This window comes from Cyprinodon tularosa, unplaced genomic scaffold (genome assembly GCF_016077235.1).
Source record: "Cyprinodon tularosa strain WSP-4 unplaced genomic scaffold, ASM1607723v1 ctg42, whole genome shotgun sequence".
Lineage (NCBI taxonomy): Eukaryota > Metazoa > Chordata > Actinopteri > Cyprinodontiformes > Cyprinodontidae > Cyprinodon > Cyprinodon tularosa.
In genome coordinates, this window is record NW_024039141.1 from 939,793 (window position 1) to 1,011,881 (window position 72,089).

At 36.3% G+C, this 72,089-nt stretch overlaps 3 protein-coding genes across 3 annotated transcripts in view; all 3 read right to left on the minus strand.

Annotated features, from left to right (window-relative positions):
* The window catches only part of LOC119792444 (Down syndrome cell adhesion molecule homolog), an 8,714-nt gene extending 2,646 nt beyond the window's left edge, over positions 1-6,068 (minus strand). The window contains exons 1-7 of the mRNA XM_038299065.1: positions 5,979-6,068; positions 5,553-5,891; positions 5,330-5,458; positions 5,087-5,245; positions 2,123-2,193; positions 1,776-2,013; positions 1-92 (exon numbers count right to left, since the gene is read on the minus strand). The exon at positions 1-92 is cut by the window's left edge and continues 37 nt beyond it. Coding sequence (XP_038154993.1) covers positions 1-92; positions 1,776-2,013; positions 2,123-2,193; positions 5,087-5,245; positions 5,330-5,458; positions 5,553-5,891; positions 5,979-6,042 — 1,092 coding nt within the window. The 5' untranslated portion in view covers positions 6,043-6,068. The remainder of the gene's footprint in view (positions 93-1,775; positions 2,014-2,122; positions 2,194-5,086; positions 5,246-5,329; positions 5,459-5,552; positions 5,892-5,978) is intronic.
* A 4,598-nt stretch (positions 6,069-10,666) lies between these two features.
* On the minus strand, positions 10,667-20,960 carry LOC119792432 (Down syndrome cell adhesion molecule homolog). Its single transcript, XM_038299050.1, has 14 exons — positions 20,801-20,960; positions 20,385-20,723; positions 20,087-20,215; positions 19,684-19,851; positions 19,316-19,386; positions 18,025-18,271; positions 17,855-17,938; positions 17,640-17,741; positions 17,325-17,468; positions 17,058-17,219; positions 16,768-16,820; positions 15,461-15,563; positions 15,349-15,379; positions 10,667-11,445 (listed from the first exon to the last, which is right to left on the minus strand). Exons 1-14 carry the CDS (start codon positions 20,847-20,849, stop codon positions 11,388-11,390), a joined length of 1,740 nt encoding a protein of 579 aa, XP_038154978.1. The 5' UTR covers positions 20,850-20,960; the 3' UTR covers positions 10,667-11,387.
* Positions 20,961-27,878: 6,918 nt separating this feature from the next.
* Positions 27,879-36,991, minus strand: LOC119792515 (hepatitis A virus cellular receptor 1 homolog). The gene is made up of 6 exons (XM_038299177.1): positions 36,830-36,991; positions 36,396-36,734; positions 29,961-30,023; positions 28,928-28,998; positions 28,569-28,662; positions 27,879-28,451 (listed from the first exon to the last, which is right to left on the minus strand). The coding sequence occupies exons 1-6, from the start codon at positions 36,894-36,896 to the stop codon at positions 28,360-28,362; spliced, it is 726 nt and encodes a 241-aa protein (XP_038155105.1). The 5' UTR covers positions 36,897-36,991; the 3' UTR covers positions 27,879-28,359.
* Between the last annotated feature and the right edge of the window lie 35,098 nt (positions 36,992-72,089).

Here is a 72,089-nt window from a genome sequence, read left to right on the forward strand (position 1 = left end):
AGGGCTGTCGCCTTGAAAGCCAGGAGTCCAGAAAAGGAAGATTTTGTTGCTGGTCACATCCTCTAACTCAATTACAGGTGGATCTGGAGGCACTAAGAGGAACACAGGTAGGAGATTCAGTCACTAAGTGTGAGTGCATCCTGCTTATTAAAGCTACAGTGTGTAATAATTACAGGCATATAAATTCAGAAATTTAATATATTATACATAACTATGTTATTTATCATCACCTATGAGCTCAGCCTTTTAACCATAACATTTGCGTTGCCTTAGAATTCGTTATTTATAATTACATAGGAGCGGGTCTCGCAGCCATGGAGGCTGACATCTTTGCGCTACGGCAGCGCAGAGGCAACAAACTAGCGATTGCGAGATCTCCCATGACGCTCGAAAATAACTACGGCAAGTTGAGAGAGATGAACTGAGACGGTACTGAACAGTAGATGGCAGTATTATGCCTGAGAAGCGTTTAGTCTGCCTGAAACCAAAGAAGAAGAAGAAGCAGGTATACTGCGCCTCGGTAACAAGAAAGGTAAACAAGGCGGCAGGCGTGAGTGACTTTGCAAACTGTTTGGCACTGTGTGGCCAAACATCAGACGAATGGAGGATCATGTCTACTCTGTATCACAACGAAAAGCGGCGGACACCGAACCCCCGTCATCTAAGAAGCGGAAACACGACGAGAATAAACGCAAGAGTGACAAGAAACGACAAAAAACACGGATCAACATTGGCACGGCATTTACACGATGGAAGTCACTGATGGAGGAAAAAGGTTTTCAAAGTGACGCTCAAGTTGCCAGTTTTCTCTTGGACAGGTAATTAATCCTATACACACAATTGTCTAATATCACTGCAGTTTTTGGAGTACAGGATGCTCAGACCTGTCTAAAACAATAACATGCTGCGTGATGATGCTGTTACTCTCCAGTATACTTATTCAGCAACGTCCCTGACGTTTCACAGGTAATGATTCAGTAATTTTCTGTAAAATAATTTTCTGGATATATACCTCGGTTACTTCTCTCCGGCTCCTTTGGAGATCTTCAAGCCTTTCCTCCTCTGCTCTCACCCCGCTGGCTCCCCTCTCTCGCCTGGCCCCAGCTGCACGCTCACCCCGGCCTCTCTGCCCTCTTCCTTTCCCTCTTCCTTGCCTTGTAACCCCCGTGCCACAAACAAGACTTGGACTCTGTAAACGGGGAATATATATTCTTCCAGCGAACACAATCTCGCTGTTAAACTAATGACTACAATTACTTCGTCTGTCTATATCACCATGCAAAGCAGCTCACCAAAACGTCACAACAACGTAGAAAAAATAACGGGTATATTTATTATCTTAAGTCTACATGAAATCTATACCCTACACAGACTAATGAAATACTATCTGTAAAATTATCTATGTAAACAAACCTCATCACTTGAGAAGGTAGGTGATGCGGACGTCGTGGAAGACATTTTGTCCCGTAACGCTCGCCGTACTGTTGGGGGGGAGAAGCGGTGGGGGGGAGACGTTCATGTTGCTGCAGTCTGCAGTCTGACCGCTAGATGTCGCTGAAAATTACACACTGTAGCTTTAATGCATGATTAAAATTCTTCCATGTTAAGTAATTCAAGCCTAATTTAAAATGTTGATTCAGTCAAAAACATATATGCTCCCTAGAGAGGGATTTCTATGTCTGGTTGTGAAAGTTTGAAAGTAAAATAGAAATAGTGAAAGAAAAATCATAAAAGAAGCAGAGGAATATTAATTTATCTCTAGTTTTTCAGCATACCTTCATCCAGAGTGGAGCAGAGAGGTGCGGTGGAAGCAGGGCCTAGTCCCGCATTTGTTCTGGCCTGAATCGTTACTTCATACCTGGTTGAATACTTCAGATTGGTCAGGATGACGCTCTGTGGATCACCTGTAGCTGCCACAGTATGGTGCAACCAATTCTGAACCGCAGAGTCATTATCTCTGTAGCTAACTGTGTAGCTGCGCAGAACGCCGTTCCTTAGTTCAACCTTTGGAGGCTAGAAAGGTAAAAAGAAAATCAGGATAACAAGTATGAGGGTTGGAGTTTTTTTTTTTTTATTGCTGTGTTTTCATGAAAATATATAAATTTTAAGTGTGTGAATCTACCCTCCAGTTCACTTTGATACTCTTGGTACTGAGAGCTTGAAGCTGCATATCAAGGGGTGGGCCCTCGGGTGCTGAAAAAAAAGAAAACTCATTGGAGAACGTTTCTTATGTCAACTCTATATGATAAACCAACACCAAATTTAGACTTTCTTTTATTAATCAAAAACAGTGAGGCAGCCAAAATGTCTGTGGAAACTGTGGAAGATCAGCAACGAAACATTGCTCTGGTAGGAGAATATAAGAGAAGGATATCACTGATTCTTGAAACTTCGGCAAAAACATGTCCCACTAAGAAAAGTGCTAATTCTGTTGGAAAGAAATAAAATTTTCATGAATAAAAACAATCAAGGTTATAATCAGGGGGTCCTTTGCACAAATGCAAGGTTCTTTTAAAGTTTTTTTATTTTATTGTTAATTTAATGATTATATGCTGGCCCATTGCCTATAAAATCAGTTGTCCTTGGATAGGAGATAATCATTTCAACTTGATTAAAAAAACAAAAAGTAATAATTGAATTGAATAATATCTTTACCAAATGAAAGGGTACATTTTAATATGTATTTAAAACTACAAACAGTGAGTTTTGAACAATAATAACCATTATTTTGTGATTGTTCAAAATGTGTCCCACATATTTGTCACCACCGTCAGATATTTATAAAAAGCAATAAAATCAGGCAACTAAAAGGTCAACTACATGCCTGAGGACCCCATTTTCAAATCTTCAGCTCTACTGGATGCCTTAAGGTCACTCAAGCTCCTGTAGGTTTGCTATTTTCTCTTAAACTTGTTCATATTTTTTGGACACTGCTAATGTCACAACCATAACATGTCAACACCGTCTCTTTTGTATAAAAAATATTAGATTAGATTATGACATAAATGTTTACTTTTTAAGAAGAGGTCTAAAGTAGCTAGCAACAGAGGGGAAACAAGATGGCTAATGTGAACAACTCATGCATATCATGTGAAAGAGTAGGATTTTGTCACCACCGTCAGACGTCACCACCGTCAGATTTTCTGTCTGACGGTGGTGACGCACAGTCTGACGGTGGTGACAAAAAACTACAAATGGTTCTCAATGGAGGCTAGAAAATAATTGTTGATCTGTAATGTTTCATTAACCTCTTTTATATTTTTATTTATGTAATTCCGCCTAGATTTCTTCCATATTGTATAACCCTAGGGGATGGGGTGTGCCTTCCCTGTCTCTCAATTCACTATTATGCCATGTTCATTTGGTTTACATCATTTGGGATGCACATAGTGCACCTACTACCTACCTACATAGCACATAGTATACAATATTCCTTGTAAGCTACGGCAGGGCAACATTTAACCAAATCTAACATTTACTGTAATTCCCCCCAATTTCATAGTCATTACACTCAACTTTGACTTTATGTATTTTAGGAAGTTATGGCTAGGAAGCAGCTATCTGTGAAGGAAAGAAGGAAAAGAAACAGGGAATATCAAAAGAAGTGTGAAGGCCTACTGACAAAAAACCTACATATATTCAAGCAATTACTCAGAAGGTTCAAAATTTCTACCATAATGCAGCACGAATGACAACTGACAAACAGGACACAATCACACGCAAGAAAATAAAGCATCAGAGAATGATTCTGACTGATAATGATATTTCTTAATTGTACCTTATATTCCTTGAAAAATATTTGTCACAGTGCTCATGATTGTTATTTTTTGGACCAAATAGTTAAATAAAGTTAATAAGCAAGAAACCATTGACTTGAATTGTATACAGTTTGGAATTGTATGTTGAAATGAGGCCACTGTCACCACCGTCAGTTCTAAAGTCACCACCGTCAGAGGGCTTTTTATTCGTTTTAAATTAATATGCTTGCAATATGTTTCTTCAGTGCTGTTCTCTCATTAAAGTAATGGTCTCTTTTAATACAAAAATATGTTTGTTAAATAAAAAAACATGACTTTTTCTATTTAGGCTTAAAGTAAACGTTATCTGATGTTAGATATTTTAAAGGACTACACATGATACAGTTAAAAAAAATTAACAAAAATGATTATTCAACATTTAACAGCATAAATGTGTGCTAACAATGCCAGATAAAGATTTAAAAACTCTAAATACTTATTAGACCAAATAAATAAATAATAATTAGCTTTTTATTGTGTCTGATGGTGTTGACAAAAACAAAGTAATAACTGGAAAAATGCCTATTTTATGAAAGAAATACAAAATGAGGAGGTTGCACCTGTACACTGCTGAACAGCCAAGACCTTGGTCTATAACAATATACCTTCAGATTTTGTAATCCAACTAACTTTTTATTTTCAAAATTAAAACCTGTTTTATCCAAATTCCCAAGAATCAGTGATATGTCAAAAGACTTTGCCTACAGAAAGTAAAACCACAGATCAAACTGAACACAGCATCTCTTTAGGAGAACATGGCTCTGACTGTATCATGCTGTGGGGATCCATTTCTTGAGCTGAAACATCTACATCTTGCAGAGTTATTTGGAATATTGGTGGAGCAAAACAGAGAAAATTCTGGAAGAAGAAACTGTCAGTATGCAAAAAAATACTAGACCAGGGTAAACGCTCACCATTTAGCTTGAAAACCACCCAATTGTGCACCAGAGCTACAATAGAAGATTGTGAACATCAAATAAATTAATGAATCGATGTCTAAATTAAAATCAGATGTTATCTTTGCAGAAGTTGGATACTGGTGTTTTCATAGGCTCTGCATTCATTTTTGAATGTTCCTGTGCATTTTTAAAAAGGACAAAAATGGTCTTTATGTCCAAATCTGGTAGAAACACAACTCTAAAAGGTTTATCTCATGAAAGCTGAAAACAAATGCAGCTAATCTTTACAAACACTTGGTATAAATGTGTTTAATACGGTTTCATTGTGACAAGATGTAAAAAAAAAACCTTTGCTAGACACTTCACATTCATGCCACTGGATCATTTTACCTGCTTCTTTTGTGGTAAACGTCAGAACATTGCTGGCATCACTGGTCCCCACACTGTTGACAGCAAACAAGCGGAGGTTGTACGTTGTTGCAGGACGCAAATTAACCACAGTGGCATCAGTACTTTTAACCCAACTTCTTATTGCACTACTCCATGGATCTGTAATTGGAGTAACAATTAAGATACAGGCTTCATGGTTTGAAATATTCATTCTAAATAAATGATCAATCTGTTTACGTTTACCGTATATTTTTTTCACATCAATTATATAGTCTGTAATGGCTCTGCCACCATTAAATGGAGGAATCCAGCCAACTCTGACTGCTCTTTCCATTATTACTCTTATGGACAGCAATGGTTGAGAGGGACGTCCTAAAATGTCAAAGCAACAAGACAATGTTATACACACACATAAAACTAAAAGATATACTTTTTATATTTAGTTTTTTTCTCTAAAAAAGAATACCTGGATTGACACGAACAATGCTTTCAGTTGTCTCATCGTTAAACCATCCAGGTATTTCTACACGACAGACATATTTGCCCCCGTCACTCTCCTGAACCTGCATAATGGTGAGTGAAGCATCTCCTCCACGAAGATAACCGGAGAGAGAGTAACGCCATGACAGCCTGCTGACCACGGATGTCCCGTCTGACTTTATCACCTGATTATTGCAACCAAAGGTGGATGTGGATTCTCTGCCCCAGCAGAAAGGTAGTGGGCCATGATGCCAGGCATTATAGGAGCATTTTAGAGAAACATCTGCTCCTACTGTAGCTGTTACGTAATATAGAGAGGCGCAACCTGAGAAGGAGATATCCGATTACAGATGAATCCCTTTAATTAGTCTTAATTAAATAAAAATGTCCATATGATAAACAGCTTCCTTACCTTTAAGCTGACAAAAGAGAAGGAAGCAATACAAAGGAAAACATCTACTTCCAAAATGACTCATCTTATTTCTCTGAAGAGGATCAGTGATTAAATTGTCTGATCACTGCCTCAAGTCACTCCAGTGTTGTTTGAGCCTTTAAATATCCCGGGGTTACCTAAATATGCTCCAGCAGACACCTTTGGTGGCATTTGCAGAACACATGCTGTTCCGTTTCTATTATTTTTGGTTCCTTCAACTGAATGTTTGGTTCCTTTAATGATAGGTCATCAGCCCATCATCAGTAAGGCTGTTTTTTACTGAACAATGAACATTATTTGGAATATTTATGGTTCCCTGACTGATTTTCATCAGTAGTAGGGAAGAATCAGAAAGTCCCCCCCTGGACAAGCTGCTTGATTCTGTTTTAATCCAATAAAAAAGGACAGAAAAATTGCACTTGTCATAGGGTAAGAGCATGCAGATTTTCTTAAAGATGTTTTTTGTCTTGACTGCAAAATTGTAAAACCCAACCAAAAAAATAGGAAGGAAGAAAAAGAGGATCTTTAATTTATTGATATTCTCTATGATTTGTGGACGGTTTCCAAAACAGAATCAAAATGACAATAAATATGATAATTAAGTTGATTGTCTTAGTTCTTTTATGTACTTTTAAGTGGTATTTATCATTAATAAGCTAATAACTTAGATATGCTTTGCTTTCGGATTGTAGACATCTGTAATATGTTGAACTGTTGTCAAAAGGCTACCCCCCCGAAAAAAATAACAAAGTTGTTATTACACAGGTATTACATTAGACTTAGGCTAAGTCTTAGACTAATTACAATGTGGAAAAGTCAATGTGTTTGAGAAAGGAGGAAGTCTAATGAAAAACTAGAAAATGACATTTTGGAGGTGCCTGCCACTTGTTTCGTCATTGATTTTGTACAGCTTGAGATTCTGTTGCAAAGCCAGGTTGTTACCAAAGGCTTCATGGGGTTATCTGGATCCTCCTGACATTTGGTAAGAGCGTGAAACCAGTCAAATCCCAGACCTTGACATTCATTTTACATGCACAGAGTGTACATTTCGTTGCATACAGCTTACAACAGTGTCATAATACTGCAGTTGGAGTAGATAAACTTTACCATTATAAAGTGCAGCAGTGATCAGAGTGTAAACAATTCAGGATAAAAAGAAACCAGTTTAAATAAGGGTTCAAAAAGGCTTAAATATGAAAAAGCTTAATTCAGTGCAAATTTAATATGGTGCAAAATGCAGTAGAAACAATGAGTTGTGTTTTATTAAAAAAGTATAATAGCTCAGCAACATTTTTGGTGCAAAATATTGTGGTGCAGAGTCCAGTTTCAACAGTTCAATAATCTGATGGCAGCAGGGAAAAAGCTGTTGCATAACCTGCTGCACTTGCAGAGGATGCTGCAGCCTCTTTCCAGAGGGTAGCAGTGAGAACATTCCACAGTGGGGGTGTGAGGGATCACTGATGACGTTATGGGCATACAACATATTAATCTGGGAAAATAAAGTAATTCACTAAATGTACTAATGCCATGTTTAAAAATTTATGAATAAAAATGTAGGTCCTATGATAGATAAGAAAAGTATAAAGCTATTTATGTTAGAGGGGATGAGGGGAATATTAGGATAGATCTAAGGAGGATACAAGACTTTAATCATGTTGCCAGTAGCTTACGGTAGTCTGAATAAAATACTAAACGAATAGATACTCAATGGATAAATCATATGTGTGGAAAGAAAAAACATCACATTTGCTAACACCAGAGTAAACAGACAAACTGCACTTATTTGCAGTAGTTATGGAACATCATTACCTTGACTTTTCTGTCTCCCTTTTTTTGCAAATCTTTCCCTAAGATGTTTATTTGCTCCATGTTGGCATCTCCTATCTTTTATAATGTTGTAGGTTGGAGCGGCACCTGAGGGTCCAGCACCTGAGAGAAAGTGATTAGATAAGCTCATTAGGAAGGTCAGTTCTGTCTCCTAACCTTTGCATCAAGCTGTTGGAGAGCTGGATTGGTCCTTCAGTAGGAGATAGCTTCATCCTAGGTGCATTTAAGGAAGGTTATCGTAGATCCTTCCTCTCTGTATGTAAATCTTGATTTTAGTGTTCAGCGGTTATGAGGGAAAGGAAAGACAGCCTGAACTGCTGCATGGTAGACCTTAGGTATGCTTTGAATAATTTTTTGGCTGGGGTTCATTTTCCCGAAGCTAAGTTGGTTAAGATATCAACATGTCTTTCTCTCCTCATCTGAGAAAAGCTGCCAACTTTACGTTCAATATTTTATGCAGAAAATGACCCCTTTCTGTCCAGTGGGCCATTTTACCAAGAATGTATGTAAAATAGTTTTAATTCCCCAATGTTTACTGTACTGTAACTATCTGAACATCACATCACATTCACATCACAGCCATGATTTTATTTCATTTCATTGAGAATTTATATATTAACACAAAAATAAATCCAGAATTGTGAAGTAAAGGCCTAATGATAGGTTCTTATTAACATAGACTGTCCTTTGGCATAACCTTTAGTGTAAACAAATCATTTGTAAAGGTCTTAGAAAGATTTCTTAAATAGCAGTGGCATAATTTGAGACAACATTTTTTAGATTGATATTTTATTTTCCATTAGATTAATTTTAACCAAACTCTGTTCTGATTCGTCATTAGTTTGACTCTGCAGTATAAGATGTATTTGAAATAAACCCCAAAGTATAACAGAAGCAAGCTGTATATTTTCAAAGAATTAATTTAGGAATGAATCTATACCTGTGCAGAGTGATCATAGACAATAGAAGATTTACACTTTACATGTTATTATTTGTTGTCATCAGGATTTGCAGATTATCACCGTTTACATGTGAGCAACCAGGTTTGATTGTCACCATTAACATAGTGATGCACTATGCAAAGGCACTTCTTATATATTGCACCTGTAACTGCTCAGAATGTAGAAGTCTTTTGGAGAAGAGACAAAGCTTTATAAAAAAGACGAATCCATCCAAAGGAAAAACTCTAACTTTATTTTTTTCATTTTAACTAGATTATTTAGATGCATTTGTACAACTGATATATTTCCTTTGTTTCCACATATAAAGGTTAGAGTACTTGTGGTTAAACAATCTAATATTAAAAGTATTTTTATCTTAGATTATAGTCTGCAACTTCATCAATCATCGGGCTCCTCTTCTCTCCATAAGACATCTTATCCTAGTGCTGCGTGTCCCGAGCCCGTAACATTATCAGTAACCCCTCAATTCCCCACCATGGACTGTTCTGCCATAATTGCAGCCTCAGTAGCTGATCTAATTACCCACTTCATTCACCTGCCGTAGCCTCCAACTCTCTAATTATCATTTATCTTATTCACCTGCTCCCTTTGCTATATATACGGTTCAGCCCAGCTATCAGGGCCAGATCATTATTTGTGTAGTCTCAGTTTATGACAATAAAAGTTGTCTAACTACATATTTCACATATTACATATTTAACATATTTCACTATGCATTATATCATATAACCAGCAGGTGGCAATATTTCCTCAGATAAACTGAATTCAAGTGTAATACGTATTTCTTAGTTTTAAAATACAAATTTATCGTCAAAGTAGATAGCACTTTATGAGTAAATTTGGTTTTATCATCATTAAGAAATAACTACTGTTGCTGCCACACAGTTTTTGTGTTGTCACATTACTAAGCAGTTGAAAAAAAAATATATAATTTTTTTTTTGTCATTGAAAATGTAACTTGAGGTAATAACGAAGTTTCAGAATCAACATAATCTTCTCCCTACTTTAAAAAACAAAAATTTTCTTCTTCCCCCAATGACAGGTGACCCACAGTCCCAGACGTCAAATATAACTTATAGCTTCCCATTTCAAAATCTTATTTATTATAGGATATAGGCTCTCTATAAGCCCTTTGTCAATATTTCTCACATTGAGGGGGTTGATTATTTATTCATTTATGAGACCAGATAAACAAAATAGCATTATTACAAGAAACTATCATTAAAACACAGTTTTATGATATTTTCTATTTACATTTATGTCTCAATGCACTAAAATATTGAGTGGTTATTGGACAAAATAAAAAAACAATAAACTCAAGACTGAACAGCTTTGTTATTCTTAAAGCTTTAACACAGACTTAGCCGCTTTTTTAGGTATAATTGTATTGCTTAGAGATAAAAACAGTATATTTCTAATAAATTTCAATGGGATAATTAGTGTCTGGTTTCCAAAGAGCAGCGCTCGTTGAAACATGCAGTTTTATGTTTAATATGTATCTTTATCTAAGAAGATGAAGGAAAATAAATTTTATAAAAGCCATTTTATCTTGTCTTGATTGAAATCCAAATAACTTATAAATATAAATCTAAATAAATAATATATATATATATTTTTTTTGTAAAAAATTGTCAATGAAATGTTATTTTCTAAAAACAAACCATATAATTGTTAAAAGCATAGTCCGACAATGGTTTCTGAACGACTGCGATACATTGTAGTCTGGTGTTAAGATGGTGTTGTCCTGAGTGTCGAGAATCTTCAGCAACTCCTGTGGAAACAGTGCGGCCTCGTCACATAATGTACTGTGGCTGATGAGGAGTCCCCATGAAGCAAAAACATGAAACATTTTATTTCATTAACAACATAAAGTCAAGATTTCAGTGATCCAAATTATTTCAGTTTTATTTTATCTGTTTCACAGATGAATACTGTGAAAATTTGTACAAACAATACATTTTTGTAGAACTGATACATTTTTAACATCCAGCTGAATATCTGAACCTTAGTAACACAGTCAAAACAATGATTTCCAAACATTCTCTCAAATTTGACTCATAACAAGGCAACGCCAGCAGTAGCCTGGTTCATAGAGATTTCCCATCAGTCTAACCTTTTGAACTGGATTGAGTGTTTGTGCTAACATAACATTATTAGCATTAGCACCATATGTTTTGTGAACTTTGTGATTTCACATATAGTGGGAAAAATGTGCCAAGTTGTGAGCTGACCTGAGATGTCAGTGGAAAAAAGCTTAAAGTTGATAGCAAATTGCTAAATTGTGGAGGCTGATTTACATTTGAATAAACAAACAACAAAAAGGTTTCTTGGTTAAAAAAAAAAAAATCAAACCAACTTAAGCAGATATGTGGTACCATCACTTAAAAAAAATAACAATTTTTAAAACAAAATAGTTGTACAGTAGAAGCTTTAACTTTTCTGTGGTTAGTTTGACTCAAACACACAAGAATGTTTACTTGTTAGCAAATCTTTTCTCAGTTAAAAAGGATTTTTTATAATATAGCTTTTAGTATAGCTAATTGATATAAACTACTCTGTTGTTTATGGTATTTAAAAGTTGATTGCAGAGAAACAAAGTTCACAGTTCTTCTAGGGAATCTGATCCTTTGTAATGAATTGCCCCATTTTTCAGCCACCTGCAAACAATACAGAGAAAATGTTTAGTTGGGCTAAATGTGTTGATATCTTAAAGAGATCATTTGGGTTTTAAGAGGTCGGATTCAGAGCAGTTGTTATCTGCAATCAGCTCTTGTCTAAAAGCAGATAACAGTGCTTTCCGGTTGGAGATAGAGGCAGGCTAACCAAACAACAGAGTTAGCAGTTACAGTAAAGGTTCACAGCAGATTTTTACCATCTTGAAACAACCCTGATCTCAAAAATTTATTTCATTCTTTCTCCCATTACTGTAAATGTTTTTATAGAGGAGTATATAGTTGTTTGCACTGAAGAATGTGATCCAAACAAGATGATCTAATATTATATGTGTGCTATAAAATGGAAGTCAGGGTAACTATCTGAAGGAAAAACAATACCGTGCATGAATTAGCAAATAAGGTTTGTACCAACTGCTTATATTGGAGGAATATAAACATAAGATTTTTTCCCACATACACTATATTGCCAAAAGTATTTGCTCACCTGCCTTGACTCACATATGAGCTTAAGTGACATCCCGTTCCTAATCCATAGGGTTCAATATGACGTCGGTCCACCCTTTGCAGCTAGAACAGCTTCAACTCTTCTGGGAAGGCTGTCCACAAGGTTTAGGAGTGTGTTTATGGGAATTTTTGACCATTCTTCCAGAAGCGCATTTGTGAGGTCGCACACTGATGTTGGACGAGAAGGCCTGGCTCTCAGTCTCCGCTCTAATTCATCCCAAAGGTGTTCTATCGGGTTGAGGTCAGGACTCTGTGCAGGCCAGTCAAGTTCATCCACACCAGACTCTGTCATCCATGTCTTTATGGACCTTGCTTTGTGCACTGGTGCACAGTCATGTTGGAAGAGGAAGGGGCCAGCTCCAAACTGTTCCCACAAAGTTGGGAGCATGGAATTGTCCAAAATGTCTTGGGATGCTGAAGCATTCAGAGTTCCTTTCACTGGAACTAAGGGGCCAAGCCCAGCTCCTGAAAAACAACCCCACACCATAATCCCCCCTCCAACAAACTTTACACTTGGCACAATGCAGTCAGACAAGTACCGTTCTCCTGGCAACCGCCAAACCCAGACCCGTCCATCAGATTGCCAGATGGAGAAGCGCGATTCGTCACTCCAGAGAACGCGTCTCCACTGCTCTAGAGTCCAGTGGCGGCGTGCTTTACACCACCGCATCCGACGCTTTGCATTGCACTTGGTGATGTATGGCTTGGATGCAGCTGCTCGACCATGGAAACCCATTCCATGAAGCTCTCTGCGCACTGTTCTTGAGCTAATCTGAAGGCCACATGAAGTTTGGAGGTCTGTAGTGATTGACTCTGCAGAAAGTTGGCGACCTCTTCGCACTATGCGCGTCAGCATCCGCTGACCCCGCTCCGTCAGTTTACGTGGCCTACCACTTCATGGCTGAGTTGCTGTCGTTCCCAAACACTTCCATTTTCTTATAATACAGCTGACAGTTGACTGTGGAATATTTAGGAGCGAGGAAATTTCACGACTGGATTTGTTGCACAGGTGGCATCCTATCACAGTTCCACGCTGGAATTCACTGAGCTCCTGAGAGCGACCCATTCTTTCACAAATGTTTGTAAAAACAGTCTGCATGCCTAGGTGCTTGAATTTATACACCTGTGGCCATGGAAGTGATTGGAACACCTGATTCCAATAATTTGGATGGGTGAGCAAATACTTTTGGCAATATAGTGTATCTTTGCACATATGTTTAAATTATTCTGTTTTTTGACCAAAAAAAAAAAAATAGTTCAAGTAGCAGACAAAAGAAAACAAAAGTATTTCATAACCAAATTTGTTAATTGTAAGGAAATAAATGTCTAATCCAAATCTATGCAAAATGTACGGCTTATGCATTTACTGTTTAAAAGCTGGAGATGTTTCCTCCCTCTAGGATAGGAGACATATTGTATGTTATATTCCATTAAATTTGCAAAGGGAATAAATTGTTAAACCTGAGAGCTAGAAAAACTGTAACCCGTTTTTGCTGATTTACAGCCAGAACTTTAAACTTAAAGATGTTTAAGCTGGAAACATTATCATTATAATGTGCAAAATCATCACATATTTCATTATTATCATTATTCTATTGACATATGATTACATATAAAAAGTACGATTGTAGGTGGATTTTTCGTTTTCTGTAAGCAGATTAGAGATGTCCCGATCCAGGTTTTTGCACTTCCGATCCGATACCGATATTGTTTTTGGACTTCCGATCCGATACCGATACTGGCCGATACCAGCCTATCCGAGCATGTATTTAAGTTTAAGTTAAAGTATTTAGCCTTAGTTGTAAGACTCATGTTGAAAAGGGTTTTAGTACTCTTGATAACATCTAGCCAGCTGAATTAGATGAGATTAAATAAAACACAATGCTTGGTAACAACAAACTTACCTGTTTATTAAGAGATAAACACAAACTGGACAAAATTACGAATAGCAATCTGAAATTGCACAGTGAGCAGTAAAACCGTAAACAGTTAAAGGTGCAAGTATTACGGTAAGTTTTAATAAAAATGCAAAACAGGGGAACACTGGCGCAAAATAGTGGAATGGATAATTTCAATCGGCAAAACTGGAAAATACGGACCGGATTTTTCTTTAAAAACTGGATCGGCAGTCTGGATCGGCATTTTACATGCTTTGCCGATACGCATTTTTTTGCCAATATCGGCGTCCCGATCCGATACATGGATCGGATCGGGACAAGCCTAAAGCAGATAATATACATTTAATTTAATGTTGGTTTTTATAGTGGAGAAAATGTTTGCTTAGGGTTCTATTGTAAAGGTCTGCAGACGGTTTTGTCTCAGTTCACCTAATGAAGAGATACTTTCAGCAAAATAGATACTTGAAGGGGTGCTTCATGCAAAAAGTCTTATATTCATTTATAAGTCCTGCTAAATAGAAGCAGACTCTCTTCTACTATGCTGTTAGTTGAAGACACCTAAGGGGTTAGGAAATAATTAAACATATAAACCAGGCCATTCTAAAGATTGCAAACATCTGGCTAAATGTTGCCTTACTTTGCATTAACCTCCAGTCACCTAGTGGCAGCTGGAAGAAAACAACTACTAATATTGTTTACTTCTGCACAAGCAGAAAAAAATGATGCAGTGTTTATACAAGCACCCAAAAAGCTATCTAAAAGCTTAAAATGATATTTGATGCCAGATGTAGAATTGATTTTAAAAAGATAGTCATGTAATTATGATATTATCCTGAGATATCATTTTTGTAACACAACAGCACCCTGACACTTTAGGTAACAAGTTCCTTAAATGCAAAAACAATAAATGGGGAACAATAGAGATGGTATTTTTTACAATACAGTAGCACAAATAAAGGGCTTGCTGCCAAATCACAAAGTCATGTGTAGTGAGGCAGATTAACATTGTTAGAAGCCTCAACATGTTTTTGAGAAGAGTTACAATGCAAATGTTGTTTGAATTAGAAAATAGTAAAAAACAAAAAAAGATCAATGTCTTGTTAAAGAGGAAAGAGTGTCTGTCATTACTAGGGAGTGTCTTTCCTAACAGCATTTTTGTTTTGCAAAGATCTGAATATTTATTTGCTTTTATAAAACCTCAGTGTGATCTGATATGTATCCACTACATGTAAGGGAGCTCCCTCTAATAATAACTTCAGAGATTGAGATTTAAAAGATAAAGAGAACACCAAACTGCCATGGTACAAAGCCTCCTATAAACTAGCCTTTAGCTCATTTGTTTGGTAAAACTTTCTCTTTTTTGTGTCTCCATATTGAGCTTATTAACCCACCTATATCATGCAGTTGAAACCATTTTTGCAGACAACTCAACAAAATCTCCTTTTCAGTATTTCAACTGTGATAGATGAAATCAAACACTTACACATTAAGGCTACCTTTCCTCTGTTTTATACCTGTGAAGAGAGAGCAAGGATCAAAGTAGAGAAAGAGATTTGTTTGGTCAATACAAAATGGAATAAGGAGAGAAAACTCACGTTGAAGTAGCAAACCAATTATAATGGCACCAACCAATAGCACCACTACAACTGGCACAATGATGGCAGCTATGTGAACACCACTGTTTTGGCCGGCAATCGCCTGTCAGAAAAGATATAGAATTATATTTATTCACAAAGACAAATGATTGAGAAAATAGCTCAGCAGCAAGACCTGATATTAAATCAACAATCTGAAATCCTAGATGATCATATTTAAGAAGAAGTTAAAGGAATAGTACACCCAAAACATGATTAGCCTTCATTTTCTACTCACCCCCATACTGAACAACACTCTGGAGTACTTTTTTGATATCTCAAATGTATCTGGAGATCTGGGAGGCTTCTTGCTGTCTGCTGACATTCAAATAATGGAGGTCTATGGCGCCCGAGGCAGAAAGGTCCATAAAAGTCCACAAAAAACGTGTCAATATTCCTCCATACTGCTCGTCCAATGTATTCCAAGTGTCCTGAGTGGGTAGCATCCAGAATTTACTAGAAACGAAGTTATTTAGAATGTTTTTAGAGCATAAACAGTAGTGTATAGGATTTCCTGAAAGCGCGTTCACGACGCTACGGAAACCAAGCCAGACCAAACCAGATGAAAGTGTGCATTCAGTTCGGCAAAGAACTCATGCTCTTCCTCAACACTGAAGTCCTCAGACATTTTTCTTTCGTTGTTTCTTTCTTTGCACAGGTAAACAGCACATTTCTTCTTCTATGCTTGCATTATTGGCAGAGCAGACACTGAATGCGCACTTTCATCTGGTTTGGTCTGCCGGCTTCCGTAGCGTTGTGAACGCGCAGGTGCGCGCTTTCAGGAAATCCTATACACTACTGTTTATGCTCTAAAAACATTCTAAATGACTTCGTTTCGAGTAAATTATGGACGCTACCCACTCAGGACACTTGGAATACATTGGACGAGCAGTATGGAGGAATATTGACACGTTTTTTGTGGACTTTTATGGACCTTTCTGCCTCGGGCGCCATAGACCTCCATTATTTGAATTTCAGCATTTGCATTTGAGATATCAAAAAAGTACTCCAGAGTGTTGTTCAGCATGGGGGTGAGTAGAAAATGAAGGCTAATCATGTTTTGGGTGTACTATTCCTTTAAGAAGGCTGGAAGAAGTGTTCACATTTTCTTTCTGTAAGAATTAAGCAAAGCTGTGAGAAAATTAAAGGTGGACAAAGAAGTTAAGCCTAAAGCCAAAATAACATTTTATTTTTAAAATAGTTTAATGATTTTCTCTCTCCTCTAGTAAACATTATTTTATTGTTACCAGTAGTTGCATAATACTTACAGAATCGTCATTAATAGTTGACATGGTGGCAATGACACTGCTCTTTTGCTGACCTGCAAAGTCCACACCACCATGAGAAATAAAAAAAGGAACTTATATAACTTTCTTTTTTAAAAAGCTGCTTATTAAACAGAAACAACATAAAAAAACATGGATATGAAAATTGCAATTTCAGGAACTGCAATAGCGTTTTGATAAAAAATAAAGGTTTTAGCTAATAAAGACACATGGAATGATGGACGGAAGAAAGACAGATAGATGGATGGATGAGGAAGATAAGGAAACATCACCTGTTTCTTCAATGGTTACAGTGAGAACATTGCTGGCATTACTCATGCCATGACTGTTTTTCGCAAACATGCGGATGTTGTATGTTGAAGGAGTGTTCTCTAAAATCGTGGCCGTTGTCCAATCGGGTCCAAAATCTACTAATCGGTCTTTGTCCCAGGAAGCTGTGAATGAAAAAAAAAAATGTTTAAGAAAAAAAAAATAATATTTAAAAGCTAATTTAAAGCTCAGCTTGTCAGCAGTGTTAAATATACGGACTCGTTTCTCACCATTTGTGTCTTTATATTGCAGGAAGAAACCAGTAATGGGGCTGTCGCCCTCAAATCGAGGAGTCCAGAAAAGTGAAAATGTTTTTCCTTTCACCTCCTCCAACACAATTACAGGTGGATCCGGAGGCACTCCAAGCACCACAGCTAGGATATTCGGTTAAAAAAAAATTGTTTTTTGCATTTATGTCTCATTTACAATTATTCTATAACATTTGCTGAATGCTATCATGATGAAAAAAATCCTTAAGCAGTAAATAGTGAATTTTCTTTAATAGGACACAATATAACAACTTAAAGATGCAAAATAAATCACACCTGTCATGAAGCTTGTTTGTTCCAAAAGATGTTTGCTCCAAGATGTTTGTTCCATAACCGTGGATGTGGACTCAATCCCAGCTGAAGTTGGAGTTGTGTGGACTTGAAACACAGCAGAAAATTTATTTCATTTTAAATTCTTTGCTTTTTTTTTATATATTCAACCTTATGTATTTTGTAGAAAAGCATACTTGTAGTGGTTTTATGTTACATACCATCACTAAGACTTGTATACTGCATCTGTTTTGTAGAAGCAGTAGTACTAGATAACAGAGTATTGGCTGCTGTGGTTGCTTTAACTTTAAAAAAAAGAATAAAAGAATACGAATCAAACATTCAATTAATCTTTAAAATACTGTAATGAAATAAAATTTTTCCAGCTTACCTTCCTCTAGAGTGGTGCAGAAACGTGCCGTTGAAACAGGTCCTAGTCCTGCACTTGTTTTGGCCTGAACTTGAACACTGTACTGAGTTGAAGGCTTCAGGTTAGTCAGAAAGGTGCTTTGTTCTGCACCTGTAGCCGTCAAGCTAAGCTGCTTTGCCTTTAGAAATACTTTGGCCACATGGTCGTACTCCTTGTAGCTGATAATATAATTGCGTAGAACACCATTTTGGAGATCAGCCTTGGGAGGCTAAACAGAAAAACAAGCACAGCACAGGTGATGAGGTGAATGTTCCAGCCTGTGTTGGGAACTTCATATCTAACTATCCTTTTATATTGCATGATATCCGGATTGCAAACAGTAACTGTTTCGATTTTTTTTCCCTTTTAAAAATTGTTTACACAATAAAAATGTTATTTCACTAAAAGCAAAGATAGAATATATTTTCCATTAAGCAAATTGATTTTCAAATCACCTTATGTTCCCATTTTTATACTAATTTCTCAAATGCTAATCAAACCCCAAACATGGAAACTTGAAAATTATATTGAAGATGTTATTGTGCAGAAGTCATCTGAAGAAAAACAGACCAACTAAAGGGTTTACAGGGACAGTAGACATGAATAGAGATTTTACTTTTTCATTTATGTAACTTCTAATTTGCTCTCTGATTTGTGTGTGTGTGTGTGTGTGTGTGGGTGTGTTTGTGTGTGTGTTAGACTGGTAATTCAAAGGCCAGATGAGTTTTGACAGTTACCAGGATAGATTTTCCTAGAACAATTTTCTTATATTAATTTTGCTTCAGTAATATTATAATTAGTAGTATAAAACAATAAACTTTGGCTAAAAACAACATAAGCAAAGACGACGATATAAATAAACTGAACAAAATAAAATGATCAATTTAACACATTTTCAATTAAGGTAAATTATACATCATAAACTTTCTGTAAAACCATGTCACATATATATATATATATATATATATATATATATATATATATATATATATATATACGTATATATATATATATATATATATATATATATATACGTATATATATATATATATATATATATATACGTATATATATATATATATATATATATATATATATATATATATATATATATATATATATATATATATATATATATATATATATATATATATATATATATATATATATATATATATATATACGTATATATCATTCACTGTTAATAAACTCTGGTTCATGGTGTTAAACCATTCTTAGAAAATTCATGTGCATTCAAAGTTTGTGAGTTTACCTTCCATGTAGCTTTAATGATGTTAGAACTGATGGCTTCTAGCTGTATATCATTTGGTGGACCCTCAGGTGCTGCAAAAATGTCAAAGTGTTAGAAACACTGCCTTTAAGTCTGAGCTTTATTTGATATGCCAGTGAAGATTCTCAGTAATCTAGGTCATAGTCATTCCAAAAAAGTTAAAAAACAATCCACTCCAAATATATAAACCTTGAACTCAACGCTAATTTGACATTTTGAATTTAAAAAGCTTCCTGGATGGGAAGCGAAACGTCTTCAAACTTGGAAACCAAGTCCAGTGGATTGTTTTTTAACTTTGGTGGAATGAACTTTATTTTAGTCTCACATAAATATGTTGGAAACGTATTAACCTGCCTCCTTTGTTGTGAATACCAGAATATTGCTGGCTTCACTCATCCCCACACTGTTGACCACAAACATGCGAAGGTTGTAGGTCTTGGCAGGACACAAGTCGACCAAAGTCACCTGAGTCAGGGAGGCGTGTGATACTTCAGTTCTTATAGCTGTATCCCAAGATGCTGTTGCAAAGAAATGCAAAGATAGGAAATCACATTCCTCTTTCTTTATTCAGAATAAAGAATATTTGAATATCTTTATTCTTTTCAATAGAACCACTTTGGAAGGTTATAAAAACATTTTTCCCCTCAGAAATAAACTAAAACATATAAAGGGTTAATTCAACATTATTGTTGTATTGTGAACTTTTAAGTTTCCATACCTGAAGCAATTACCACAGGTTTTTCTTGTTCTTACCATATTTAAATTTCAAATCCACCGTGTAGCTGGTAACAGGACTGCCGCCATCAAAAGCAGGAGTCCAGCGTACAATAACCGTCCGTTCCCTCACCTCTCTCATTTCCACCTTTATAGGAAAAGGCTTTCCTAAAACAGTTAGAAAAGCAGCCCTGAACCAGTTACCAAGCTGCCAAATTTAAACACTGTTTTGATTAATAAAATATACTGTGAATTCTTCAGAAGTTTTAAAATATCCAGCATGCAGTATTAAAAATGTTTAAATCTTTTAGTATAACTTTGTTAGAGTTAGAAGTACCTGGATTTACTTTGAGAGTAATCTCATGTTTCTGATCATTGAACCAGCCTGGTATGTCTATACGACAGCCGTATATGCCGGAGTCACTCTCTTGAACCTGTGTGATGGTCAGAAAAGCCTCCCCCATGCCAAGGTCACCCAGAAGAGTGTAACGTTCTGAACGCCTGCTGAGCACCGTTGTCCCGTCGGACTTGATCACCTCATTTCCACAGCCACTGTTAGGTATACTGCCTCTGCCCCAGCAGAAAGGCAGCCTGCCGTAATGTTTAGAGTCATATTTGCATTTTAGAGTGACATCTGTTCCCACTGTGGCTGTTATGGGGTTTGCAGATACATCACCTGAAAAGGTAAGAAAAGATTTCAGAAAAGTCCACTTTAGTGTCATTAAATAAAATATAAAATTGTATGGCCCTTACCTGTGTTCAGGCAGAAGAGAAGACAGAAGCACAAGTTGATTAACCTCATCCTTAACTGGATCCTCTCACAGCTCTTCTCCAAGTGACTGATTAGTTCATCTGTCGGGCAGCTTTGACCTGACCACAGAATGCTCTCAGCCCTGAAGTGTTTCCCAATCACATGATGTTTTCCTTGATATGCTCACACTAACAACTTTTGGTGGCAAAAGAGGAATGGAGAAAAAACCTGTTTCCTTTCCTGTGGTTTTGGTTCCCTCTCTGAAAAGAAAAAAAGAAAAAAAAAATCATGCTGATGAATAGACAGAAGAGTTTCAGGGTTCTCAGAGTAACAATTGTGTTTTCTTACGTTTAGCCATGTGTTTCTATTTTAACTTTATTTTTTGCCAAAATGTATAAAAAAAACCTGATAGTTTTGTATATACCTCTTATACCAACTAACCAACAAAACAAACAATAATGAACAAGAATGCAGGAAATGATAACAGTACTAGTGATGAGTTTGGATAAAGATATAAAAATAAAATAAAAATGCCTGAACCTCAGAAACACAGAACATAAACATGGGTCTGATTTTTATACATCATGTTTATTAAATCAAATTGCATCATTTTATCAAGTTGTTTTTTCTTTAAGTTCCCTTTAGCTCAACTATGTTAAGTTACTACAATGCAGTACCCTTCCAAATTTACTTAAAGCCCACCACCATAGAGCAGCTAATATTCCAACATTTAGTGTGCAGATCATGCTTTGTAATGAAGTGTTAAAGATCAGCTCTCTGTGTCTACACCTTTAAGCTTTCTCTATCTGGTTCTTTTTCCTGAAAAGAGATCACTCAGGACAAATGAAATATATAAATAACATTGAATAACTTATATGTAATAAATAACAATGAGACATGACAACAGATTTTGATAGAAATTGTAATCTTACTCAGATCAGAGAAGTTGCTTAGAATTCAAGAAAGAACACTGGAAAAACGATCTAGAAATAAGTAAAATTTTCTTGGATTTAGTATATTTACCCTTAATCTGAGTAGGTAAACGAGATGGTTGCCAAAGGAATTAGTATTTTTACTCTTAAAATAAGATCATTCGTTAATATGCAATTATAATAAGACAATGCAATTGTTTTTTTCTTATTTTAAATGGTAATTGTCTTGCTCCATTGGCAAAATGTATCTTTTACTTCCTCAATTGAAAAACAAATGGAGTTATTTTAAAAAAAAATTACTCATCTAGATTTCGATTTTTTTTTCCAGTGCAGATCCCCGGGCTCACTTCTTGGGAAATGGCCCTGATGAACAGTTTAGAAGCATTTTATACATCTCCAGTCTGCCACATCATCACATTTTACATTGTACAAGTTGCAGATGAGTAGACATCCAAGGCTCCAGCCTTATCAAAATATTACAGTTTGTTCTTAGCTGAAGGACACCGCTCTCATTCCATTCCCAAATCTTTGCCAGAATGAAACGTACAGAATTAAGATTATAACTGTATTTCCAGACAGAGGAACTGTCCTAATCAGATAAACTATTGTGGGAAACATCAGTTCAAACATGCAACAGGCAGCTAATTTTAAGGTGCAATGAACTCACACATCATCATTGATAATTATCTTAACTGAAGTGACTAATCCAAACTTTAAAAATATCCACAGAGTTTAAAAAACAAAAAAATACAAAATTAAATCAAAAGAAATACTGTCTATTTGCAAAATACCAGGATTATTAGAAAGTTATTTAGGCCTCTTTCTTCAAAATCAGAGTTTTTAAAAACATTTGCCTTATTTTCTGTCTTGAATAACTCTGTGTGACTTTAGTCTAAGGATTACAATATCAAGGCTGAAGTTTGAGAAACCAGCCAAGAAGAAAAAGCCTGGACACAAATGTCTGTTTCAGAAAATAAACTTGCTGCCAAGATAGTTGCAAATTGGGATGGAGACAGTGATTGTTTCACAGAAAATCTGTTAAGCTTTTTTTTTTTCCCAGTTCTGTCAGGAGGAATTTGGCAGCATTACAGTAAACTATTGTGAAAAACCTGAGGAAATATAATCAAAATATTTGATTTATGTCAAATGGTTTAAAAGGAAATTTTTCCAAATACTTTAAGAATTCAGTTCATCTTTTTCTTTATTTGAGGATATAAATACTACTTTATTTATTAAATATTTCCTTAATTTAGTAATGACGTTAGATTTTTTCTCCTATTTCTTTCTTAATCAATGCCACTTTAAACAGGAGAGGTTACAGAGGTCCTTGCTCCCCATCAGTAACACAAGCTGCAAAGCTTGCGATCTTAGTTTTGCTAAGACATCAGTCTTGCACATCCCTAGGATCTATTTGGCTTTCTCTGTTTGGTTTGTTTATGATTATTATATCAGAGCAATAAACATTCAAAGAAAAAGAAAAAAACATGGATTGTTTAGGGGTAAATGGTGGTTGGATCTGTGGTTTGATAATTAACATATGGGAAGAAAGAAAATGTTGAACTGGATGTGTACTCTTTGACTCAAGTGAAAATAGAAAGTCTGGTTTACCCTAAGCCATGGACTCTTGCATGTAGTTTGTACTGCTGACCAAACATTTGGTTCTCTTTGGGTGTTTTGTAACCCATAGAGAACTTCCCCTCTAGCTACTCCTTATTAAGCATGAGAATGGAGTAGTTTGATATATCTCAAAATATTTACAGCAGCAAAAGCAAATTAACCTTAGTTTCAGTTGCAATGTGAACACAAACAAATTAAAGTTCCAGAACAAATGCACCATTTAAAAACTACTTTTACATTTAAACTTGCAAGATATTCTATTCTCCGATAACTTATTATTGAGGCTGACAGATGGTTTGGGATTAAGGGATAAAGAAATATCTTGCTTCATGTATCTGCTTCCTGATGAAAACATAAACCTGAAATGCAATTAATGAAACAATAATCCATCCATCTGTTCTCAATATTCAGGAAATCCTTGCAGTGTAAATTAATATATACAAATCATTTTTTACTTAATAAAGATTCTAATAGGAATAATGATATCATGAGGTTTGAACTTTCAAGTCTTTGGCGTTTAAGGGTCTTCCTGCTATCACCCTATTTTCTAGCTTCAACTAGAGATTCACTTAACTAGTTCATGGAAAAATCTGGCTGGGCTCATTTATAACATTTAGATAAATGTCTGCAAAATAAAAAGATTGCTTTAACCTTAATCGGACCAGGTAAAAGGCAAGTGGGTGAGAGAAATCCTGAACAGCCTGACATGACAGGGGAAGGTAGAACATGCTGATGTTGAAAATATGGAAAAAACGAACTGAAAGGGAAACAGAAAGACTGAAGCTTATTTCTGTGAAATTTGGTAAATCAAAACCATGTCGGTAAATAGTTGGAAAAAGGCCAAAATGTCATCATTTTTATCAATAATGAAAATAAAAGCCTTGATAATGGCTTTATGCTGGCTTTAAAAAATCTGTACTATTTTCTGCTTTATGTAAGAAGTATTGCATTATATTATTATTGAATTCCCAAATGGTCAAAAGAATATTTGATTTGAAAAATAAAATAGACATTAAACTTATAGAAAAGCAACATACTGATCTCTTTATACACTTGTTCTTCAGAAAGGAAACGCATCAAAGTGACACATACACTTTAAAAAGTCAAATATTTCATAATATCCCCTGTAATTTGCATCAACGCCTCAAAGTTTTTTTTTTTTAAAACACTAATGTACCTGAAAAAACAGGTAACTGCATGACAGCGTATCTGAAGAGCAAATAAACATGCAAATTTAAAATGTCGACAGCCTCTAGAAGTATGACATGAAAGCCTTAGCAATGTGGTTTAATCAAATGCTTTTAGGACAAAGTATCATTGAATTTTGCTCAATAAAACTGTCCTCATACCAGCCGTCTTTCTAGTTATGTAATAAAATAATTTGATAGGCATGAATTTAATTTTATAAAGATTCTATGTTACAATTCTTCCTTGAACAGGATTGATTCTTCCTTACGTTACAACTGGTAGATCTGGCTGTAAGATGAATTGTGAGAGCAATGTCTGAGTAGAGAGCTGGCTTTGTAGAAAAGGTGTTATTTTTTTACTAAAAACACAAGTTTAAATAAAACATATTTTTTTGTATTTTAGTCTAATTTACTCCTTACGTCTGCTTTGGTGCATCATATGCTTTTAAACGTCTCACTGCAAAGGTCAGCAGATTCAAGACCTATATGAGCCTAAATGACGTGAATCACTAGCCCAACCAAAAAGCCCATGGAGTAAACCCATATCAAATATTTCAGCTTGCCTATGAAAGCCGACTCAAGAAGAAAAGTATTAGTTACACTGCTGTCAGATCAGGTTAAGGTTTATAAAGTAAAGAGTAATGAGGTTGTTTCACTTTTTTCATAACTCATCTTTATTTAGGACATCTATATCTTTCAGTTCATGACTGTATTCATTAGGCAAGGCAAGGCAAATTTATTTGTATAGCACAATTCAGTACAAAGACAATGCAAAGTGCTCTACATGATTAAAATATAGGAAAATAAAACAGAATCAAAGCCAGTAGGAAAAAAATAAATAAAATAAAATTATGCAGAAACAAAAAAGAATATTAAAAACAGTTGGACTAAAGAAAATAAAAAAGTTGAACTAATGATGTTTCATTTGAACTGTTTAACTAGAACAGTCACAGGCAATCCGACTGTTAACATTAATTGATCAATCTTATTTAATGATTTTATTCAAACAGATTTACAAGCATAGACTTAGACAGACTTCATTGTTAAGCCACCTCAGACCCTGAAACAAACCACAGAACCATAATGTGGCTGAGTTAGACTTTGACTTGGACAAACTTTAGTTTCATTTTGTATACACAGAGTGAATACAAAACAACATTTCGATGCATATAGTGTATGAGCAGCTTAGCAGTGAAATTAACCTTTCCTTTTATAAAGTGCAGCAGTGATCAAAATGAAAACAGTGTAGGAGAAAAGGAAAACCAGTTTAAACTCATGTTGCAAGCCATTGATATAGAAAGATTCGGTTCTGTGGAAAATAAATTGATATGATGCAAAATTGGTGCACAAATTGGGGGCAGGTGGGCTCTCCTCATAGAAAATCCTCAATTGATATTAATCCATCCGTTGCCTTTACCAAGTTGTCCTTGTTAGGTCAGGGAGGAGTTCAGTTTCATGGGGCAAGAAACAGGGTACACCTGGGATAGGTCACCAACAGGACAAAGTAGGGACATATAGGGCTATGCATGCATAAACTCTATGGTAGCAACACCCTTCTGTAGCTGTTATGTCCTTTATTCTCCCTCAGTGGGAAGTAAAGGTGGATCAATGGAAAAAGTTACTATAAAAAATTATAAAATGGAAAATAAGGTTAAGGAAAACCTTAATGTAACAGAAGGAACTCTATTACTGTGGAATGAAGTTTGCTTCAGAAATTCAGGTTATTCTCACCATCTGCATCAATATCATGTATATGATTGGAAAATTGATTTTGTGAATTATAGTGATTCTGCTAAAGGAAGAAATTACGCTGATTAAGGTGAATTTTGATTGAACATTAGATAACTAATATAAAGATAAGAATGCATTAGTTGAAAGTAGGAGTATGACACCTGAAGAGTAACCCACTCTTTTGATCCTTCTATTCTATGATTGCTTTCTATTCTTTGTTTTGAACCACTATGTTCTGTAATTCCCCTTTTCGAGTTCAGTAAAGCTGCAAACATAGACCTGCTGGAAAAATGAAAATTATTTGAGGAAGCATTTCATGTATAAAAAAGCTTAAAGGAGTAAGGCTAGATAGAGGTTGCCATATTCATTTCCTCTATTCTTTAAATCATGGGGGCACATTTATGATAAAATCATCCAATCTACGGTGTAAAGGTTGATGCTTTCTTATATGTAACTCTCTGTAATAGAATGCTTGTTTACGTGTAACAATGCTGCTCTGAGAGCTGATCGTAATTCATACAAAGTATAACTGGTTATAGAATAAAGTTAAATAAAGATCAATCAACATCGGAACACAGACTAACAGTATCTAACCTAAAGTATCTATCTGCACATTAAAATCTATTTTTTTATGTTTTATATTTGCATATATTAATTGTGTAGAATAATGAAGGTGCTTGTTGCATTTTAAAAACTGAATTCTTAAAATGTTTTCTCATTAACCAAGTTTAAACACCTCCATCACAAATAGTCACCAAAAATAATTACTGACTGGTTTCTAAATGTATGAAAGCTCATCTGCATAGTCTCTGAAGGTAATGCAATTTCAGCCTTATAGTCTTTTTTAATTTACACAGTACTGCTTTCCCACATCCTATTATAGACTACTACTTAGTGATGAAGTAGGCTCTGTTATCATGATTGGTAGAGACTGGCTCCCCCAGACTTTAGATGATTAAATCTTTAAAGGTTAATGATCCAATCAGCAGATACAATAAAATACATCCTACGATGAATCACTGAATCGTTGTTTGTTGGTAATGCTTTGTTTCTCTCTGTGCTTGAATACTTGATTTAAGTAGACAGGTTTTATTGAGGCCTAAACAAATAAAAACTTGATCAATGATAACATATTGTAACTGGTAATTACACACAGTTTAAAAAAACAAACAAGGACTTTTCAGAGTGCAGAGAAACAATGAAAAGTCTACTGATTGTGACCATTTCCTCTTGTCTTATAGAAGTCTTGTCTCATAGAAAGATACTTTACATAATAAAATAATAAATACAGAAATACGGCATCAAATGCTTAAGTTAAGCCAAAAAGATCTACAGAAAAAAAAAACAGTTAATTGTACCGTAATCCCTGAGCAAATGTTTAAAAATAAACATTACCAGAAGAAAAAAAAGAAATCTGTCTTTAACTTTAAAAATATAAGGTCAATTAAGTTATACACTTGAAAAACGATCTAGAAATAGGTGAAAATTTTTTAAATAAAGTGTATTTACCATTAATTTGACTACCGTAAGTAAATGAGATAATTTGCCAATTGAATTAGTATTTTTACTCTTAAAATAAGATAAATAGATAATGTGCTCTTGAAATAAGACAATGTGATTATGTTTTCTTATTTTAAATGTAAATTGTTTTGTTCCATTGGCAAAATGTCTCTTTTACCTCCTCAATCCAAGAACAAATGCACTTATTTTAAGAAAAAAATGACTTATCTAGGCTTTGAATTTCAGCATCCACTCAGCTGATATATAAAAAAAAGAAATAGAACAATATATCAGCTTCATTATTTTTGATTATACTTAATCTGTCCAGTAGGTGGCACTGTGCCCACAACTATAAACCATCACAATCGTTTAGTGACAGAAAGAAAATAAATTTGAGCAGCTCAGTTAATTAAATGGACCAAGGTTTATCATTAACATCTAAAAAGCTTTGGTAATACAATAATTCGTTAGTGTGATTATAAGAGAAATGTTCAAAGACATGATTTAAAGGAGCAAAACAAAAGGGAGTTATTTATAACATGATGTGAAGCCAGAAGAAATCTTTGGTATCCTCTTTTGTCCAGGTGCTGAGCATCATTTAACCACTGGGATGGTTTCGTAAATATTCTCAATGGTGAACTGGTTGAGTTCCTGAGGGGTCTTTCTTCGTATTAGTTCCTTCCTTCCTGTTTTGGAGAAATGCAGTAAATAGATGGGTTCTCAGTCAAAAGAAGGAGGATTAGTGTAAATGAATCCTGGCAGCAGAAGGATGAAGCACATTCTATAAACTGCTGTGCACTTACGGATGATAAGGATGAGAATTAGGATTATGGTGAGGAGGAAAATAGCTGCAATCCTCCCAATATTTTCTGCTTCTAAGAAAAGTTTGAATTTCCCCTGCAATGAAAAAGTAACCAGTTAGCAATAGTTTGGCCATTTCTTGTTTGTCATATTATCTCAGAAGACTCTTTAAAAAACAAATTATATTTTCTTTTTTTTTTTGCCATTTTTACCCCATAAGTAATTATTTTAATGGATTCTCTTAAAATACCTTTTTTTTTTTCCCAAATCAGTTCCCAAACAAATTTGTGGATAAACTTTACAAATCAGTTTCAAGTTATGCTTACTTATCAATGTATTTCTTTCTTTAACAGCCTCTTACCTGACCAATGACGCTTTGAATTGTTGCCATGCTTGCTTCTTTAGCTTCCATCTCATGCAGAATCATAATTTCTGTAAAAATTAATTCATGAATTTGATCCATCTGGCATCAAATTTTCAACAAGTTTTTCATATGATCTGGACTTATAATAAAATGTCTAAACATTACATTTTATTAATTCATTTCCTTGAATGTTCTTGAATTAGAATACTGCCAAAACATAAAAGATATGAGTGTATCAGCACAAAAATAAATTATTGCTTCGATATGATATGAGTTGCTAATGAAATGTTAATTTATTTTCTGTTGGTTTTATTAAAGGGATATCAATATTACTGGTGGGCAATAAAATACCTACCAGCTAAGAAGGATGTCTGTGCATTGTACAGTTTGAGCACAGAACAATAGGTCAAGGTTCATTTTGATGACTTCACTGATGATTGCCTTAGCGTAGCGTGACATGGAGGTGGACCCTCCTGTGGCTCAGCTGAGATTTAAGGAAGCCCATTTATTTTCTTCCAAGCCCAGTTAAGACACTTTTGTTTTCCATTTTTCAAGCATATCTTCACATAAGCAATGCTGCAGTTCTATACGTTTCCTATGTTCTTTATGTGGAGGCTCTTAAGGTTCTGACTCCAGTGACTGTCCAGCACTTGTAAATGTTAAATTGCTGTTGTTTACAATCCTCTAAAGGCTACCGTTATCCCTGTTAACTGTCCACCTGTTTCTACCTTATTTTTTCCATCCACTCAACTTTCCGTTAATATGCTTGGATGAAGCAAATCAAAGAAGAGCCAGCTGCTTTATTAGCACCCTTTCAGAGGTTACCCTCCATTTTGAGAGTGGATTAACTTGCTATTGTTGTGCCAGCAGCCTTCCCATAGAAACAGAATTTTAGGTTTTGTAATTAGATCATAATCATTAAAATGAACTTGAGCAGTTGAATATTATCACTCATATGTGTACTAAATTTTAAACTTTGAAATTACACTTTAATTATAAAGATACAGCAGTGCTGCAAATGATTACATACCTTCCCTTACTGTCACACTGGCAGTCTCTGTTGGGTTTTTGATGTGAACTTGTTCCACAGGGGCTAAAAAAACAAAAACAGAATATCATATTATGTCATATTATTTTACGATAATATGACATTCAAAATCATTTTCTGGTTTTCTGAGTCAAATGGGCTTTATAGTTCTCATAGGACAGACGTCAGCAACCTTTGCCAAACAAATAGCCGCTTTTACTCTCGCTTTTAGCGAAAACTGTCTTTGAAATGTAGAAAAACTTGACTCAACCTGAAAAAAATATATTATACCAGAATTTACAGAAATTCTTTACCGTAATAATATCAGAACAGCTCAAAACAACCTTTTTATGTAATTTAATTATTTTCTAAAGTAATCTTTAGTTAAATCTCATATTTGGTGAAACTATTAAGAAGCACTCTTAGAAGCTCTTAGAAGCCATTTGCAGCTGCATACATTCAGGTTGCAAACCCCTACTGTGGGACAACTAGTCACAGATTGCACCTTAGTTTACATTTAAACAATGCATTGCACATGCATTTCCCAAACCCTGCTCCTTTAAAGTGGAACACCGTTTTTTTTTTTGTTTTTTTTTTACATTGGCCCCTTGATTTTATTAGTTTGGGTGATTTGGAGCTGTTCCAACGATATTTGGTTTTGTAATATCCAAGTAACGTCTTCCTATGGGCAGCGAGATTAAGGCACAAACTTCAACATTGTTGATAATGTATTCTTTATGGTACGTCAGCATTCATAACATGTAGGCGAATCACTGTCCCCCAGACATCTGCAGTTATATTTTTTGAAAACAAAGTGCAGAGTGTATGACGTCATCCAGGCACTGGACTGGAGTTGTGACAGGCAGCCTGGGCCACAGGCGGCTACGCTCTACCCCTTCTATTCATTCGGCTAGCTAATCTGAATCGTTCAATTCCATTTCGAGAGCGAGATCATCTGTGGTAGTAGCACCAGTGTTGGGCAAGCTACTTGTCCAGTGTAGTGAGCTAAGCTATCAGTTACTCAATAATAAATTAAGCTTCACTACACAAAAGCTACCACCTAAAGAATTATAGCAAGCTAAGTTACACTAATGTGTTAACAGTAGCTTAACTACATCAGAAACGACTTAACATTGTACCAACCTAATATCAATTCAAAATGAGTCTGATACACTGGTTAAAATATTTATTAAAGATCAGCCAATGACATAACCAGTGATGGGACTAACGGCGTTGAAAGTAACGGCGTTACTAACGCCGTTACCTTGTTTTAGTAACGACTAATCTAACTAATTACTTTGACTGTAACTATAACGCAGTTACCATTGCAGAGTCAGACACCCCGTTACTGCGCGTTACTCAGGTCGCACAATGAACCTTTTTTCATGATAGGACTCATGTGCAGCGGCGTGAGGCTGACACCCCATCCACGTCAAAAAACTCTGCAAATAGACTGAATGGTTAGTGCAACGTTAGTGCAGATTTGTGCAGAAAAAAATATTGTTTGTGCTACTTTTGTTTAAGAGATATTAAAGATTATTTTTTAGGTCATCCAGAGATGCGCGCCTTGTCATGAGAGAGGGGAGGATAAGAATGGCTGATGTATAGTGAGATTCCATCTGTCAGTTGGGTAGGTGGGTGTTTCTGCTGGTGGGTGTTAACGTACAGCACACACAGAGAGATGGAGAGTGAGGATGAATCCAGCAGCAAAACAGCGTTTTCCTGATGGAAATACAGGTGTTACGTCGAGCTGCGTTTCCCCATCACATAACGGTTTCCTCTGCATCTCCGCACAGCGCAGGGAGCAAAAGTCACCGCGCAAGGAAAAAAAAAGGACAGGAAACGCGCATGCTTGCTAAAGGCGCGCAACACTCGCCCGGTGCTCTCGCCACAGGAGAACTATGGAGAGCGTGAACGATCAAATGATAGCCTATATGAAGAAAGGGAGAAATCTGGATGGATGGATGGATGGATGGATGGATGGATGGATGGATGGATGGATGGATGGATGGATGGATGGATACTCTGACTTTTCAACCTACTGTATTTTTTATTTTAAACATTATTTGATGGCCTTTGTGGCAGGGATGGACAGTGTTGGGAAAGTTCTCTTTCTACGTGAACTAGTTCAAAGTTCAGTTCACACATTTTAAAATGAACTAGTTCAGTTCATAGTTCATAATTCAAAACCAAAAAATGAACTAGTTCATAGTTCTTTTTTTTATTTTTTCATATATTGCTCAATTACACCATAGCCTACTGTAGAACCACAGACAGCAATTATTTTATCAGTTGTAACTCTGAAACTGTGCGTCAGATTTCATCTTCATATCCAGTTTTGAATCCTTATCCAACCAGGGTTTACATTAGCATTGAGGGGACAGCATTTCCCCATTGCTGCTTTAACGCTTTGTTGCTGTCCATTCACTTCACACTAGTAGCAGCTGCAGCTTTCACCCCTACAGTATATTCTCAAAAACATCAGGAAAAATGTGCTGCTTGAATGGTCTTTTTTATGAGTAATTATTAAAAGAAAAATAGGAAAGTAGTCTTTAAGGTGCAAATGTTTTTTTTATTTTAATAATCTTTTCCATTTGAAATGCCATTTCAATACATACTAAAAAGGAATACTGGAATCCTGGAAAATTATACCAGGCAGGTTTAACAAACAAGTTACATGGATAGTAAAACCCAGGGCCGTGCAGAGACCACTAAAGGGGCAGGTGCTCAAAAAAAAAAGGGCACATCTTATCGCATTTTAGGACAGAATATTAACAAAGTCACATAGCTTTCAGAGTTTAATGAACAATGATAAATTACAAAATTGTGAGACATACAATCAAAGCTAAGGGAAATCTCTACATATAACATAGAACTATGCATATGTAAAATATTTTATTAGTAATTTCGTTCTGCAGGTCTATTTTGTTATAGGAAAGTATTACAATATTCAAACCTGCAATCTAGCCAAAGATGTAAATCAGAGCTGGACCACCAGACATATTTTGTCTTTACAGAATTAAACTGTTAAAAATGCATACAAGGGCACAATGCAACTTTTTAGTGTACTGTAATCTATAAAAAAGAATGTCTGCCTGGTTTGCTGTACTGACAGTGGATATGGAGACGGTCCATTCAGAAAAGCAGAGCTGCTGCATCAAACTTTAACGTGGAACTGCAGAAAAAAAAGAACAAAACAAACATTTTATTAATGCATGTCACCATGAGAAAAGCCTACTCTGTTTGTGTCTTAGTGTATTTTGTAAGTACCTATATACATTTTCTTCAATCTTTCCTCTTCGTTTTTTTCTTGTCAGTTTCTCTTTTCTTTTTTTCCTCATTGTCTCATCTTTTCTGTGTTGAGTGAAGGTCAATGTCTTATTGATTTCAGTCTCTTGCCTTTCTTTTTCCCCCAAACTAAATCCAAGATTATGATCCAAAAACTTATTTTCTATCATGGTGATTTAACAGTTTAAAAACAAATTTCCAACTTTTAAGCATTTTTGCTATTTTTGTTCTCTTTTGTTCACAGCAGCAGTTTTCTGTTAGCCATGTCTTTAAAAATGTTAATAACCTCACTGTGAATGATTGGCACATCCTTCTCGATTGCCAACAAAAGAAGGTCTGACAACCGATCCTCCTTGCATAAGCTGCGCAGTTTTGTTTTCACCAGCTTCATACATTATATCTATCATATATCTATCATGGTAGTTCTGGATGAGTTCTCCTTCAAGATACATTTACCTAATGCTAGAATAAATGAAATGTACATCATGCAGCAAAGGAAATTAGAAAATCAGACATATATCCATTATGGAGATGATAGGTTTTTGACGGGCGATGTGCCCCTATTGCATAAGTAATACTGAAGAATGTCCTACTATCATTAACGACACAGGGAAGCTTTTTAGTTATCTTGCTTTGCTAGCAAAGTCATTAGCTAGCAGCTAGCTCATAGCACAAGAACAACAGCCTAATGTCTATATGATAAAAATACTGAATCGATAGATAAGAACAGCTTTTCCTCACCTGGCTGTCTCCTCCCGCTCAGTAGTTCTTCAGAGAAAGGAGCGCCACATCCTATACTTTCCTCCGTTTAAACCGCTACTCTTTGCTAAAGTAGAGAAATTATACAACGTTCAAAGGTTTCCGTTGTCTGACAAGTAGGAAGCCTACTCCAGTATTTTCACCAAAAATTATGTTTTTTAATTCACAAAAAAAACTGTTCTGTAATCATTACAGAACAGTTTTTTGTGAATTAAAAAACATAATTTTCAATGTAAAAGACTAAAAGCACAGAGTAAACAGTGTTTTAGATCAAACAATACTGCATCATCCATGGGGCTCATTTGGTTTCACTTACATCTCTATTCAGGTTGACATTGGAGAGGCGGTGCAGACTGAAGACATAGCCATCCGTCCGATCATGGTTGATTTTGCTTAGGGCCAAATGAGCAGCGGCCACAGTGTAATGTGGAATATTCGCTACCTTTAGCTCCGCAGTTAGCCGCCTTATCTGACTGTGCGAGAGGCAAGTGCGTCCTCACCGGCAAAAGGTCAAAGGTAACAATGTGACCGGAGGGCTTATTGTATTGTTTTTCTTGCCAAAAAAAAAGATAATAATAATAATTTCAGTACATGTGTCAAATAAAAAAATAAATAAAAAAAAAAGGGACCAAAAGGGCACATTGGGATCATGGAGCAAAAGGGGCAGGTGCTCAAGCCCCCTTAGCCCCCCCCCCTCTGCACGTGCCTGGTAAATCCCTCAAGAACAGGGGTCTTCTATGTTTTCCAGACCAAGAACCCCCAAACTGATGGCGAGATGGAGCGGGGACCCCCTAACTATATATATTGTATGAAATTGTTTCCTATAGTCACTCTATTACAGATGGAGTAATGTAAAGAAATTAATTTCTCCCTGGGATTATTAAAGTTTTTCTGTTTCTGATTCCTGGTTGTTGTGAAGGAAACGGTGCCCAGCTTGAAAGAGCTCCTGTGTGTCGCTAAATGTGAGCATTGATGACTGAAAGACATCTTTTGTCTCCATTTATCTGTTTACTACAGTGTTTTGATTTCATGTTAATGAGTATTTAAAGACATTTCAATTAGTGGGGGAAAAAATTGCAGGGGGGAATATAAAAATATCAACTAACCATGCAGACCCTGATGCAGTACCTCCGTAGACCCCCTAGGGGTCACGGATCCCCTGTTGAAGACCTCCGCTCAAGAAGATTTTACTAACACAAACTGAGGGACCAGGCTGAGGTAGGAATTTAAGGTTACTGAAGTGCGGATTTTTTTTACTGAAAGCCGGTGGGCAAACTTGTTGCCATCATCCTCACCGACCACCTGGTTATAAACCTGTTTTAAGTGATCATACTGCTGCTTTTTCGCCTCCACGCTGCTGTAGCTTTCACAAGGCATTTTGTTTTGATGACGCACGCGGCTGTAGGCTACGACGCTGGTAGCTGGTGTTGCCAGATTGGGTGTTTTTCCCGCTACATATTAAGGCCTGTTTACGGTGTGATTTAGCCGGGGTTTCGCCTGGAGGACTCTATAGAAATCTGGCAACCTATTGAACGGAGTTGAACTGAGAGAGCGTGCCGTTCACAGACACCAGAATGAACGAGTTCACAATAACGTTCATCAGGCAATAATGCGGTACGTTCAGTTCACGTTCGCCCAAAATATGAACGAGTTCATGAACTTTCGTTTAATGAACGCGTTCAGGCACAACACTGGGGATGGATATCCATATTTTATGTCACACACAGAGTATACATCTAGATAGATAGATGGATAGATAGATGTTGCAGTATCTATAACAACCCAAACACACAGAATTTCAGAATTAGACATCCCCAGTTATTAATTTCATATACTCACCAGATCTGAATGCCCTGTTAAAAAACTTCACATCGCGTTCCCCCCGATGTCATTTACGTTGAGTTACAAGAAATGCAAATGTCTCTGCAGGTTCTTGTTCCTACATGTTATGAATGCTGGCGTGTCATAAAGAATAAATTATGAACAGTTTAGTTTGTGCCTTCAGCTAGTTGCCCATAGGAAGACATTACTTGGATATATCCAAACCGAATATCTTCGGAACGGCTTCAAATATGGGTGAGTAGAACATGATGTAATAATGTAAAATCAAGGGGCCAATGTAAAAAAAACTGGCGTTCCCCTTTAACACACCTTGGTTGCTTCACAATGATTCCACCTTCAGCAGGATAGTACTGAAGAGATGGAATAATAAGTTCATAAACTGGTTATTCTGTAACTGATTCAATCCGAGCTGAAGGTTGTATTCTATGTGGAGAATGTGTGATAGCTGGAGCCCTGTCCACTAACTCCTGCTAAAGACTGGAATTCCTTCATCCGAATAACCAGTTGGGAAATTTCCATAGATACTGATGTCCCATACAATAGCTTTACCTTCTTCCATGATCAGTTGTATGTTGGTCTTTTGGTCATTGAACCATCCAGGAATTTCCACCCTGCAGCCATAGTCACCAGCATCTTCTCTCTGAGCACTGAGAATGGTCAAGGAAACATTACCCTGCTTCACCCGACTCAGCAGTTGGTACCTGAGGGACTTTCTAAAAGTCACATCTCCAGATTCCGATGACAGGATTGTTTCAGAACATTTGGATGTGGGGACCTTCTCGCGTCCCCAGCAGAAACTTAGAACTCCATGAGCTTTGGCATCATAAATGCAGGGCAAGGTAACATCTTGTCCAATGTAACCGGTGACTTTGATGTTGCAGGATGACACTGTGTAGAGAAGACAGATCCATACAAGTCCAGCCAACGAGCAACGAACAATAACAAACAACAGCAAAATAAAAGAACATAAAATAGAGATTTACCTTGGAACAGGATGAGAAGAAAAGGTACAAAAACACCAAACAGGTGTATAAAGTATCGTACAACCATGTCCGAAAGAGGGGAGACAATGATTTTCTGCCCCGACGTACTCTACTGGGCAAATTGTGTTCTTTCTTGCTAAAGCTTGAAGTTCCCTTTTTAAAAATTCAGGAAGGAAGTTGCTACCCTGTCTAAGTGTGAATCTGAAATCCTCATGTACCATATCACATACACACATATCTTGAACTATTATAATCCACTTTCATGAATTTGGTGGCACTTCCTTTTAACATGCTCCTAAATTTGCTGGAAGTAGAATAAAAAAGAGATCAGAGTGTAATGTTGATGTAATTACTAGTGTCGTCAAAATAGGAAGCTATAACCACCAAAGGAAACACAGAAGAAAACTGGTTCCAAAAGGAACCTTGATGTCTGACTAACTTCTATCTTACACAATTGTTTCACAGAAGCTGTTTTGAGATGTTGAAAAATTATCAAAACAAATGCCGTCATTATTTTAGTGGGAATTCTTCATGTTATTTCCTCTACCGTGCAAATGTGACATTTCTTTAGGTGTAATAAAGGAACATTTATTTATTCTTTGGCTGGAATGACTGGCTCCATTCTGATTTTAAGATATCTTTAAAATCCTGCTGGACTTCGGGTGCTATCGACATTAAAACATGAGATTTATCTCTTGGTTATCGTGTTTCCAATCATTACCTGATCCCTGTAAATGTTTTAGCTCTGCTTTGTGGCTTCAAAGAAAATGCTTAGCAGGCTTGTTATACGCCATAGAATCAAAAATAAGGCAGGAAGCTTTTCCTCTGCAAGGACTGTTTGCAGAGTAAACTGCCTTGATGGGTTTTTGCTGTTGTTTGTTTTAAACGGATGCAGGCAATTGGTATTTTAAAGAAGCCCTTCACTGTCACTTGCATTATAGTTTCATCTCATTCTGCTTTTATAATCACACACTACAATCAATGTAAAGAGGGTTTGGAAATATATCATGAATTTTCTCCGCTTTTGCTAGCGCTCTGGTCGCCGCTTGTCTTATGAATTCATTTATTCTTTATTTTGCACAGTTATACTAATTATACATGTCAAAAAATGACTATAATATGTTTGAATTTGTTTACATTCTGTCGTGGTACATCCTTTAAATTGACTGCAGTGCACTGGGATCTTATCAGGCAAAACTTCACATGCTATATAACTTTTAAGTGGAAACAAAGGGGTGTTGTTCATTTGCATGAAGCCCCATTTACTCTGAGACGCCTTAGTTTAACCAACAACTTATTACTTTGGTTAAAGCAATCCTCCTGTGAATAATTTATGATTTGCATAAATCCAACTGTTCTTTGTTAAAGAGCAGCACAGAACAAACAAATGACAAAGAAATGCAGCTGGAACTATAGGCTTTGGAGGGCTTACAAGAAGGGTGAGGTATAGTGAAACATTACAATTACCTCTGAACAAAGTTTTGTCAGCTTTTCAAACCACAATGAATAATGTCATTAGCCGAACTACGTCAGCTAGTAAGAAAATACTATAGAAAAAGGAAGTAATAAGGCTTAAATTTGCCCACAACTTCAGCTAACTCCTCAAAATAAGATCATCGTCAGCATGTGCAAAATGTAACTTTGCTTCTAATTGCATGCATGGACAAAATATCTGTTGCTGACATAAAAAGGAATTAGTGACTGGCAGAATTTTTTTTGTTAAATGAGTGAGGTGTAGCAAAAACACACAATTGCAGACTTAATTAGGATCTAATCTATTTCAATAACTTTAATTTTTCATTGGCAACATCTGAATTGACCCTACAGATTAAATTGCTGGGTTTTTTTTAGCTCACTATATTCTGCTATATTTGCTGTTTGATGTTTTTCAGTCAGTCAATATGTCCATCCATCCATCCATCCATCCATCCATCCATCCATCCATCCATCCGTCCGTCTATCCACCCATCCATCCATCCATCCATCCATCCGTCCATCCACCCATCCATCCATCCCTCCGTCCATCCATCCATCCATCCATCCATCCATCCATCCATCCGTCCGTCTATCCACCCATCCATCCATCCATCCATCCATCCGTCCATCCACCCATCCATCCATCCCTCCGTCCATCCATCCATCCATCCATCCATCCATCCATCCATCATCCATCCATCCATCCATCATCCATCCGTCTGTCCATCCACCCATCCATCCCTCCGTCCATCCATCCATCCATCCATCCATCCATCCATCCATCCATCCATCCATCCATCATCCATCCATCCATCCATCCATCCATCCATCCATCCATCATCCATCCATCCATCCATCCATCCATCCATCCATCCATCATCCGTCCGACAATCCATCCATCCATCCATCCATCCATCCATCCATCCATCCATCCATCCATCCATCCATCCATCCATCAGGGTGGCAGTGGGGCCAGTGTCTATCTCCAGCAGTCTTTGCGCCAGATGCAGGGTACACCTAGGTGAGGTCACCAGTTTGTCACAAGGGGTTAATTATTTTCCTCTGGACATTATTTCTTTAATTTTGGTCAGGTTCTCTTGGATTCCCCCTTGTGTTTTTCCTTCCTTTGCAGGAGCCTTTAATGCAATATTTCTTTAAAACATAACGCTTTGACCAAAAGGGAAATTACATGTAGTTGTAACTCATAGTTGTTTTTGTTTTTTTTCAACAAAGTGTTGTTTATGTTATATACGTATAGTGCATGTATATGTTATAGCTGTACGCAGGAAGGATATTCTGTTGGGCTCTGTCTTGGACGGATCTGACTGCCTTATAAGAAACATGACCACTTAAAGAGGCATTAAGGGCTTTTCTAATGGTACTGCCACCTGTGGTCAAAACACTGCAGCACTCTTTTGTTCATTCTCACAGCTCGCAATCATACTTAACACCAATTTCTTTTCTTTTTTTTTGCTTTTTTCCCCTTACCTGGAATTGCCATTATTGTCTGAGCTGAACTGGATGCCAGTCGCATAATCCATCTAAAGTATAACATGCATACATTAACATGGACATGCTTGAAGTCACATCTGCAGAACTTCCCGAAGTAAATTAAGGTAAGTACGCTCAGGGGCGGATTTAGGAAATTTGGGGCCCTAGGCAAAGACAGGCAGGGGGCCCTCTGAATTGAGAAGACAACACATAGAACAGACCCATTCTACAGATAGAGAAATGTTAATATAATAGACATCCATTTTCTGTTCTTGGTTTTGTCCCTCTCTTCTTGTCCCTTTTCTTCTTGTTTTCCTCTCTATGTTTTGTACTTTGCTGACTTTTCATGCTGTCTCTAAAGGAATTAAAGTTTTTTTCCAAGCACTACGCTCACTTAGCTGATTTCTCCTTCCTGTGTTTCCAAAAAGGCAAAAGTAAATAACCCAGTCCTTCTTTTCACTGTAGACAAGCCATGATCTGCTTATCTGTTCTCAATTTTTCATTTGGATGAAATAATAGCTGCATGAATCATGACAGCAGACAAGATAGAGGAGAGCAGGAGGCGGGGTTACCAATCTACTCGCTCTGGAGAGCAGAGTTCGCTGCTTTTAGATGTTGTCTCCAAAGTCTCCAGTAGCAGAAAAAAGTCGCTAGATTTGGCGCTAGGAGCTTTTTTAGAAATCAAAATTATAGAGGGGTCTGAAAAGTGGCTAAATATAGCAACTAAAGCTCTAAGTTGGCAACACTGCTCTTTGCATCGTTTGTTTTCAAATGGTTTGCTGCTGTCTGTTTGGCCCTTTCTGAACATGAGCAGCAAATGGACTGATCCAATATGGTGGACACTGAAGGGGGAGGGCTGAGACACACTTAATATTATCAGCGTTCTGATGGCATTTTAGCCAAAGGATTTTGATCAAAAACATAATTAATGTGCACAAATAAGGAATAGTTAATCATACATGGAAACAGAGTTTTATGGGGCCCCCAGGGATTTGGGGCCCTAGGCAACTGCCTAGTATTGCCTAATGGTAAATCCCCCGCTGAGTACGCTACAGGCTTATACTGTAGATACAATTGCGCTGAACTACTGAGTTCAGCTAAACTAAACTACTTTTATGAAAAGATAAAGGTGAGAGTGTAATAGGAAGTAACAATCTAAATATAAGTATTTTGTCTTTGTCAGTCATTTCCTAGTCTCTTCTCACCACTTTTTTTTTTCACCACATCCTGCTGTCATATATGACACCCACGACGAGTTTTGGTCCTGAGATCACTGGGGGAAAAAGGATGCATAAATAAGGATGCACATAGATATGTTTGGTTCTTTGTTTTTTGTCAGGTTTAAATGGTTCAGATCATTAGACAACTATTAAAATAACCAATTAACCCAATTAGTTAGACAAAGGAGTTTAGTTTCTATGGCTACGTCCAGGCCTATTTGCTGCCAGTAATGTCCAATCAAGAAACCAACAGGACGGTGTATGGCCAAAAAGTGCCTTTTCAATGAGCAGTAGTCATTGACACACTGATAGTGGTCAGGTACAATATAACAACAGCTGCCCTTGAGCTGACTGTTAAAAACATGGCTGTCTGAACACCATTAGTAGACAATGTTGGTGATTTGTTTTGCCCAAGGACACAACGACTGATACAAAGCTGGAGTTCAAACCGGAAATTCTCTGATTGCAAGACGAACTTATACATCCTATGCCGATGTTACCTTGGAAAAAGTAGAGCAAGAAAATCTTAAAAGCTCTATTTCTTTATTTTTTAAAGCATATGAAATATTGTCTTTGGAACAACTATAACACTCATTTGGTAAAGTTGTTGTAGTTGTTTTTTTTTCTAACATAAAATAAACATATTTGCATTCAATGCTCTCATACAAGTATTTTTATTAATTAAAAGCTTTTTACAGATGAAAAAAAAAATAATTTTCTGTACAGGAAGGAGATATATGGGCAGTAAAGTAACATGCAAATTAAATAATAAAATAACAAAGGGGTAAAATACACCAGCCAAAAGCTCTCCTATACAATAAAGTTTTCATTCGTTTTATAAAGATTTCCATGGAACCAGCCACATGGTTGGAGGTCACTCCAAGAGACCAGTCACTTTGGCTACAGGCTAAAGTGTCGGGTCTCCTCAGGTTTTATAATGAGTCTTTGGGACCTTCAGGAGAGAACGATGTGTGCTGAAGAATACAGTACATAGCCATTCAGTGATGTACTGTACTGAGGGGCCTGACTGCACAACGCCCTGATAGGGATGCTGTCTCTCCCCATGTTAGAGCCTTAGAGCAGCCGCTCTAGGGCTCTAACCTCTAGTCTCTGAACAAATAAAAAAGCATTCACTGATCAGAGAACGTAGGAATGTTGTTTACTGGGCAGTTCTGTCATGTCAGTAGGTGCTTCCAGGAGGGGTCAGATATTCAATGCTCTGTAAAATTGTGATGGCCATTCAATTTCCAGGATAGGGAGAGGCTGCTTAGGAACATAATTTATACACATCATTCAGGCAGACATAAATAGAGAGAAATACAACTTTGGGTTTGATCATGGTGAAGGAATAGCAATATAAGATATTTAAAAGCGGGCTGCTCAGTGGCACAGTGAGTAGATAACTAATATAAAAATAACAATGCATTAGTTGAAAGGAGGAGTCTGACACCTGAAGATTAATGCTTTTGATCCTGGCTTTCTATTCTTTGTTTTGAACCACTATGTTCTGTAATTCTGAAAATGGGTGGTATTTAAAGGCTCAAAAAGTTTTGTTTTTTTAATATAGGCCCTTTAAAAACAGAGTAAATTTATAATAGTTGCAAACTTTTCAAAAAAAAGGCATGCCAACTAAGATTACTCCACATTAAGACATACTGGAGGATATTAAATAGCTCAGAACCTCTTGAAGCACTGCAGGCCTTGCTCAGTTAAGAAATCAAAGGTTCATGATCCAGCAAGAACGAGTGGTTCTGATGAAGAGCTTCAAGGTTAATGCAACCAGTGACAAAAGTGACTCATAATTAAACCAGTCTGAAACAATAAAGGGACTAATTGTCAGTGATTGCAAACTCTTAATGACATTTGTTCCTGCCTCTTAATCAGTTGTTAGATTTACAGTAGGGAAATGCTTTTTTAAATAAGGCTAAATTGGTAGAGATATTTTTTATCCCAAATAATAGTAAACACATGATTTGATCATCGAGATTCTTATTTGCAAGAAAAAACTATAACCATGTTTTATTTTGCATCTAATTTCTAGTGAAGCTTTTTGTTGATCTACCACACTGAATCTGGATGAAATACATAGAGCAGTGATTCCTAACCTTTTTTAACTTGTGTATCCCTTTGGGCATTTTTTCTTATCCTAAGAACCCCTCTCAGATGAACTTAATGATGACTCCCCAAAAGTGGAATGTACAATAACTGATTATAAAATAAAAACTATTTGACTTAATCTTTTATTAGTTTTTAGGCATTTTAAGCTTTCAGTCACAAATAAAAAAAAAGAAAACACCATAAATATGTTGCCTGGAAGTTAATAAGGAATTGAACTAAATACAAACTAAAATTATATTACAAAAATCCATATTTATAAGACTGGAGCTCCTCTGAGTAACTCCCCTATAGTCAAATTTTGGGCTGAAACAGTTAATTGGATTGATAGATGGATTGATTATCTTCAGCTATCTTAGTAATCGAGTAATTATGAACTGGAGTACAGAGACTTTAAAATATGGCTTTAGCTGACAGAGCAAATCACTTAGAGCAGAAATTATACCAAGATTAAAAAAAGGTACAACAAAGAACGTTTTCATTTCTCAATATGCTCTATCAAGAACTCCGCAAGTGGAAAAGATTTAGTTTCATCTGGTTTAATTTAGTAAAAAATCTTATTTAAGGAACCTTTGGCTATCCGATTGTTAATCAATAATTTAAAAAAAATTACCAACAGATTAATCGATTTGCGAAATAATTATTAGTTGCAGCCCTAATCACATTTAAACTTGATGAATTGGGAACAAACCTAACCCCATAATTTTTTTTATACTAGGTTTCAACCATTTTTTTTATGTTTTGACTTAGACTTACTAATTTTGTATACATAGGGCCGGATCTATCAAAGGTTTGCGTGTATTAAAACGTGAGCTATTTCACTGCGCACGCTAAAAAATGTACAAACTGATCTATCAACAGCGTGCTAAAAGCATTTGGTCTTTAAAACGTGCTAAATAGCGCCTCTTATCCATTTAGTACTTTTTCTGCAATGAATATGCAATATGGGGCGTTTACACGCTAAAGTGCGTCTTGTGGGAGGAGAACATGTAAATATATTAATTTAGCACTCGCAAAGTGATTTATCAAACTTGAACGCAATTTTGCTAACGGTATCTGACTCTATATTTAACACGTTTCAAAAGAAGGTGCAAATGGTCTGTATGCGTAATTGCGCACACATGGCAGCGGTTATTGTCGCAACAAGGAGACATGGAAATAAAGCAAGGAGACGCAGAGAACGCATTTTTTCACTCCGTGTGAATATTTTTGCAATGAACGAGGAAACGATCATCAAAACATATCGTTTATCCAGCATTGCCATTTTGGAGCTGTTGGGGGAACTCCGAATGGATTTGGAGCCAGCCACAAGGAGGACCCACGCAATACCAGATATCACAAAACTCCTTGCAACATTGCACTTTTTTGCATCTGGGTCATTCCAGCGTACGTTGCAGCGAGAGCTGGGATCTCCCACTCACGCTTTTTCAGAAGTGCTGTCCGACGGGGTCGGGGTTCTCCCCCTGCGCCTGTGGAGCAACGTGCCAAATGCTGCGGGGATCTCATCCACAGTCACAGGCCAATACAAAACACCTGTTTTTTTTTTGTTTTTTTTACTGCAGCACATACCACCTTAGGGAATAAAGGTTGCCAATTTATAAAAAAAAAAAAATATATATATATATATATATATATATATATATATATATATATATATATATATATATATATATATATATATATATATATATATATATATATATTTACTTATTTATTTTTTTTGTTGGGGGTCACTGTAAGATTTAAATTTCTTAATGCACTAGTTTGTACAGACTACAAACTACTCTGCCGCAAACCACAAAACGCGCAAAACCATCATTTAAATAGGGCGTCTCCAACAGTTTTGCACCTTCCACCAGTTACGCAATCACTCTTGTTAAATCACCCGCAAACCATGGTTCAGCCCCTCGCGCAAAATTCCAGTTTGCAAGCGCAAATTACTGCACGCAAAATTGGATCTTGATAAATCCGGCCCTTAGAGTACAAAACGTAATTTTTATTTATACAACTTTTAGACATTGAATGAGCAGCTTAGCAGTGAAATTAACATTTCTTTCACGAAGTGTGGCAGTGATCGAATGTAAACAGTGTGGCAGTGGGGTAAAAGCTATTACAGAACCAGCTGGTCCTGCAGCAGATGCTGCGAAGCCTCTTCCCAGAGGGAGAACAGTCCACGGTGGGTTTGTGAGGGGTCTCTGAGGATGTTACGGGCTCGGGACACGCAGCGCTGGGATGAAATGTCTTTAATGGAGGGGAGCCCTGGTGATCCTCTGTGCTGTTTTCACCACTCTTCTCATGTTCTTCCAGTCTGAGGTGCTGCAGCCTCCACACCACACAGTGAGACAGCTGGTCAGAACGCTCTCTATGGTGCTTCCATAGAAGGTGGTGAGGATGGGTGGGGGCAGGTGGGCAGTGATTCTAACAACAGTAAGCTCTCTAGGCAGATAGACGGTCAGCATTTAACATTCAGAAAGTTAATGTTTATGACATTAACTTTCTGAATGTTAATGTGTTGTTGCTGTTGTCCATACCAGACACAGCATTGTCTGGTATGGATGAAGCTAGAGATAATCAATTTCGTTATCCAGTGAACAGACTTTGGATAGCAGAATTGATGGGACCTGTGATTCCCCCATGGCCTGCTCCATGAGCCCGTTGCACTGTTCTCATCCGTCCAAAGCCTTCTTCAGCTTTTTAAACGGCCAAGAGTGGCTGTTTTTAAGAGTCCAAAACACTTTCTGGATGCTGGTGGTCGTAGATGCAGGATCGATGTCTAGTTTGTAGCGTTCTAAGTGGCATATTTTGTGGAATTGTTGAAAGCTGTATCAAGTTGCTGCCTACAGGGAAAGCCGTGTTGGATCTGTCTATTCCTGTGTATATAGCAGCAATTAATTAATTAGATTTTTACTTTCTTGTTTAAGAGTTTTTAACTGAAATATATTTGACCTGAAGTTTAAACATTTTTGTTATTAAATGTTTTTATTTTAAATGGAAGCTATTCTGACTTTATCGTGTGTAGAGTTTACTATCTGGCCATGCTTTGAGCTTCAGTCACACTTTCAAATGTTTTCCTAGAGATTTGAGTGAGTTTTTTAAAACAGAGCCACTTAGGGAGCCCAGCCATTGAGAACTGACTTCTGAGACCACTGGTTTGAAAAGTGTAGTAAAATTGGTGAATTCACATCGCTGGTTGGGGCAAATGATTAGACCAGGGATGAGCAAAAGTGAACAAGTTTGCTGCTTCGGTTTGCCTGGTTTCTTTTAACTCTGACATTTTTAATCTTGGTCAAGCAAAATAATGTAGTTGCAGCTAAGTATTTCAGGAGCAGTAATGATCTAGTACTGAAAAGCATTTTAAAAATACACAAACAATAAAGTCCATCTCATAAGATTTCCTTGCTACTTTAGTTTTCACACATAAATGTATGCCTGCATATCCTCAGACTTAGACTTATAGAATTTGACAAACTTTATTGTAATTTTGTTTACACAGAGTGTATACAAAACGAAATTTCGTTTATACACCCTCTCCAACAGCAAAGCACTCCGACAGACTTTCAGAACCCCATCTGACCCCAATTTCAGACTATTTTGTTGTTAGATTTGCACTCTTACTTTGTTTTACTTCTTCTACTCAAATGCTCTGCTCTCATATCACATCATCTCTTCATGCTTATGGTACACTGGCCTGGCACACATTCACACTGCAAGGGAACTGCTGCAGGACCTGGAAAAACTGTACAGCGTTTGTAACCGTTCTACGGTATTGGTTCTCTTAAGGTCTGTGTAATCCCCTCAAGAAACTAGACTCTGGTACAATCAAAAGGGCCTTAAAGGTTTAGTCTGAAGCTCTCTGAACTCATCATTGAATTTTGCATTTGGATGCTTACTGTTGCTTCCCTAATCAGCAGACAAATAATACCTTCTAAATGCAATTGACCAAGAAGCTGTCAGCTGGAGCCCTTATGGGATACCAAGATGTTTTTTTGTGTATTCATCATATGCAAGAATGTTATACATGAAAGATAAAAATGGAAACTATTGTTTATAGAAAAAAATAGGTTACCAAAGTTTATTAGCCTAATTTAAAAAGTCATTTCAAAATTCATGTTAAAACATTTCTGAGGTCTCCTGTAACTGAAGTGAGTTACTTTATATCAACCCTTCTCATAGGGTTTGCTTAAAGATAATAAAAGACCAACAACAAAAAAAAAAAAAAGTCTGTCTCTCCGAAGGTATAATGTACATTTTTCATAAGCAAACACTTTTTTTTATTGAGTTGCTGCAACATAAAATCTCTTATGACAGAAGTGAAAAAATATACCAGATTTTCCATGGTAGACCTACTGCCACTACTGTATAACTTGCATGCATGTTCATAAGAGCATGGTCAGATCAAGGTAATATGGGTTTGATTGTTAAAGATCTCACAAAACAGAGGGCAGAGGACAAGGTGCGATAATAAAACTTTGAGAATTGTGAATCTAACAATGTCTGAAAGCAAACTAGTGTTTAATATGACATGAAACAGGTGAGTCTGATTACACTGATCAAGAACAGCTGTGAGAGGCTGAAGGGATTTAAAACATAAAAAAATGATGTAATAAAAAGGACATGGAAGAACAATAAGATAATAATTAGTTAAACAACCAACCAAAATAAGCAGAAAAGAAACACTGAGAATTGAATAAGATGATTACAAGAACATTTCATAGTGTACAAGGCAAAAAGACTTAAGCTTCAAGTTGTAGAATCATGATGAGATTCACTTTGTTCCCTTTGATTCAGAGAAAACACAATTTATTCACAACTCATCACACACAAAGTGCAATTTAAATACATGTCTACGCTTACAGCTACTCTAAGAAAACAGATGTTCTAATGGCAATTCGCTAAATTCTTCTGTTTTTCTTCTTTTCTTTTTCAGGAAAAACAAACCTGTTCTCCTTCTTGAGTTTGTTTTTCTATTTCCTGTAAAATGGGCATAAATGTCTAAATCCAGGACAAATTCTTTGCACTGAACTCCTACTGTGATGCTGCGGGTCTGACAGGCAAATTGTTTAGAACACAACATGCTAATTTACCATCGTATTTGAAAATATACCTAATGTCCACAAATGTTAATTTATTTTGAATAAAAAATATTAACCACCAAAAATATTTTTAAGGTCTGTTTTCAACGCCTAGGGCCACTTTTTAGGCAGCAGTAATATTACAGCATATTATTGAAATCTGTTGGGTAGACTGAAAAAAATAAATGTTTAAAATCAGAAACAGCAGGATTTGTTAAAAACAAAAAAAAAACATACACACACACCAAAAGAGAGAGGATTCTGCTTCCTGCCACAATGTTTTCTTAACCTCAGGAAGTTTGCTTAGGTCAAGAAAACGACTCTCATAGTAAAGAAAAACTAAACTGGTGAAAACTACTATAAACAAACAAGTGACAATGACGGTCAAGTTACCGGATGCAAATACAAGCCTTCTGCTTCATAGTATTGTGTTTTGTCTTACTTTTACAACATCTTCCCTAAACAAAGGGTTATAGTGATATAATGTACAGATCTCTACATGGCACTGAAAATGAATTAAACGGTAGCAGGTAATTTATCATAATCAAAAATCAGGACACAAAGATCTGAAACAAGCTAATACCTTAGATTTTGAAACAAAAGACTTGAATAATTTACTTTGGAAGACACATTTTCTTTATCTATACAAATTGAATACAATGCTAGAGTCGCTGATAGCATCAGTTCGGAAAGAAATGTTTCTGTTTTATATTTTTGTTCCACGATGAAGACTGTAAGTCATTTTCATTTTATGTGGGAGGATTGATCAATGTGAGACAGACATTGGAAAGGTAAGCAGATGGAATGCAATGTAAGTTATCAGATGGAAGCAGTGAGCTGATCTCACTGGTTTCAAAGAGCCAGTGATAAGCAGGCAGAGTCCAATGGTTGAGGTCCATGAGGTGAACAGAGTTACAATGGAGGAGTGCTGGAGGATGGACATGTTATGATGGAGGCGTGAAGGAGGGAGAATCTTTAAAACTGCTATTTGTGGAGGTATAATTTGAGAAGTTATGGCTAGATTAGGTTTTTTTAGCCTCAAATCCAATAGGTGTCACAGAGAATGAGAACCGAGGGTAAATTCAGGAAGGCAGAGAGATTAATCCTAGCATTGGCAAGGAGACACACGGAAATAACATGGAGCAATAAAGGGCTAAAAGTACTGCATAGGTGGACATGAATATACAGCAGCCAGCTCCTGATTGGTTTAAATGTGGGCAAAATGACATAATTGCTCAACTTTGCGTCAGTGGGTAACCTGCAGCTCTGAAAAATTTAGCAGCACCGCATGGAGACAAAATCCCTATATGCCATTAAGTGAAGCAGACCTTTACATTGTTAAAACAAACAGCAACTAAACAAACACATTAAACAACACAGAGAGGCTCATTAGTCAAGCAGAAGACTCAGCAGCCTTCTGTGAACAGAGGTGGACATATTTTAGACAAACAAGGCCAAGGGTTTAGGTGGAGTGATGAAAGCTTTGTGATTACACTTAGAAAACTAACCATAAACAAAGTGGTGTCTACTTTCTAACAGCTCCATCTCTAAAGGTGGTTTCACAGCCATTCGCAAGTTCAAAGAGAAGATTAAAAAACTTCACATCCCTGCATCATCAGGAAGCTTTCCACAAGTGACAACAGCTCCAACACCTCACAGGATGGTGGAGTGTCTCAGTCATGTTGGACATTCAGACTCCTAGGGCCTGATCTTCAGAAAGTTTGCATGAATTAAAGGAGAAGTCCGGTCATATTCAGAATTCAAACTTCTGAAAGTACTTTAAAGGAGAAGTTCGGTTTTTTACACTTTAAGCCCATTTTCTGTAGTGTCCAGGATGAAATCGAATGATCGACACCAAAAGTTTGACAATTGCTCCTGTCTCTGCTTTTTGGCTCATTTAGAATCCCCCCCTGGCTGCTTTAGAATGGCTAGCATAGAGCATGTCCGATAATGTCCTTAAAACAACCTTAAACGTTCTTTTTTTAAAATATGCTACTCACCGTGTCGTCAGCGCTGTTCAACGACGTTCCAAAAAAAGTTTCGTGAAGAAAAAACGTTCCTGTAGTGTTTTATTTAGCATTTTGTAAATCCCATTGAGTTCTGTAGGAATAGTCAATATTCCGCTGCCACCGGAAACGGAAATGGGGCCTGTTTACACAGTTGTAGTCTTTTCGCTTCACTCTGTGTACTCCGACGTCGAGAATCAAGAATCCACCTTTCGTATTCCATTTTCAGAGTTTTTTAAAGTGTTTAACAGAGACGTTAGCACCTCGACGTCGGAGTACACAGAGTGAAGCGAAAAGACTACAACTGTGTAAACAGGCCCCATTTCCGTTTCCGGTGGCAGCGGAATATTGACTATTCCTACAGAACTCAATGGGATTTACAAAATGCTAAATAAAACACTACAGGAACGTTTTTTCTTTACGAAACTTTTTTTGGAACGTCATTGAACAGCGCTGACGACACGGTGAGTAGCATATTTAAAAAAAAGAACGTTTAAGGTTGTTTTAAGGACATTATCGGACATGCTCTATGCTAGCCATTCTAAAGCAGCCAGGGGGGGATTCTAAATGAGCCAAAAAGCAGAGACAGGAGCAATTGTCAAACTTTTGGTGTCGATCATTCGATTTCATCCTGGACACTACAGAAAATGGGCTTAAAGTGTAAAAAACCGAACTTCTCCTTTAAATGTGAAATTATTACATACTGTTGAATAAATGATAAGTGTTTTTAATTAGCAGTAATTTTCAGTTGAATGTGCTTTACTGGAAACCTCCAGGTTTGTCAAAGAGCACTACCACCTACCAGTTTGTGACGTCACTGTGCGGTATCTGCTGTTGATGAAGTCCCAGTGCTCTATCTGGTGTTTGTCACAACGCACTATTATCCAAGTTATCTTGAAAACATTCTTCTTCGAAATTTTGGCTACATATGATGTGTTTTTTTCTCTGGCCAGAAGTTTGATGGCAAATCCTCCCTCCTCCAGTTGGCAATCCAACGACGAACCCGTCCGTGGAGGATCAGGAATCGGAAAAGGTGAAATAACTAACATTTTTTATTTTCACTTTTACTTGATGTATTAGAACATCCAACTGGCATGCATGTCGGCATTGTCAGTTTAACTGTAGCTCTTGCGAATTTCAATGATGAAGTCCTCTTGAAATCTTAAATAATTGTTGTTGATTGCAGGCATGTCTACTGTAGTAGTTCCCATTGATTTTGCTTGTAAAGCGGGGAGAATGGTGCTAGGCTTACCTCACCGTGACGTCATTGCCGGAAGATGTCAAGAGTGAGGTGTTACTCTATTTGGACAAAAGTGGCCAACGAAAATTATTGTTTTTATTTTTTTACTGATTAACGCTAAATTCATTAAATCACCGTGAATGTATTAGTTTTAGGTAAAGATAATGATCCATTGATTATTCCTTACTGACCAGACTTTTCCTTTAAAACATGCAAACTTCTTTGCATTGTACCTCACCTCATACCAGGTGTAAAATGATTTGTGTTTATCTTTTACATATGATGCATGCAAACCTTGTTTTGCATGACTGGCTTCATGAATGTGCAGTTCATACTCTATTGACAAACTGAACAATATTATGGGTGGAGAACTAACAAACAACATACAAATACAAAAAGAACTATGTACAGAAAATGGACTTCTAAAAGAAACAAACAAATGATTTGATGTAACAGAGCAAAGGGAGTTTAATTAATTATTCACACCAAATAACAAGCTGTACAGTTTGTGCTTTTGTTTTGTGAACCTAAATGGTTCAGAGACTTTTTGTTAGAGATGATAAACTGGCTGTAAATTGGCAGAAAATTACCAAAGTCAATAGATTTGAATTAGACAAATGTTTAAAACTTTTCATTCCTTTACTTTGATTTACAAATGTTAGCACATTTATGATGGTCTATCACATATGAAATTATTGATTTAAACATTAAATTAAATTAAACCCTACATTTTGTAGAAATTTCATTAATTAAATGGAAACAAATTTTTAACACAAGTTTCATAGTTTCCTTTTCTAATTTTTTTTAAACTCATCAATTAGTTTTAATCAAATTTCACCTATGAGACAGTAACTTATTTTTAGAGCCCCTATGGGAAAAGTGAACATTTGTACTTGCTATATAGTTTGCTTCATATCTTTAAGACTGATTTATCTCTGATTTCTTCCACAAGGACAAGCTCTAATCTTTGTTTGTGTGTCTACAACTCACACATGATGGATTTACAACTGCTGGTGAATGTGCAGATTGGCCCTTTTCCCACTTTTTACTTCCCACCCATCGCCTCTCCTGGGAGTGCATCTCCATGTCCCACTCCACTGTCCTATTAATATCCCACTGGGGAGAGCAGAGCTCATGGTGAGTTTGGGAGCGGAAACGCCTTCAAACACTCCTGGTAGAAGAAGAGGAAGAAGAGGCACAGACAAGATAAAAGCGAATGGGGAGACATTTTCGTTCTGACTAGTGTGAAACATTGTTAGGGAAGTGTGAGAAGGAAAGGAAACAGAACGTAAGTGAAAAAAGCAAAGAAAAACTAAGACCAAGTAGGAGATGGTGCCAAGAAGATGGCACCAGACAGTGTTTGGCTCATAGGATCTGACCCAGACAGAAATGAATCTTGTAAAGTTATTCTGAACATTCCCTTCTTCATATGCTTCCATTCTGCCTTCCAAATCCAGTGAGTTGGGAAGCTGCCATGACTCCCGTTTCTATTACTCACTGCAGCATCATCTGGGAGAGCCAGTTGCAGAAGGTTGTTCCCACGCATAATCTATTGTGGGTCAGTGACTTGCTACTTGACAATGATAATCAGTGGACATCTGTCCAGTGGCACATTTTAAAAATAAAATAATAAATAAACAAAAATGAAAACATATGATGCTGAGACACAGCTTTTATCTCAATGCACCATTTCATTAATAATAATAATAATAATAATACATTTTATTTAAAAAGGCGCCTTTCTGGACACTCAAGGTCACCGTACAAAACATAAAAAGTGTCAGAAAAAATAAAAATTATAATTATAAAAACATTTAAAAACATTTAAAAATACAGAGGCTGTGACAACCATTTATAGGTGTCTAATCTTATTCTGCACAGTTGGCAGAGGAAAAAAATGTGCAAGCATAAACATTTGCCTCAAGGAAGTACATCAGGATGTACAGAAGAGAGGAATTTCTCCTGACCCAGCCTTGATTTAGATCCAACATTTTCTGTCCTCTGGGAAAAGAAAGTAATTTTTTTTTCATTTCTCACATGGCTCGGCCCCCCCGATCCTTACACAGGACAGTAGGATGCTGAGAAAACCATCCGAGTGCATAACCATGGGACCAGTTGGAGAAATATCATCCTACTTCATGTTCTATAAAGGTAGTTATAGACTTCTCAGTGTGGGATAGATTAACCTAAAAGAGGACGAGATATAGGAACTAAACACTCAAGGCCAACAAGTTAGATGTCCTCTTGTTGACTTATCACCTACAGCTATAATCAGTGTTTTTTCCTGTTAGACCACCTCAGCACAACTGCAAGACAAAGCCACCCGCTCATAATCTACATTATGAATCAACGCCAAGCCGCAAGTCCTCTGTGCTAAACACTGTCAGTGTCAAAGATCATGAGAACATTTCAGCGGCGCATGTTCACACAGGCTTTTTAGCTGTTGTATTGCTTGTGACACGTGTGTTAAAGGTCAGTCAAAGAAGAACAAACACATATAACTGTAAACTTTCGGGCCAGAAGCACACAGGGATAACAGCGACCGTTTTCATTCCCAGAATATCCAAGAGGAGAACTACTTCTCACATGTGGTTTCATTTAGAAAAAAAAGTCTCTTATAACAAAAAGTTCACACCCCCTTTAGCTGTTTTGCATTTTATGAATTCCAACTATGAAGTTCAATGTATTTGATTGGGTCTAATGGAAATTATATCTTTTCTCTTTTTTTTTTTTTAAGCCCCTTTTAGCTCAATAAAACCACCTATCCAGCTAAGTGATTAGTACAGTAAAAGCAACACTGCAAAAAATATAAATCTCAATAAGTTATTTTTTCTTAAAATAAGTGTGTTTTTCCTTGATTTGAGGAGATAAGTAAGACACTTTGCCAATGGAACAAGACAATTTCCTTTTAAAATAAGAAAAAACTATTTTATCGTCTTATTTCAAGTAAATATTATCTAACTATCTTATTTTAAGAGTGAAAATACTCATTCCATTGGCAAATCATCTTATTTACCTGCTCAAATTAAGGCTAAATATACTTAATTTAAGCCATTTTTTACTTATTTCTGGATTGTTTTTGCAGTGAGATCCTTAACATCCACAGCTGGCTTGTCTTTCCTTTCAGTCAGAGATTTTAGGACAGGGAAGTATTCCAGTTGTATCGGGTTGTTCTGCAAAGGTTCCAGTATTACTTTGCAGTATAGCTGATTAAATAAAAAAAAAAATTGTATGTCTTCTTTTGTTACAACCTTGGTTTTCAAAGCTGTGCCTCCGCATCTCTTCACTACTGAACGTACAGACATTTAAAAAACTCTTTCCACTTTGAATTTCTTTCAAAGACATAGGAGAGTTACAATTTAATAAGCACAATATTTAGTTCATTTTTTAATTATTTGCATTTATATAGCTTGAGTTTATGTTAAGCAGAGTTTAGTTAAACATTAGAGAATGTTTTTGAACAAGTAGCATGAAGAAGACCAAGGACTATAGTGTTCAGATAGAAAGTTTTCAATTCAGTTCAAAAATACTTGATTCATTCCAAGGGGAAATTAAATGTTTTTATTAACCATAAAGATTTCTTTTTTTTAGCAAGCTGTAGATGTTGATAGTTGTAGGCAAGAAGGATCTTCTGTAGTGGTCTGTCTTTCACGTGATCTGAAGAAGCCTCTGACTGAACACACTGTGGTTGTTTACCAGTCTGATGAAGAGAACGCTCGCATTGTCCTTAATGTTTTTCATTTTATGAAGAATGTTTCTTTGTGAAATCCTCTCCAGAGGCTCAAGATGAGTTCCTAGAACAGAACAAACTTTAGCTTCAACTCCACAACAGACTTATAGAAGATATGCATCATCTTGCTGAAGGACCTAAGCTTTGTACAGTCTTTGTGTTCTTTTCTTTTAGATGGATTCACAGTTCAGTCTCCAGTCAGCAGTTAGTCAATATGAGTTCTAACTAAAAGTATGAGATAAAACTAATATCATTTACATATGATGATAAAAATATTTTAGGTGATTTCTTCTATTTTATGTTAAATTCATGTAAAGCACTTTTCTTTGTACTGAATTGTTCTTATTATATGAATAAACTTGCCATCTCTGTGGACCCCCTTGGATAGCAGGTGAAAGGAAGCAGCAACATCTTCTGATTTGGTTGAGAACAAAAACAAAGAAGCAAAACCGTCCATGGAAGAGGAAAAAAATTTTTTGTGTGAGATGGAAGCTTTGGGTCAAAGATGGGTGGGATGTTCATTTGACTGTCGGCAGCGGAGCTTATTCCTGAACTAAATCTATTGAAGAATGTGTTCAATTAATCAGCTCTGTCTAGACTTTCATCTGACTGATCAGCCTGTGATCTTCTTCATCCCTGACTACACATCTGTTGGAGCTTGCTTCCTGGCTTCATCCTATATGCCTTCTTGTTTCATCTTATCTGGAATTGCTTTTAATATCTTATCTTTGAAAGAATTTGCAGTAGATATGTAAAATAAATGTAGATATCCCAAGCTTTGATCATGTCATGTAATCATGTAATAGTATACAATACATTTTTCAGTAGTAGGAAATTGCAACCTTAACTAGACACGGCAAAAGGCCCATAATCTCCCCGAAGGAGCTGCAGAGATTCACATCTGAATTTGGGCATGCTGGAAGCATAACTGTTAGATGTACACGTTTAAATATGGTCTTTATGGAAACTTCACAGAAAAAGCCATTATTTCAAGAAGCAAAAAAAAAAATCTTTTAACATATTGCTACAAGCACACATGCACACATTGAATCTTTTCCATCTGCAGTCCCTGAGGGGTGTAAGAAGGAAAAAGAAAAAATAGAACCCAGCAAGGTGTACTATAGTTAGCCCCAGGTTAAGAGCTTAAGAAGAATTTTTCACAAAGATTATGAAAAAAAATGTATTCTTATCTAAAAAATGCTGGAGATTTGAAAAATATATACAGACCACAAGACATTGTAGAGTTTTTTCTTTATGGAGGATAAGGGTGGGATTATTCTCAAATGGCATTTTTGCTTTAGTTTTATTTCCTTGTTAAACAAAACATGCAGTCTACTGTATGAGGCTCAGCCAGATCCAAGCACCTGAACAATAACATTGCAAGATTTTAGCTGTAGCAGACTTTTTACCCAGTACTTTGCAGGTGCGAATACTAAAAGAAAAGCACACAGAATTAAGTTATTTGTGAATCATTTAGAGCATAAACAGTAGTGTATAGGATTTCCTGAAAGCGCATTCACGACGCTACGGAAACCGCGGCAGACCAAACCAGATGAAAGTGCGCATTCAGCTCGGCAAAGAACTCATGCTCTTCCTCAACACTGAAGTCCTCAGACATTTTTCTTTCGTTGTTTCTTTCTTTGCACAGGTAAACAGCACATTTCTTCTTCTACGCTTGCATTATTGGCAGAGCAGACGCTGAATGCGCACTTTCATCTGGTTTGGTCTGCCGGCTTCCGTAGCGTTGTGAACGCGCAGGTGCGCGCTTTCAGGAAATCCTATACACTACTGTTTATGCTCTAAAAACATTCTTAATAACTTCGTTTCGAGTAAATTCTGGATGCTACCCACTCAGGACACTTGGAATACATTGGACGAGCAGTATGGAGGAATATTGACACGTTTTTTGTGGACTTTTATGGACCTTTCTGCCTCGGGGACCATAGACCTCCATTATTTGAATGTCAGCAGACAGCAAGAAGCCTCCCAGATCTCAATATGCATTTGAGATATCAAAAAAGTACTCCAGAGTGTTGTTCAGCATGGGGGTGAGTAGAAAATGAAGGCTAATCATGTTTTGGGTGTACTATTCCTTTAAGAAAATCCAGACTGTTTTTATGGGTCGTTCAAATATAGTGGAATGACCTACCAAGTAATACAAGAACAGCAGTGTACTTTTCTGTCTTCAGGAAACTCCTAAAGACCAATCTTTTAAAAAAGCATTTCCTATCTTAACTTACCCAGTGTTTTGTACCCCTCTACTACTCTTTCTCTTAGTTGTCACCACTGATTCTTAGGTCTCTCTTGTTTTAAGACTGGAATCACACAGAACTGATAATCCTGTTCATAATCTGTTAGTGTTTCTAGCTACATATACCTCTAAGAATATAGGAGATAATTTCTTGTAACAGTCATGGAGGATATATTGGAAAATCATCATCATTTAAAGTACTATGTAATCATTTATATTTACAAACTAATAACTGTTTATACTATCTGTACCAGAGGCAAAATAAGCCGTGCTTTTTCTAGGCTGCTGTGGTCATATTAGTCGTCACCCTCCTGCTCCAACTCTGTAGGCTAGAGGTCTGCTCTGTATGGTTCTGATCTGTAAGGTGTTACATCCCCTGGCTGAGTCGAGTTGTAAGGGACTAACATAAATTTAGACTGTGAATGAAGGAGTCAAAATGGCATTTTAAAAGTTTGATTCTAACATTTCTTTTGAATAAATTATGGTAAAGGCTTAGGGGAGAGCCCAGGCCAAAATAACAAACAAAACAATAGAAAAACAAAAGTGAACTCAATTTGAAACCAAAATATACAAACCTACAAAATAACATACCTAACCAACACATAAACAGGAGAAAACTGGGGTTAAACAAAAAGAAAGCTCTCCCCTACCAAAAAACATCCAAGCAGGTTTACATGTCAGCAATCTTAACAGCCCATTAGATTCTAGAGTACTTCAGAGGCCCTGAAGTACTGCTTCACATGCCTTAATGCCAAAATTTGATAGTTAAATAATGCTCATTATTTTGTAAATTAACATATTCCCTGCATTAGTTCAAATTAAATAATAGACAATTGATTTAGTTGGTAGGAACCCTTTAAAATGTACTTACTGTAGCTTAAGTTTAATTTATTAGTTTTGCATAAAATAACTAATATAAGTAATGTCATGGTAGAAACCACCACTGTTTATACAAGCCGTATCAATAAAATGAGAAATATACTGTGAATAATCAGAATATTAACAATTTAAACTCAAACAGAAGGGACTCGTTTCTTGTGGATCTCAGACTTTATATATCTGACAGCGATTAAACATGTCACTCAAGTATTGTTGCTGTTAAGTGTTGTGTAGACTCTCCCACTGCAGCCAGTGTTACTGTTATTTTGGGGCCAGGGCCACGCTAGCAACCTGCTGTTGATTAATTTGCCTACTCAAGGAATTTCAGGCATTCCCAATGAGCCCATATCAACCCTCATTTGTTACACTTCCAGCCGTCCCTTCCAAAGAGTACATCATCCATCTGCAGTCAGAGATCCCTGATTATTGGATTCATATGGGAAAGCTAAACAAAGACAGGAAGGAAACACACCATCTGCAATGGCGGACACAATTAGAACTGGAAAAAAAGACAATGAGCCATGGTAGAATAAAGAAATAAGCTAAAATCCCACCTGAGAGGGCAAGTGTGACATTCCAGTAGACTTCATATAATAAACATTCCTAGTAAAATAATAACAGTGTCTTGTTAATTGTGAATAGTAACTTCAATTTAGATGATAAAACCTTTTTTCATAAATGTTTTTTAGAAGAGAAAAAAATATATTTTAAAAGTTTGTTTTGTCTTGAGGTCTTGCTTTGTACTTTAAGCTTACACAAATGGTTGTCCTTTTACTATGGTAGCCTACATCTAAACTAACAACTATTTAGTTCCAGAAAATGGCAGGTCACCTTCTATAACACTCGAACATTGTAAGGATAAAGAGGTGCTGAAGATATCCCATAACGCTGCTCAGCCGGTCATCTTATAAATGCCTGATTTTAAAGGTATAGACGATGATCTTTTATTTCCGGGTGGATCATCTAAATAAGTGGTCCTCCTAATTGTCGATCATTCTAGAGATATGTTTACATAAGGCCATCCTACGTGCTCGCCGCCAGTTAGCAATCTGTTTCTGTGCATGCGCACTTTCAGGCGTATATGTCAGTCATTGAAGCTCACCTTTTCTTATCTTTCATCGCTACCCGACAGGTTTGTGCATGTGCAGATCTTTTAAAGTGGATAGGGCGGGATAGGGCTTTTTTAAAAATTCCTGAAAATCCTCCAAAATACCTTAAAGTTGCATTTGCACGCTCCTCATTAATTGCATATATAACTAAATGTTCCTCTTTTGTTTGGCAATTCTTTTAGTTTACTAGTGATCCAGAGTTTACTACTCAGGAAACATCTCATTGCTCTAGTGAGGATGGTGTTGTCCACATAAACTTTTATGTGGTTGGTTAAATGTCATAGGATTGATTTTTACCTTCCATGGTGCACCCAACTATGACCCTGCAGAGATTTGTGAGTTTTCTACAATCATCGAGTTTTATTATTTTCAGTTTGTCTGTGAACAAGTTGTTTATATTAAAAATAGAGAAAATCAAGATTCCGATCCAATTTGCCTAAAAGACGTCTTGCTTTGGGGACATTAAAATAAAAGTATTTCTATTTTTTTGTTTTTTCTGAGTACAAAGCGTTTGGTAAATCTATTAAAACGTAACAAGTAAATAGTTAACTTGATTGTGCGGTAACTGCATAACCAACCAGTAACTAACTAGTAACTATAACTAGTTATTTTTTTAAAGACATTTTCTTGACACTGTGTGTCTGTAGTTTAGCAATAACTTCCTGATGGCATTTCATGCATTGTCATCAAGGCTTTTGCATAGGATAAAATAATAAAAAGTCATATTCTACTAATTTTAGCAATCAAATGTACTGTAATGCGTGCTCTAGAAAATGCATACACCTCAAAACTGTATTTGTTTTTCAACCCTTATTGAAATAAAAGTTGTCATAACCTTATAAACGACAGCTCAAATATGTTAGCCTTTGGTTAGCAGCTTTTTTTGTTAGCAACTAGAACATGTCCATATCTGACACATGTTATGAATGAGGAAATTTAAGAAAGTCCTTTATAAGGATATAAAATTAGTTGTTGTTTTTTTGGTTGACATTTATTATAGTCTTAGACTGCTATTTTAAAAACTTTTCAGATATCTCGATATCTCTCCCTCACTGTACAGAAACAAAAATAGAACTGAATAAATTTAGTAAGCGAAAATGATTAAAAGCTTCCCTTCCAAGACCAGTTTATTCTAAGAGACCATCTGTGTTTAGAAAGTCCTCCCCATGTCTGTGTTGTTTGCCTTAAAGATTGACCATATATTACATTAAGACTAAAGGTTAAGAGAAAGCTTTCAGCAGAATTCCTCACAGGGTTCACGATTGACCTCTCAGCTGTGCTGCATTGTGCTGCACCCTGCAGACGGTTCAGAAACATAGAGGCACTTCTTTTTTGGTCACACTGCAGTCTCCTTGGAGACGCTGTCGCTGCAGCAGTGCAGCTCACTTGGCTCGGACTCTGGTGGGACTGTCAGAGTTTCTCACAGACGCCTTTGGCATTTCAATTAGGGTAAGTAACTTCCACAAAAATGGCTGTGTAAAGAAAGGAATGTGAAGTCTTTAGAGCTGACGTAATGTCACAAAACATTTTTCATTAACAAAAACAGAATATTGATATTAAACATCAACTATTTTCTGTCCTACGTGGCCTCCCTCTTTTCAGAACATCATATAAAAATCACTACAGTGAAAGATGAAAAAAATGATCTGTTAACTTTCCAAGACTTTTTTGTTATCTTAGTGTACATCTTGTGCTCATAATTTCTCTTGCAAATCACCTTTTCAGCCAAAATTACTAGCAGTCTTTCCAGAAAGCGTAGATAGGGATTTTCAATACATGAGAGGCATTGTTGTATGAGCTTCTATTGTATTGCTGTTTATTCTGGATGAGGTCTATGGAGTTCAAAGAGCACCATTAACACTCCCTTTTACCGGATATTATGTTTTAAATTAATCAGACAGAGAGTATAAACAACTACCTCACGGCTGTGTCATGTTAAAATCCCGAGGTTCATAAGAGGATCATTAATAAGTCTTATTTATCTAATGAGATTTTATTTTTTAATCAATATTCACATTCCTCTTATCTCAGTACTTTTTATGTAAGTTCATATGAAATTTAAACCGTATTTTATTTTCTAACACAGAATTTTAAAAAGAAAGTTTTAATCTCACCTCCAGATTAGATGTTAAATTTCTTGAAATGAATATTACTTTATTGCAGCAGAATCCCTCACGCTGCAAAATTCTGAGAAACTGCACTCCTAACATTGGTATATTTATTCAGATGGTAGAAAATTTTAAGAATTGTTATATACAGAATTCCCAGTCCACCTATGCTGTTATTGCTTTGCACAAACCCATTATCTGCTAATGAGATAGCTCATACTCCTTTATAAATTACCACATGTGTCGAATATAAATAAAAGTGGACCTTTGGCCGCACTTTTCACAATCTCCTTAGATAACCCAGTTTATTTGATTCTCTTTCAGTCTCCCTTTCTTTATTCATCAAGCCCATTTTCTTCACACTTAAGGCTCGGTTGTCCATTTAAAAAATATATATTTTTTTAAATAATATCGATGAATGGGCCTTATGAAACAAGGTTTTCGTATTCTTGACGTAGATTTCTCTTGCTTTTTTCTCCTACTGCTAACTCTTACGGACGCCCCACATCAGATTCAACAAACTTAAATTGATGATCCTAAATGATCCTTGTAACCTTGATGCAGTCCACCTGTGCATAAATGAATGTGTGAAATATAAAACTGCATCATTACAGCTCCAATAATGCTTTATAAGGCTATGACTTACTATGCTTGTTCATTCACAGAAATGGCTTTAGGCGAAGAGGTAAAGATTAAATAATAAATAGAATATTAAAAATCATTTGATCCAAAAGCATTCAACAAACACTACAGATGGAGGCAAGAGGTGCAAATTGTGATTTAAATGCTTAATATGAGTTTGCCATCAACCAACATGGCAAAACATTCTTCAAAATCTCTTTTTAATACATACAATGCACACCAGCACTGTAGATCTTTAGGCCATGACTGCCATCCCTTCATCCAATCTCTATCTCTCTCATACAACTATTAAACAAAAAATGATGAGGGCAAAACTCTCTCTAATTTGACAAATTTAGACAGGCCCAAACGTCCAAATGCTGTTTAATAACAAAGCCAACGAGCTGCTATGGAGTAAAATGAATGAATGAATAGAGCTCTTTGTTCTTTCTTTGAACAAAATTATAACAAATCCAACAAATGTGTCCTTGATACTGACATGCCAACTGCAGTTGTAGTGACCAATAGTTCTCTCAACACTGAATAAAAATGTCATTTATAATTGCATGGTTGCATAATACATGATGTATCCCAATGAAGCGAACAATTGCTTCTAGTTAACAACAAATATGCTAATTTAGTGAAAAACTAGGTTTGGATATCAGCTGACTGATTGTGCAAGACTCCTATGTCAACCCTGGTGCACTTTGTTCATTCGTACTTGAGAGAAGATTGAAATTAGGAGAAAAATGGTAAATGCGACATTTTCTCCTAAATCACTCATATGAGCGGTTATACTTCAATACTTCTTCCATGAAGCCCAGTATCCTCATCTATTACCTTAAAGCAAAACTTTGTAAATTTTAGCCAATGCTAGACTTGTAACTTGCAGATTGCTCTTCCATGTTGGCCACTGGCAGTGCCGCACTCTCACTATGCTTGGAGGGCTCAGAGAGCGGGTTTAGGGACCCCTGAATGAGACAGGTTGCAAGAGTAATGCAGGCACCTGCTCTCAAGAAGATTTTCCATTTTAGTTTTCCATGGGAGAGACAGAGCTCTTGGTCCAGGAATAGAAAATGAGGCAGAGCTGATGGAACAGAGCCATGCAGAGGGACCTGATGGGAAGCATAGGGTCACGATGTAGGGCTTGATCTTGGACATGTGAAAGGTAGGATGCACTTTTATGTTGCGTTGTTGTTACAGCCTGATGCCCACCAGGTTCACTAGCTTAGAAATAGGAAAGGAGCCAATAAAATGAGGTGCAACTTATGACGTTACCTCAATGTAGGGTATGCTTGGTTGACAGCCACACCTTTTGGCCAACTTGATAGGTAGGAGCAGGAATGTGGTGATGGTTGGCAAACCTTGACAGTACTCCAGACGGGCTTTGTCCCTTGAGCTACCCAGTGCTATGCTCTGATAAGTACTTTTAGAGGGCGCGGGTTGCAAGGAGCAATTATGAGTGGACTGCAACAATCGTAGCAGATCAGACCACCAGACAAACCACCATATCAATGTACGGAGTGCAGAGCCAAAAAAGACTCTGCGGTGGCGGTGATGGAGGCTGTTAGCCAAGAAGAGCTCTCAGACATGGACTGTGTAAGAACAGGTAAGAGGCCTGTTCTTACATGTTCTAATTATATCTTGCAGCAGGAGGAGGGACGTTTTATAACGAAATACGTGTGTGTGTGCACCAACCGTGTGTCATGCTATATTAATGACCTCACTCTAACATGTGGGGTTGTTTACGTTGATTTGCATGATTTTTCTGGTTCTCTCAGAGAAATGGAAAAGGAACATCACAAATAAGTCAGGATTCCCATTAGCCTGGTAATACAATACGATGCTTTTCGTGGAAAAGTGATTTTGTCTTTATTTAAAAAGGCTTGAACACAGGTGAGAGGAAAGGATACAGATTAGAGTAAGCAGGAGTGTTGCAGGTATGCTAAATGAGCAATCAGAGCAGGAGGCAGAAAATGACAAGAACAAGTTGATAGGCCAGAATTATGGCACATATAGAAAATAACACAAAACACCAAAGCTTGTTTTCAAACAAGAAATGGAAATTTAGCATTAAGTACTGGTGTATGGAAGAACAAGTCAGTTCTTCAATGAGTGGTCTGTGGCCAGAACTTTTACTCAAGTGAGAGTAACAATACTTTAAAAATTATTTTACTCAAGTACAAAGTAAAAAGTACACTGCAATAAATCTACTTCTAAATATCCTTTTAAGTTACTTAAGGAACTGAGTAATAGCTTTAAGTAACTTTAACAAGTCATTACCTACCCTCTTCTGATCAGGAAATGCTATACGTTTGTAATATATAACCTTCTATTATTAGAAAATCCCACAACTTTAAAAACAGTTGTAATAATGCGGCAGTAAGTATCAAGGAAATGACCTGAAGAGCAAAATGTAGCTAATGAAGTGGTGGGGTGCACAGCCTGGGAATAGATTCACCAAACACTTTGCTAGTTCAACTGGAAGACAAACAAAGAGAGTGTGCACTACCAATGTTTGTCTACTCTACTTCCTGTAATAAGTTTTCAGAGCAGGAAAATCATAACAGTTCTGCTCAATTTTCATATAAAAATAGATTCTATTACTATGAAAAGTTAAGATTGTAAAGTCACAATGAAAAACATTGTAAAAAGACGATGGAGAAGTTTAAGAATGACATGAAATCAGCAACATGTTTTAAAAGTAAGACCTGACAACTTCAAAATCTTTCAATAAAAAAAAAAAAGGTAAAAACTATCAATATTATATCAGATCTTAATTTTGTTCCCTCAGTTATTCAAGATTTACCAAAAATGTAATTGTATGTTTAGCTGCACGGTTTGGCTTTCCTAGGTGGAACATAAAGTGTTAAATCACAGTTAATTAAATTTCACTCATTCCCTTGGGAAATATAGACTCTTGGCCCTCTTCTTTAATGCTTGTTTACACAAGTTTGCTTGTTTTCCCAAGAATGTAAAATAGTTTTTCATTATATGATCCATTTGTGACATTCTGATACAAGAGCTTTATTTTTTTTTTATCACTTCAGAAACTTAAGCTCCATAAAATTAAAGCCCAGTGGTTTTTCAGAAAACCAATGATAAGTGAACACCGAGCTGACAGGATGATTTAGAAGCAACTTACCACTCCGTGAAGGTCTTTTATTTGCTGACGTTTGGCTGCTTTTCTCACACAGCTGCCATCAGTTCCAAGGTAAAACAGGTGACAATTACTCTCCACTGCAGTCAAACTTCAGTAGTGCTGCAACTGAAGCAGTTGGACAAGCACGACAAAGGAATACAGATTTTTATCTTACTGTCCCAAATGATGGGACATACTGTGTTTGCCTATGAACAGAGTTACTCTGCATATTTCCTCAGAAGAATAGAGCTACTCAATTCATCATTGTAATTGACTAATCTAACCTGCTTCCAGGCAGAGGGGTTTAAATCGAAGCGAGATTAATGTGTTTGCCAGGTACGTCAGGCCAAACGCAAGAGCTTTTAATTTCACACAGACTGGACTAATTTAACCTGGCTTTTCAGCATGCTTACAAATCCTTATCACTTAAATAAAACCACACATAACATTTCTTTTATAACTGTGACAATAAATCAAACAGTTTTTTGGAATGGTTGAGATTTCAAAAGTTGATTAATACGCTGTTGAACCATTTCAAAAACCCCATGTGTGAATTCTATAGCTTTATCAGCTTTTAATAACCTTACTAATAACCTAACTAATAAAAAATCCTGTTTAATAATTAAAATATGCCTTCAGATTAGGCTTGTTTCATATGTCAGATTAAAAGTATAAGTTATAAGTGGATATTAAACATATGTTTCATGAAGTATACATTTCTGGATACAATTTTTTTACTTTTCTAATATGATATTCACATCTTAGATTTTTATTTGTCTCCATTATCTTCAAATGGATCCTCATTATTAAAACGAATAAAGGTTTTAGAACACCAGTGTGTGTGTAATTTATCTTTGCAAACTTTTCAATATGTGACAATATTATGACCCTGCCTCAAACCACTACTAATGACTTTTCAAGCTTCATAAAATATTTTCAGAACTTTTGTTATTATAAGTCGGTTTACAACTAGCTGAATTAAACCTCTGTCATGGCGCAAGGGGTTCTGTATGGCTTTCACAGCACTAAGCAACAGTTACACTGCCACACAAAACAACTACAAATGTACAGACTGCTTTAGGGCATACGCCACTTACCCCTTTCCCCATTTCAATAATAAGATGTAAGTTAATGCGACTAAGTTTTCTCGAGAAGTATTATATTTGTGTAAATTGTCAGGATTGATATTCAGGCAATGCGGCACTTTCCTGCTGTGATCTATACGTGTGTTTGTTGTTAAATTATTGAACATAACATTAAGTTTATCTATTTCAAGGTTTCAAACTTGTCAGTACATCAGTCGCTGATCAGTCGGGTGAGAGGGCGGGATGGTGGTGGTGCGGGAATGTGAGCCGTAAACCTCACATTCCCGCCACATTTAGATTCATTACCTCATCGTTATTCAACTTTTACTCAGCCACTGGAAACAGAAATGTAGTTCAACCCAACTGCAGGCAACCAGGAGATCAGGATTTTACCACACTATGGTCTTTACTACCTGTATGGTCCTCATGGGAAATGTTGTCTTCCTTCAAGCAAAAATGCAGCTTTTGTCCAATGGGGGGAGACAAAATCGACCTTTAAGACTTTAAGAAAATTTTACAAAAAGCCAAAAGCCAGTAAATTTGCCAGTATCCACAGTAAAAAAGTCCAATACCAACATAGACTAAAACGCCACTCTAGATGAAGAAGTCATAACTCAAGAAGCAATCCTCTTTTTTTTAATTCAGATAACAGTTTCCAACTGGATTGCCGTTCTTTTGGTTGCAGATGTTTTCCTGTATATCCAAAGAGCTTAGTTGAGAGCAGCGAGGGAGAGGTTTCAATCTTTAAACTGTTCTGGAAGAGTCTGTGAAAATCAAATTTTCACATTCAGATCAGACACCGTGCATCAATTTCAATTACCCAGTCCGACATAAAACTTAAAATGTTTAGTATGAATTAAGTAGATTAGGATAAATCTGTACATCTAAACAAAGTCATGGGGAACTATGGTGGGGGGTTAAAGAGCCATGTACATGTAGTGTTCATGAAACTTCTGAATTAAGGAAACAAAAAGTAAAAACTTTTTTTTATTGGATTATGAGAAGCAGTGAGGGCATCTATATCTTAATTATGTTTAAACGGCATTATTGCATGACTGTGGAAGTGTGTGGACCAGTGATGTGCTTGAACAGATACGTGTAATCTTTGGTCCCATCCTCAGTAAACAGCTAAGGGTCAACTGTTAAATGTTGAACTGTCCGGTTACATTAATTATACATAACTTATGATTACTGGCAGGGAAAAAGGGCAAATCTGTATAAATCGTTAAACTTATAAGACACAGACCATTGAACCAAATTGTCATGGGGCCTTTGATGATGCATTCCTATCATAGTTAGCATTTTATGTCAGAAACAGCCTCAGTCTGCTAGCAGGAAAACTCACTCATTCTTTATAAAAGTCTATTAGATTGTTATGATCTTTTATACATTTGAAAGAGCAAACTACTTAACTTCTTTAAACTATACCTTAAAATTACATGAATCACATTTGTTTATTCTGTATTCTCTGTTTTCATCATCGTTTTTTCATCATAGTTATATTTGTTTGAGGATCTGAATGTTAACTTAAAAGAAAAAAATCACACACCAGGATGCCAAATTCATTATCTATTGCACTTAATGTTAGTCTAGTAAATTAGGCATGACAGAATTACAGAAAATTATGCATTAATCAGTTTTTTCATCCCCTGTTGTTTCAGTATTACATGTTTTTCTTGCACTTCCTAAATGAAGCTAAGAACATCTACATGATCCTATGTGCTACAGCAAAAACATTGTTAGAAATGTTTGAGACAAAAAATATACTGCTAAAGTTAAAATAGGACTTAATCTCTTTTTTAAAATTCAAAGTGAGGTTAGTAATCTTGCTGCAGTGTTTCCCATCTTTTCTACTCTTCTTTTCTTAGTACAAGCCCCAGCAGATATCTTAAAATAAATGGGACTGAGCCCTATCTACCTATTCAACAGTCATCTGACACAATTAGAAAAAGGCTGGTAACTGAATTTAGCAATAAATCAATCAGGTGTTTCTCACAATTCATTTGGTGTGAGAAGAAAGTGAAATCAGTGATAAAAGGTCACTGGATAACGATGAGATACTCATCGGCCAGAAACACCAACCCAATTTCAATTTATCTTGTAACTTGTAGACAGCCTGCTTTCCTATCAGCCATTTGGGAGATATGTCAACAGGCCCTACTGCCCCAAAAAGACAAATTAGTGATTGCTCCTTTAAAGATGGGGATCACGCTCACCCTTAGATTTACTAAAGAGGCCATGATTGATCTCTCAGAGGAATGCATTTATCAACACAGAATTTAAAAACCGGGCTGTTCATTAACGTTTTTCCAAATAATCTTGAATTTATCTATATTGAAATATGTGATGCTTTGGGGTAGGCAACATCATAGCTGACATCTTATCAAGGAGATTAACATCTGAACTCTAAGAGGATAAATTCAGATGTTAAATCATGTTTAACGCTTCTCTCTCTCTCTCTCAGCATTTAGGAAAAACTAATCCTGATACTGTTATCCTGAAACCTTGTGGGAGGGTTTGAAAAAAACAACAACAACAGTAATCTGATGATTTACTACGAGGACTTACAGAAACCTCTTGAACTTTTCTCATTTTGCCGCATTAAAATAACACTAACTCACAATAGCTCACAGCAAGTTCAGGATATTCATTCAGTCAAAGGAAAATTATGAGTGTTTTGTTTTGTTTAACACAGTATGCAGTTTGACCTAATATACTGCAAACCAAGAGAGGGCAGAATAATTTGACTAAACATATTTTTGAACAATACTTAAGTTCAGAAACTTTTTTTTTTGGTTTGATTGCATAACAATTGTCTGCTATCCCACTGCATTAATTTCTTTTGCCTTTATAGGTGTTTTTTTTCACTATTAGTACTAGTAAAAAGTATAATGGTCCAAATATGTTTACATGCCCGCAGAATCTCTCTTTGACCGACATTTGCCCCTAATAATTTTTTGTGTGAGCTTGCACCCGACTTTCAAATGTGCTCAAAAATATGCAAAAATTGCTACCTCTGAATTTCAGTTTTAAAAAAATTCCATTTCACATAGTAGAGGTTACATTTGCACATCATGCTCCCATTTACAAATTCTGGTCATTACAAAATGAGCAGTGTATTGAGGAAGATACACACAATAAAAGGTTTCTCACATGCTGTATAATGAATTGCATACCCAAATCACTTTGCACCTCCTATAAAGGTTACTCTGCGTGTAAAAAACAAGTTTGTGTTTTAAGACCTATAAACCTTTTAAAAATCAGGCCCTCTGTGTTTTCTACATATTCATTCATCCTCAGGCAATACTATCATTTTTAGATCTGCACATTTATTCTTTGATAAATTGTTTTCCTTGACTCATCTGGAGTATATCAATACATCAATTTCTATGTATTGTTACGGAATCTAAGTTTGTTTTAGGTCTAGACTTTTATTGGGCAAAGTTTAGCCAAGTATTTACTTTGATCTCAACTGTTCTGTTTAGCCCTGGCTGCATGTTTAGGGCTGTTGTCTTGCCTGAATGTAATCTATGACTTCAGTGAGTATTTTGTAGCTTTTAACAGACCGCCTCTTGTACTTTGTTCTATCCATCTGATCAGCTTTCTGTTCCTGCTTAAGTAAACCAAACCAACCTGATGACCCAACAACCTTTTTTTCCATCATGTGGAAGGGTGTATATATCCTGATATCTTTAGTAAGGTAATAGAAAAAGTAGCTCACCATGATGCACCATTGTTGCTGACTTTTGAAGGGAATTAGTTAAAATTGGTTTCATTTAAGGCTATCAGAGTTAAGAGGCAAACTAGATGATCACAAAATGAAATAAAACAATTATTTATCATTTTCTGTTTTTAAGATTTTTTGATGCAGTATCAGGTTCCTGCCCTAAGTAGGTTTCTGCAGCAGAAATTAGCCATGATTGATACTAGGCTTGTAAAACACCAGTTTTATCCCAATACAATATTGTATCAAAATCATTCGCATCTATTTCACAACGCTTCCTGAGTTGCAATTTAGATCAGTAGAGGAAAATCAGTACAATAGTCTGATCTCCCATTGAATATTATTATTTTTTTCTTTTTTATTTTTTTTAACAACAGCTTTCCCGTATTCAGGCATGACCACACAGTCATTAAGACTTGCTCACAGATTAGGGAAAGTTTTTAATCCAGAGTATTTTTTGTGATGCAATCAGGATTCCAACACCGGATTAAAACATTATAGTCAAAGACGTAACCACTGTTGTTTTCTTAGTGTAACTAATTGAAAACTGGCACATTATTAATTAAAATAATTTAAAAAGTTGTTTTGTTTGATTCATGTGGATAAACAACTTGTATACATTTGCTTGTTTCTGAAAAAGAAGTAAGTTGTTAAAAAATAAAGCAACCTACTGCATTAGAGTTAAAAAAGTAGAACAATCTGAAGTTCATCCATCAGTACTTTATTTTCCTGGGGGAGTTTCTCACCTCTTTGTCTAGTTAAATCCAGATGGAGATTTTTTTTGGTTTTGGCCAGCTTGTGTATTTTATATTCTGATGTGAGTCTCTGGATTTCCTTGTATAATCCTGCAGCTCATTCAAATGTTGTTTTTGCAGGGTTTCAAACAAAATTGTCAACATAATAATCACTAATAAGAGCAGAAAATTAGTGGTAAAAAGTCATACTGTAGGCCCATTATCACAATGATTTACACCTCACATATGAAACTAAACAAACAATAATAAAACAAAAAACATTTAAAAGCTTTTTTTGCATTTGTCTTGGTTAAAACCTTTGACCATCCCTGAAGACATGCAGCAGAAATACTTCAGGCATTTATAGGTCATGGTAACCAGAAAAGGCTTTAGAGACACTTTTCAATCAGATAATTGGTACAGAAATGGTGAAAAACAGCTTTGACATTTGTGCTCTTCCAAAGGGGGCATCGATGTCACAGTTATCACATCTATTTCGGATTTTACAGAAAATGCTGTAATTGCAGACGTTTGAGTTGGATCCTTGAAGCAGAACCTGCTGTTCAAAAATAGTGTTAAAGTAAAAAATGTTCTCCTAAGTCTCCCTAAGTCAGTGGTGATCAGTCATAAGGACATATACCCTTATTTTTATCATAATTTCTATCCTGTTGAGATTTTGCTTGTAGCTCAAATTGGTTATATTCATATCATATATCTGGAAATATACATCCATCCTATACATTAGGTAGGGTAGACCCTGTACAGTTTCCCTAACCATCTCAGGGAAAGAAACACACAACCTTGTGAGGAAACATGGACATTAAAAGAGGTCAATTGACCATATATTTGTGTATGTTCTTGGAGTGAGGGGGGAAGAAAATTAAACACACAAACTAAAGAATTGTTTCATTATGGCCAAATGGAAGATTTTTCTGTTTTTCATTCAGACAAAAAAGTGTTTAAATGCTATTTTAAGATGCAAGAAATTGTTTTCATATTTGAATAAGATTTAGATTTGAGATTAAGATTCTGGATAAACTTTAGGGACAGTATAGATGATGTTTGTTTTGTTGTTTACATGCTTATGTAGTGACACTAAAGCAAATTGGGAAGCTTTCTGTTTTTAAGGGCAGCCTGGTTATAAATTATTTTTTATAGGCAATAAGCTCTTTTAAAATTACTCTTCAAGTTAAATACAATGAAATTGATGATACATCTGAAATGTTCAGTGTTTCTTGGAGAGCTCGAAAAGTTGAT

Coding starts and splice junctions, on each gene's coding strand:
- LOC119792432 (XM_038299050.1), bottom strand. CDS start 20,849: ATGAGGTTAATCAACTTGTGCTTCTGTCTTCTCTTCTGCCTGAACACA. Junction 18,272..19,315: donor TCATTAAAGCTACATGGAAG/GTAAACTCACAA, acceptor TTTTCTGTTTAG/CCTCCCAAGGCTGATCTCCA. Junction 15,380..15,460: donor AATTGGTTTGCTACTTCAAC/GTGAGTTTTCTC, acceptor CTCTCTTCACAG/GTATAAAACAGAGGAAAGGT.
- LOC119792515 (XM_038299177.1), bottom strand. CDS start 36,896: ATGGTTGTACGATACTTTATACACCTGTTTGGTGTTTTTGTACCTTTT. Junction 36,735..36,829: donor TCTTCTCATCCTGTTCCAAG/GTAAATCTCTAT, acceptor TTCTCTACACAG/TGTCATCCTGCAACATCAAA. Junction 28,663..28,927: donor TTCAAAGCGTCATTGGTCAG/GTAAGAGGCTGT, acceptor TTTTCATTGCAG/GGGAAATTCAAACTTTTCTT.